The sequence below is a fragment of the Lycium ferocissimum genome, chromosome 11 (assembly GCF_029784015.1).
Source record: "Lycium ferocissimum isolate CSIRO_LF1 chromosome 11, AGI_CSIRO_Lferr_CH_V1, whole genome shotgun sequence".
Classification (NCBI taxonomy): Eukaryota; Viridiplantae; Streptophyta; class Magnoliopsida; order Solanales; family Solanaceae; genus Lycium; species Lycium ferocissimum.
In genome coordinates this window covers 30,469,748-30,541,836 of record NC_081352.1, presented here as the reverse complement: position 1 = coordinate 30,541,836, position 72,089 = coordinate 30,469,748, and the positions used below count along the sequence as shown (strand labels likewise).

General features: G+C 35.4%; 6 protein-coding genes and 1 long non-coding RNA gene across 10 annotated transcripts in view; 4 read left to right on the top strand and 3 right to left on the bottom strand.

The window, feature by feature from the left end:
• Window positions 1–331, bottom strand: part of LOC132037974 (uncharacterized) — a 1,009-nt gene extending 678 nt beyond the window's left edge. The window contains exon 1 of the long non-coding RNA XR_009410150.1: window positions 1–331. This exon is cut by the window's left edge and continues 44 nt beyond it. This is a non-coding gene — a long non-coding RNA (uncharacterized LOC132037974).
• A 14,744-nt stretch (window positions 332–15,075) lies between these two features.
• Window positions 15,076–21,858, top strand: LOC132037541 (uncharacterized). Its single transcript, XM_059428065.1, has 7 exons — window positions 15,076–15,254; window positions 16,699–17,020; window positions 17,803–17,879; window positions 18,033–18,069; window positions 18,908–19,112; window positions 20,094–20,373; window positions 21,235–21,858. The coding sequence occupies exons 2-7, from the start codon at window positions 16,744–16,746 to the stop codon at window positions 21,421–21,423; spliced, it is 1,065 nt and encodes a 354-aa protein (XP_059284048.1). The 5' UTR covers window positions 15,076–15,254; window positions 16,699–16,743; the 3' UTR covers window positions 21,424–21,858.
• Window positions 21,859–27,729: 5,871 nt separating this feature from the next.
• LOC132036020 (uncharacterized) lies at window positions 27,730–29,163 on the top strand. Its single transcript, XM_059426242.1, has one exon. The coding sequence runs from the start codon at window positions 27,974–27,976 to the stop codon at window positions 28,526–28,528; it is 555 nt and encodes a 184-aa protein (XP_059282225.1). The 5' UTR covers window positions 27,730–27,973; the 3' UTR covers window positions 28,529–29,163.
• Window positions 29,164–39,000: 9,837 nt separating this feature from the next.
• Window positions 39,001–40,696, bottom strand: LOC132037062 (pollen allergen Sal k 5.0101-like). The gene is made up of 2 exons (XM_059427493.1): window positions 40,438–40,696; window positions 39,001–39,628 (listed from the first exon to the last, which is right to left on the bottom strand). The coding sequence occupies exons 1-2, from the start codon at window positions 40,619–40,621 to the stop codon at window positions 39,279–39,281; spliced, it is 534 nt and encodes a 177-aa protein (XP_059283476.1). The 5' UTR covers window positions 40,622–40,696; the 3' UTR covers window positions 39,001–39,278.
• Window positions 40,697–42,232: 1,536 nt separating this feature from the next.
• LOC132036597 (plant-specific TFIIB-related protein PTF2-like) lies at window positions 42,233–48,599 on the bottom strand. 4 transcript variants are annotated; one of them, XM_059426966.1, is made up of 3 exons: window positions 46,292–48,599; window positions 46,075–46,146; window positions 42,233–42,847 (listed from the first exon to the last, which is right to left on the bottom strand). In XM_059426966.1, exon 1 carries the CDS (start codon window positions 48,465–48,467, stop codon window positions 46,857–46,859), a length of 1,611 nt encoding a protein of 536 aa, XP_059282949.1. In that variant the 5' UTR covers window positions 48,468–48,599; the 3' UTR covers window positions 42,233–42,847; window positions 46,075–46,146; window positions 46,292–46,856. The 4 variants fall into 4 exon arrangements, with proteins under 4 accessions (XP_059282949.1, XP_059282947.1, XP_059282945.1 ...); XM_059426964.1 differs by having other exon boundaries at window positions 46,075–48,599; XM_059426962.1 differs by having other exon boundaries at window positions 42,233–46,212.
• On the top strand, window positions 42,374–42,781 carry LOC132038221 (uncharacterized protein At5g01610-like). The gene has a single exon (XM_059428924.1). The coding sequence runs from the start codon at window positions 42,374–42,376 to the stop codon at window positions 42,779–42,781; it is 408 nt and encodes a 135-aa protein (XP_059284907.1).
• Window positions 48,600–53,063: 4,464 nt separating the features above from the next.
• LOC132036254 (ervatamin-B-like) lies at window positions 53,064–54,827 on the top strand. The gene is made up of 2 exons (XM_059426542.1): window positions 53,064–53,573; window positions 54,095–54,827. The coding sequence occupies exons 1-2, from the start codon at window positions 53,141–53,143 to the stop codon at window positions 54,682–54,684; spliced, it is 1,023 nt and encodes a 340-aa protein (XP_059282525.1). The 5' UTR covers window positions 53,064–53,140; the 3' UTR covers window positions 54,685–54,827.
• The last annotated feature ends 17,262 nt before the right edge of the window (window positions 54,828–72,089 follow it).

Here is a 72,089-nt window from a genome sequence, read left to right as displayed (position 1 = left end):
GAAGCTTTAACCATGTTTTTTGTAAAGAAAAGCCTCTTTTTTTTCTTTTTTTTTCTTTTGTGCTTTAGAGTGCTGCTTATTGTGACAAATATATAACACCTTCTTCATTAAATACTTGCCAATTTTTTGGTAAATAGAAAACTGATAAGTTTATTTCCGATTGTGAAAATGTGAACTTTGTTTCCCATTTTGGATTTTGGTAATCTAAGAAATTATTTTGTTTATGGAAGGTTAGTAATGAAAAATGTCTAGCTAAACCTAACCTTATCTTCTTATTAATTCCCAGTAATGCAATTCACATTTTAAAATAAAGTGGGTGATACTGATAAAGTGAAGCAGGGTATTTGCTTAAATAGGATAATGTTGTATCACTTTCTAATAAGTTTTAATTCCGTTTAAATAAGTTTTGTAAAAATAGTTTGCGGATAGAAACTTGGTGACGGGAGAGAAATGAGAGAAAAAGTGAGAGAGATAAGTGAGGAAGAGCAGACTAGACTGGGAATAGGGTAAACAAAGTGTCACGACCCAATTTAACATAAGTCGTGCGGGCACTTTCCTTTCCCACCTCAGTAAGCGAACCCTCGAACCAGCGATAAATAAAGACTTGAATAATTAAATCAAGCAAGCGGAAAGAATAAATACGTAAGTCTCACAATAATGTATATGGTAGAAAAAGTGCGGAATAATAATAATACCCCTAGGGTCTAGTCTAAGTTATACAAGAGCATCTAAAAGGAATAAATACAAGTGTAGAATAATAATACATAAAACTGTCTATGTCTCTGAGTAGGAATAGGACATAAATAATAGAGAAGTCTTCAAGGCAGCGAACACTCGTGCTCACCCTGGAAACTCGGCACTAATGCTGAAGCGACTATCAACCACGTGAGACGGAAGCAGACCCAACCTGATACTCTGCATTCATAAAGGAATGCAACAAGTGCAGGTCAGTACAAAACAACAGTACTGGTAGGCATCATCGGCCGACTAAGCATAGCTAACATAATTCAGATAATAAGGCAAGATAGGCAGATAAACCAACAAGTATAAATCAAACATAATCGAAGCCAAGTATTCGTCATCGTCTAAATCGAACATCTAATCCCAAATGTGCCAAGTCTCAATATATCAAATCCGAGTCCAATATCACAAGTACAACAAAAAAGCACCTCAAAGTAACCCATGAATGCAGTGCAATGCAATAAGGGAAAAGACATAAATTGACCCTTAAACTATACCCCAAATATCGATATCACACTTAAACTTTACTAGTGACCTATTACACACCTAATATATGAAAAAAGTGATATTATTTACCCCCTGAGAGCTGAAAACCAGTCACATGGTGGGAGGTGTTACACACTCTCTCGCCACATCAGCGCCATGTCAACACCACATCAAAAATCTTTCAATTTTTAATATTTTAATACTGAAATGAAAAATTATAATTAAAAAAAAAAGATTTTAATAAAAACTCTTTTTTATCACTCCTCCTTCTCCATTTCACCCCCCAAACCTTTCTTCTTCATTAGCACAGCCCCCGTAAAACCCCCCTTCTTCCTCTAATTTTTCTTTATTCATTTAATTTGCTTTAGTTAATTATATTTATACTAATTAATTCCTAATTAAATGTTTAAAAATCCTCCAATAATTATATTTCTTCATCAATAAACCACCCCATCTCACTGGAAATAGGTGAGATCTGGACGGAAGCGCGATAGTTCGCCGGAGCAAAATAACAAAATATCCAAGGATTGTCTTCCCCTTTTTCATCTTCACGTGGAAAAGAAAAGATGCTTATGGTGGACTTTGTAGGCAACAAAAAAAAAGCCCTTAATTGTCTTTAGCTCGTTGACTTTCATCTTCTCCTTATGTGGATATTAGGAAGAAAGAGAATCGGGCAGTGAATGAGGAGGAGGAGGAGAAGAAAAGCGAGCATGCCCTTTTAACGGCTGATTAATGATTCATTCGCGGGAGCTCGGAGCTCCGACAGTGAACAGGTGGGGTGCGGGGGAGGGTGGTGGTGGTGGTGCTGGTGGTGAAATGAAGAAGAAGGGTTTGAGAGTGGGGTAAGGTGGCGTGAAGGTGGAGGAGAAGGGAGGATAGGGTGGCAGTGGCATGAAGCTAGAGGAGAAGGGGGTGGGGTGGGGGTGGCAGTCGTGCTGGTGGAGGAAGTGAAGAAGAAAATGAGGTGGAAGTGAAGAAGAAAATGAGGGGTGGGGTGGGGGTTACAAAAAATTAAATTTTACAATTAAAAAAAAAAGAAGGAAAAATAAATAATATATAACCAAAACGCACCTCCTTTTTTATTATTTTTATATATTGTGCCACATTAGCTCTTAGGGGGGTAAATAATATGACTTTTTCATATATTAGATGTGTAATAGATCACTAGTAAAGTTTAAGTGGGATATAGACATTTGGGGTATAGTTTAAGGGTCAATTTATGTCCTTTACCAATGCAATAATGTATGAATGCAATGCCATGCAAATGTTGTGTACACATGTACTCCGGTCGGAAATATCGACATCTCGGTAGCACAACCCAAGGTGACTCGCGAAATCTAAGTGCCACCCGTCTCGGATCTTTGCCCAACAGATAGACGAGACCCCGAATCTTTGCCCACGGGGGTTCTCACCGGCACCACCCTTGGGGACCCGCGGAGTCCATGCACTCACTCAATCCACGATTTCGGAATGAACATCGGATATCGGACTCTCACGTCACTCAAGTAAAAAGAGTTTTCATCAAGTATCAATTCACTCAATCCACGATTCCGGGATGAACATCGGATATCGGACTCTCACGTCACTTAAGTAAAAATTGAGCTCAACTCATCACAGTGTTTCATCACGTATCATCAAGGTATCAACAGTGTATCATGAATGGATGAGAATGCGTGCAATGCATGTGTCAACATCAATAATCTGATCAATATCACAAGTACCAACAGGGGTACGCCAACAATATAAGCAATGCCATAAGTACCAACATGGGTACGCCAATAATACATGTGTCACAAGTACCAACATGGGTACGCCAACAATATCAGTGAAGACTACACAAGTCATATAGAACTCTATCCTCGTATCGACATCAAGCCGTAAGATACTACAATATCACAATCAAAATGGTCAACAGATTCCAATATCTACTAACAACACATGGCATCAGGCCAACACAATGGAACAATCAAGTCACAACATAACGGGGTAGCTAGCCCCAATCACGCAACAGGGCCCAACCTAAGGCAATGTTCAACCCAATTTCATACCCGAAGGTTCACATGTTGTCTCCGACAATATCATCTAAATATATGTTTCGCTACACGAAGTCTCACTAAGGGTAAGCCATAACCAACCTGGATGGCCGAACAACAAACACCAACAATCACTCCTTCGCTTTCCCCTTCCGCTGAGCCTCGAGATCAAAGAAATTTAGGCATATTCGAAATCTAGATTAGAAATCATGAAGAATGATACTAATATTGCGATCATTCAATTTAGGTCAAATCCCACTCTAGAATTTGGGGAAACGGGGCCCACAAGGTCAAAATGGAAAATTCGGGAGTAAAATATTAGATTAAGCAATAGGTGATCATAAACCAACAACTAATTGCTAATTTAACTCATGGATTCCCCTAATTCCGAAATTGAAGCAAAACCCCCACTTTCGGGTGTAAACCCTAACTCTTTGATTCAAGAATTCAACTCTAATAATGGAAGATATATGATTAACAACCTTAGATACATCAAAATCTAGCATAAACCCCATCAATTTCACCATTAATAAGCCTGGATAGAATATTCATCAAAACCCACTTTTAATTTTCCATAACTAAGGAATTGATAAGTGAAGAGGAATTCTAAGATGATTAGGATTAAATGAAATTGCAAAAGGATTAGGGAAACTTACCGCCAAGAATCTTTACTAAAAATCTCCAAGAACAGATCCCAAGAGTTCTATTTTCGAAATGGTATTAAATAAGGGACTAAAGGCTTTTAACACATCATTAACTACACTCACTGCCCGTCACCGACTTTGGCGATGCTGGGACGGCCCCAGCGGTCCCTTGACCGCTTCAGCGATCAAGCCCAATTGGCTTGGACCGCTCCAGTGGCAGGGTGCCGCCAAAGCGGGCACCAGACACCAGAAAATCCACCCAAATTCACAATTCAATCCGATTTTCCGACTAATTCTCGAGGCCATCTGCTCACATACCACACACATAGACACACATAAAAACACTCTACGAACGCGCTCGTGGCCTTGAAATTCCCAACGGAGGTCTCGTTGACTGAGTCAACCCCCAATACCTTAATTCCAATTTCCCAACCCAAGTCCCAAAATGCATCCGAGTGCATTGGGAACCAAACTAGATATACACACAAGTTCTAAACGACCGTCCGGACCTCTCGGAATCGATGAATTTTCGAAAAAGGTTCGTTTATCCAAAAGCCAACTTTGGGTCAACTCTTTTTCGCTTAAAGCTCATATTTCACAAAAAGTCGCCTGAATCAAGTCTAGACACCTCGGGAAGCATGTCAACGGGTCCCATCGGGTCAAAAGTGAGCTAACCAAGCTCGGAAAAAGATCAAAAGTGTCGAAAATGCAATAACGACCAAACGGATCGTTACACAAAGTGGCACACGTGTTTGCTAATAAAAGTAACAGGGACCAAATGTGACTTGCATGTGCTAGCATTGGACCAAAGGTAGAATTACAGAAACATCCTTCTACGTCCATTAGACCAACACACTTATTATAAAATTAAATAAATAAATAAATTAAATTATCGTAAGTATCAAAGAAATGAAAAATACATTATAAAAAAAAAAGTAGCACTATCTGGATCCATAATTAGTTTCCTCCTTTTTTAATTATTCAACAAACTACGGCGAAGAAAATATTTTTTAAAAAAAGTGGAAGACAAAAATGGATAAAATTAGTTCACATTGGGGAAAACAAAGGCAACAATAATGCTCCAAGTCCAAACAAATAGGAAGTTGCTATGTGGAGGTCCCAATAACCAATTATTGGATGAGCAGAGATTACTATGCAGTGTTATATGTTGTTTTATTATTATAAGTAAGTATATAATATTAGGGAAAAGCGTCAAATATACCCTCTACTTTCTTTTATTAGCTAACTTTGTCCTCCGTTAGCAATTGTGTTCAAATATACCTGCCGTCCAATAAGTGTACACTTGTGCTTTTAATTGGATAGAAAACCCCAATTCCCTTCAATTACCCAATTTCATTTAAATTATCCATCCCCAAAATATAACCCGCCCCGACCCATCACCAAATAAAATAAGGTCATTCAAAAAGTATTTACATGTAAGCTTTTTGGAAAATGTGAGATTTTAACTTTAAAAATAAAATAAATTACTTGCTATAGCATGTAGTGACTTGATAGTGCAAAAAAATTTCTTGTACTAGCGAAATATATAATTAAAATCGTTGTAACTAGTACTCAACTTGTGCACCTGTTCCAATTGACACCACTACTCCATTCATTAATGTTAACATCTACTATCTATTAATGCCTAGTCCCAATTACATTTAATGCTACCACTTCTGTGTCTAAATATTCTCTTTTTTCATCTTACAATTAATGTGAATTTCCAAGTTAGATGGCAAGGAACAATAACAACATTTTCAATGTAATCTCATAAGTGGGGTCTGAAGAGGGTAAGGTGTATGCTGACCTTATTTCTACCTCATAGAGATAGAAATATTATTTTCGAAAGACCCTCGACTCGAGTAAATATGAAATGGAAAGCAATACATAGCATTCAACGAAGGAAATAGTAACAAACAGCGAAATAGTGCGATATACAAACTACAAGAAACACAAGTGGCTAGATGGTAAGAACTAAAGGAGAGGACAATTAAAATTCCATGCGAGGTGGCAACACACATAAAAAACATCTACCAAAAGGACAGAAAGGAGACCAAGAAATAAAGCAAAAATATCATTGATTCATGAAAGAGACAATGATTAAAAAAAAAACTCAACTATCTGGCGTTTGTGTTTCCTACCTAAACTATCCTCAACTATTTATCAAACACACCTCTAATAATATCTGATAGTGCGTGGTCTATATTCTTTTTTTGTGTTTAAAAATGGTGCAAAATGGCACTCCACGCAAATAATTAAAGGAATTAATTAAAAAAAATAAAAAAAAGAGATAATGGTCAAAAACACATATGAAGTATCATTTTTTTGTGAGTTTCCAAAGACCATCAAATAATAGTCGAGATGCGTTTTGATAAATAGCTGGTGATAGTTTAGGTAAAAAACGCGACCATCCCATAGTTCAGGTATGAAACTCACCAAAAAGTTATACTTCAGATGTGTTTTTTTTTTTTTACCATTATCTCCTCAAGAAAAGAAATAGTAATATCTTCAGATCAAGTATTAGAGATTATTTAATCCAGCTTACCTATATTTATTAGTTGATTTCGGGGCATGCTTAGTTATAAAGTAATTTCTTCTTGATAAATATTTAAACCTTAATCTTTTATTGTTGCACCTAAAAAGAGGAGCATATCAAGAACTGATTGGGATAGCCGTGAGACTTTCTACCATCATTTTAGGTACTTTGTTCATAGATTCTTGCATGGAAATTGATTGTAGACTTTTCTATTTCTTGCCTTCATCACTTTCTAATTTGGTGGAACTATCTATTATGATTGATATTTTGTCTAAGTTTGGTTATGTTAATAGTGTTACTATTTATCCTGTTACGTTCTAGTTCACCATCTTCATTTGTATATTGAATTATGACATTATGTTATTGACCCTCCAAATTAGGCACTGAGAAAAAGGATCACATGTTGTACCGACTAGTTGATATATATTAATTTTGTCTTCTTAAAGTAAAAAAAAAAAAAAAAAAAAACCATCTATTCTGTTAATCTGGTGCTCTAAACGTTGGTTTTCTTTTCCCCTTCATTTGGGATGGTCTTTAATTTTTGTCCTTCGCCTAATACCCCCGGGATTAAGGGTTCGAACTCCGTTTCGATTAAAAAAAAAAAAAAAAAAAAAAAAAAGGAATTTTCGCAATGCAGAATTTTGTGTACAAAATTAAATAATGACATTAAATCAAGGGCATGAAATAGAGAAGCAATATGCATGTGTGTACCTGGAAGACAAACCAAAAGTTTCCTGCAAACTATGCCTTATCAGGTAGAGTTTGCTAAGGCATAGTTTGCCTGCAAAACTCTACCCCGAGCATAGTTTGCAGGTAAATTATGCCCGATGGGGCAGAGTTTGTAGGCAACCTCTGCCTAGCAAATTTTTTTTTTTTTTAATTTTCGCCTGAGCAGGGGTTCGAACCCGAAACCCTGAGGTTTTAGGCAAAAGGCAAAAGTTAAATACTTTCATTTTGATGGGCAAAAATTAAAGACCACCCCAAAATAAGGGCATTACTGCTATGGGCTGCAACTATTATGTCTATCAGTAGGCGTGTTCACGAAAAATCAAATCAAACCGAAGAAAAAAAATCGACACTTTTTGGTTTGATTTGATTTTGGTTTTTAATTTTATAAACCGACAAAATTTGATTTGATTTTGATTTTAAGCAAAAAAAGAACCGAAATAACCGAACCGACAATTTAAATATCTATTTCTCTCTCTCTTGTCGGTTTACTTTTTCATGTATGTATGTATACTTTTATAGAAAAAGTTTGATATTTACAATATTAATCTTTTGCACTCTTGATTCATAATCTATGTTTCTGCCTTTATAGTAATCCAATTTTTGTATTTACTTTCTAGTTGATTTGTTACTTTTATTTTGATAATTCTAAGAATCTATTTCTTGTTCAAAGAGTCCTTTAATTATTCATCAAGATATCTTGGTATATCACAACTAGATCTTTAATTTATTGCACAAAAACAAATTCATGGTAAGAACTTTTTTTAAATGTTCCGTGAAAATGGCTAAATTCTTAAATGATAAATTCTTAAATGATGCATACAAATTTTTGGAGAAAGTACATATATAACTTGATTAGGTTTATATTTCTTTCTTTTCTCAAATAGGAGTACTTGATTTGGTAGTTTTATGCTAGAAAATAGTCAATCTAATATGTGCTTGGACGTATATTGTCATATATTTAAATAAAAACCGATAAAACCGAAAAACCCGACAAAATCGAAAATAACCGAAGCAATGAAAAACCGACTTAATTGATTTGATTTGATTCTAACATTTGAAAAATCGACTAAGTTGATTTGGTCATATTTTAGAGGATAACAGACTCAAACCGAACCATGAACACCCCAATTTATCAGCTTATATTGACTTGGTATGAAGTAATTGCATGGTTTGTCCTTTGAATGGATTGGTGTTTAATTGTTCCCCTTCAAATGGGCTGGTTTTAACTTTTACCCTTTAAAATCGAACTTATGCCTATAAGAGCATAAGTTCTTTAAGAATGCTGCCATAACTTGTGGATATTATGATGCGTCACTTACGGCGTTATAGGTATAAGTTCGATTTTGAATGACAAAATTAAAGACCAGCACAAAATAGGAAGAAAAGTGCAAATGACCCATTTGGTATGCCAGAAATCTCTTTTTGAACAATTCAGAAGCCCAATGTCACATGGTATGAATATTAAAGGCCCAATAAGGCCCACAAATCGAATAGCAAAATCAGAATATAGTACCGAAAGAAACGAGAAAAATTGAACTGAACTGAACCAAAACAATCGATTCTATAATTCGGTTTGGATTCAGATTACATTTTTTAAATTCGAAAATCATTATATAAATTCTGATAAGTCTCAAATCTGATGCAATCCGAATGATGAGCAGGCCTAACTAACATGAAAAATGCAAAAAAAATGCAAAAAAAAAAGCAAAAAAAAAAAAAATGCATTACGAAATTTTCTTCAGTGTGACCCTGAAAATCATTTCAAAGTGTCAAATTGCTTCTCATTTAACTATCTTTCATTAATTTCATTGTGCTAGGATTCATAAGTGTTACTAAATTTTTTTTATGTATACAATCAAATACTCCCTCCAGATAAAAAAGAGTGTTCACTTAGTCATTGACACACCCCTTAAAAAAAATACTAACTCCTAGAATTAAATAGGTGATTTGACTAAACAACCCCTAATTAAATAAGTATTGAAATTTGGTTACATAACACTTAATAAAGACAAATATGAAAAAATAAGGTTAATTCTTTTTGAACCAGAGGGAGTATTATAGAAGAATAACAAAGATTACAACATTGTTCTGATTTACGAGGCGTAGGGGTCTGGTTTGCTTCTATTTTGCAGTGAATGAACTTTAATTTGTTTTAATTGTGAATTTAATAAGCTATTATTGGTTAGCCTAGAAACTAAAGTGTCAGGGAAATTGAATTATGCTATTTAAGTATCTTTAACTAACATTTATGCCATTCACATGTCTTTTTTCCGCTATTGTGTTTTATACTGGAACTCAGTCCAGAGGTGGATGCCGAGTATCAGTATTCATCTAAAAAAAATCATAACTATTATAGATAAAACTAAAATTAAAACATCCATCTTAATTCCACCCGAAAAGTAAAAATTTACAATTTCTGTTTTGTTTTTACAATTTCTTTCAATTTCCATCAAGATGTATGGTGGGACTGAGACGGATAAGATCTCTCCAATTTTAACTACAAGACCAAACACTACTAAAAGGACATGAAATTCTGACGAAATCTATCTGATATTGGCTAGTTGGAAATGTTTCCGACGGACGTTTCGTACGAAATTCCATATTTTAATTTGAGTAGCATTCCGAAATTCCTTAAATGTACCCTACTTTGCACAAATTTCAACTTATCAGGTAAATATGTTTCGAATACCAGATAATTATAAGAAACACTTTCAATCTATTTTCTTAATAATTGAAAGTTGTGCGTGGGTAAGGGAGTAAATTTTACCAAATACATGCATAGATACAAATTTTACCAAATACATGCATAGATACACACCACCTAATGGAACTATTACTATTAAGATAGTTGTCATTTGCTTTGACTCCAGCTAAATTTATCATTTTTATCACCTACTATAGTACTAGATAGGTAGGTATATGTTGATATGACTAAAAGTGTATTAGAGTATTATTTTCGTCCAAATGATGGGAAATTGGGAGGGCCACACCATTTAGAAAGAAGAAAAAGGAGTGTTTTTCTCACTCTTAAGTTTGCATTCGATAGGCCTTTACATTAGGTAAGTACATTTATACACATGATTTTCTTTCGACAAGAAGATAATTTTACACCAAGAAGTAAAAGGAAAAAAGAAACTATTTCGTACTATCAATTCAAAACTAAGTTACTCTGGTAAAAGAAAGGATTGCTATACTAATTCAGTATACCCTAAAGACACTCTTGACACAATATTAACGATTTCACAAAAATGAAATTTCAGCAGATTATCATTTTCTGATCTCATTTTTCACGCACATATTTCCTTCTTAAAACTAAAGGATAGAGCAATTATTCATCTTATTTCTTTTGCACTTTTGATGCTTAATATCAAAGAATCCTTCTTGCTCTGAATAATTTGTGATTTAGATATGTTTCAGGCGGATAAGAGGGATCAACGCAGATTAAGAATTGATTTCACTATAGTCATGACTATTCGTAGCTTAACCTATCTACCTATATATTGCCCGGGGGTCAATAGGTAGATTGCAATCCTTATTGAGTCTAGAAGGGATGTGTAATAGCTGGTCGGAGAATCGGGCATCCACAACTCTTGGATTCGATCGATGGGAACATGAGTAGGTAAGTTATATCGATCAAGTAAAAAGAAAGGAAATTTAGTTGATAGAGACATGGGATAAGGAGGAAACACTATTTCTAAATAAGTTTACATTTATATATAAACAAGAAAATTAAAAGAAAATTTACAGCAACCTTAGAGTTGAAGATTAAATGAAAAAAACAGAACAGAGAAGAAAAGGAAGCCGAACTAGAAATAAAAGAAATGTGGGTTATGAATAAGTAGAATTATAGTATTAGTCACATAGTAATTATTACTAACAATATGACGACTAACAATTTTAAAATACATTTAATGTGTATTTAATTGACCACTATATTCTAGGTCATATGTCTTCGTCAGTCATCATGCATGATTTGTTCTTTAGAAAAAATAATAATAATAAATGATTAAAAAGATCCTTTATGGCTTGAAAATAATAGAATGTCAACTCTTCATGCATACGTGAAGACAAGATCAATCAAAATTTTGACCTAGTAGAATATCCTTTAAATTTTTTATTCTTGAACACAATTCCTGTCAAACTCAAAAATTAAAATAACCCTAATGTTTATTATTTTCATAGTAATTTCTCATTAATTTTTTATCCATGTTATTTATTGAGCTAGATTCCTTGTTATCTATAAGAAGGAAAAGAAAAGAAAAATAAGAAAAAATAAAAGAGTAGGGTAAACTTTGTATATCAAATTGACATTTAAAATTCAAAAGATTAGTACTCTCTTCGTCACAAAAACAAGGATGGATTTCGCATTATAAGAATCGTCTCATGTAACTTTTAAACTTAACGGAGTAATGAGAAAGAAGATTTAATAAGAATTTAAATTATAAGGTGTAATTTTTGCATTTTTCCGTTCTATTTCGAAAGTTTGGTGTAATTTTTTCAGATGCAGTTTGCTATTTTTGAAAATCTATTTCTAGTGTTTGACATAATATTAGTGTTGCAGTTTTTGAGATTTGACGGGACTTTTCTGATTAAATCTTTTTTCCCCCCACAGTTATCTTTAATTGTAATAGCCAGAACTTATTAAACATGTGACAGAGATTAAAATTGCTAACTTTAGACAAATTTATCAAAGGATCAAAATTGCTCAATAATATATTTAAGGAACCAATTTGGACTAACCTCAAACATAATGGACCATTTACTTCATCTTATGTCGTAATTATAACTTGTTTTATTGCAACAGTCTCGCAAAAATTCACCAATTGTTAGACCCTCACTACTTTGCATTCCCAAGCAATTCTTAAATGGTTCCTTAATTATGTGCAACAAACTAATTTAAAATGCAAGAGTAGCTAGGACATAGAGGTTCTGTAGTTTTAGAAATGTAGCTTAGTCCAAGTTTTGGTTAGAGATTAAATGTTCAAGATAAGTATTCAAAGATTTCTACCTTCCATGATTACTAATTGTACAACATATGTGCTCTCTAGTACGCATTATTTGATTTCATGATGAATCGGTATGATTTAATGATAAATCGGTATGATTTCATGACAAGCCAGTATGACTTCGTGCTATGTTCAATCTGATTGTTCCGTTGGATTACTCACAAACCATATCCGATCATCATGATTTCAGATTAAGTGATATATGGTAGGACATCATCCTATATTCATCATATATTTGCCACATATATTAAGTTACTCATATAAATCATACTGGATTGTCATGATTTCCCTATTGAATCGTATTGTAGCTTGTTCTGAAGCTTAAATATGAAGACTTCTATTACAAGGGCTTATATGTCTTTTGTCTTTCCCCTAAACCTAAATATGCCTATTTTTGCAATATATGCAAATACTGGCTCGGGACAAAAAAATTACCAGTCCTACATAGACCCCGAGCGATTTCTTTTGTCACATTTTGGTGGCAATGAGATTTGAACCCATAACCTTTTATCTGTCCTAATACATATTGAATAATGTGACCATCTTATCAAAAAATGTAAAAGGAATGCAGTTTTAGTTAGTTACTTGTATTACTCTATATTTGTCAACACCGGTCTTAACCCCTAAAGTTGTGGTGATCATGTTCTCCAAGTGGATGGATCTCACGATTGCTATCATCAAGCCAATCACTTCTAAAAAGATAGAAATCAGAGACAGATAAATTTTATAGCTAAAAAGTAAAATTTATCGCTAGTGCTATATTAAGCGATAAATTATTTAAAAAATAAGAACCCGAACCTCGCGCATAGTGAAAGCATAGTGCATCAAACTACCTTTTTTATGTTTATTTTTTTAGTTTTATAATGAATGCACACGAAGCCTGTACAATGGATGGTCAAGGATGAGCAATTGTACCACCCATGGGTACACAAATTCAACTTTCATATAAAAATCCTATTGGAGTAGACACTAGGGTCAACTTTTTGGTGTTCGTAAGAAGTCTTGACTCTTTTGGAATATAGCCGACCTACCTTAGAGAATTTGGAAGCTATCAAATATGTTAAAAAATAAAAATAGATTTGGAGTTGTTAAGTCAAGTAAATAAGAGAAAACTCAACGATGCGGTGGGATGAACGTAATCCTTCTATTTTTATAAGAGATTTGAGTTCGAGTATTAAAAATAAAGAAATTTTTAGTAGAGAGTGTTTTCCCTTTTACGAGTCATCTATATGCGACCCAAATCGGGTAAATTCACATTAAATACCACTTTTCAATTCTTGTAACTGAAAAATAGCCATCGTCGACATGGAGTTTTACGTGTAGAATTTGAAATCCATGACAATGATTATTTTCTAAAAACAGGGTAAAAAAGTGGTCAGTGAGCACTATTACACCTGAATCTTGACCAGTTAGGACAATGAATTCCGAATACTCGATGATTACACAAAAGGGAAGAGGTAATATTTAATTATGATGAGAAAACGTTTGAGTTACAGTATATAGCAACTACGTACTTACCCTATCAATTTAACTTTCAAAAAAAAATTAATCTCGACTCAGAATACTTTAAACTATTGGTTTTATAAAGTATGGAACTCCTAAGACTGACACTACAAGAAAAAGTGAAATCGTTTATGAAAAAAAAAGCCTTAAGAAAAGCAGTGAAAATCTTAAATTTCGACAACTATTTAATAGTAATATAATAACACAATCATGAGTACTTCTATTATAACTTCTGCACAAACATTCTGCCAATTAAAATACAACGAAACAATTTCACTCTCAAATTGAATTTTTGTTAGTGGAACAATTAAGAATTTGTTTAATTAACTTTCAACCGAAGGTATTTCACAATTTGCATCCATTAATTGGCTATTTGTTTTAGACTTAAGCCACATGACTTGCAATTTATGGTCAAACAATTAAGATAATCACATGCAAATGGAAACGGAGAATTATAGGGGACAGCTGTCAAAGAAGAGATGTACTATATTAGAAGAGTTAAAAAGGATTAAATATTTTTTTGGGAAATCACATTATTGATTTCAACCAACAGTTTGACCAGTATCATCTGTACGATCCATAAAGAAAGAATTATTGCATTATAATGAGCTACCAATGTTTTTGTTCTATATAGGCGGCACTTTTAATTTTTAGTTAAAAAGATTATTTTTAAATAGCAAAACGTGTTAAATCCCCTTCCCCCACACCCAAACCACCGTTATATGCTATCGGTGAGTTTTACCATGTGATAGCAAGTTAGTTACCATCAGATTTTTAATTAAAGTTTCTCTAAAGAATATCTACAATTACTTAATAAATAACTTGATTGTGTAAGAAGTATCTTAAATCATCAATACATAAAACTTAAAACTTATAGCATAAATTTTTAAACCTCTTTTGATGTGTGGAATTTTAATCTTGAAAATAAGATAGATTATTACCTACAACGTACAACAGATAAAAATGATGATGACGTAAAAAATTGATCGCGTCACAAGACATGAACGAGGTACTAACAAGAAGGGAAACTTACGTAAATATACCCTTCGGCCAACTAGTTTATCAAATGTTGCCAAAGTATACACGACCTACACACATCGGTAGTATATGTTGTATATAGGTATGTATATTACATATATACGAATGTATATTATATGTATAGGTATGTCTAGTAACAACAACAACATACCCAGTATAATCTTACTAGGTGGGGTATGTGAAGGATATAGTGTACACAGACCGTATCCCTACCTTGGGAGTAAGTATGTATAGTATATATAAATTTAGTATAAATTATACACTGTGTACATATATTATAACTATATAATTGAATGGTATTTGACTGTATTTTCCTAACAAGAATATATATGAATGTTGTGGATGACTATTGGCATTAAATATTAATTTCATGGTTGACGATTGAAACAAAAACCTCCCAACTCCCTTAGAAAAAAGTGACACCAAATTAAGCTTCTCCCGACCCCCACAAGAGAAAAGACTTCTATTTCTGTCTTAGTTTTCTGTAGCAGCTGATCATCCATAGAAGATCTTGAAAGCAGAAGCAGATTTCTTTATGGTTTGTATTTATAGAAATAAATTTCAAACTACTACTACTAGTACTACTACAGTATTATTTCTTCTTCTTCTTCACTAAAGTTACAATACTAAGTATGCGTTTGACCATAGAAATCAAAACCTTTTTCACTTTTTTTGGAATTTTAGAGTTGGAGTTGGAGTTAGAGTTGTGTTTGGCTATAGTTCTTGCAAATAATATTTTGTTGTTGAAATGTACTTTTTCAACAAGGTTTTGGTTTAAAAAGTGAAAAACCAGGTTTTGGTTGTTTTTCAAATTCCAAATACAACTTCAAGTTGTATTTGAAATTTTCATGACCAAACACTAATTTTTGGAAAAAGTGAAAAAAAATTCTGGAAAAAAGTGACTAATTCTTATGGCCAATGGGGTCCTAAAAAAACAAATTTCCAAGGGAAATTTCCGATGAAATCTATCGGAATTTGTGTTTTTAATAGTGTTATAAATCTAGCTACTCATAAAATTCTGGTCCTTTTTTCTCAATGATCGATCCACAGGATTTAAAGTTCTGGTCCTTCTCTTATTGATTGATCGATATGACTTATAATCCGTCTTCTTGGATCCTTTATATACTTAGTTATTAATCATTTCTACTTAATAAGGAATTAGCTGTGAAGTTGGTCCCTAATATATTGCTGAATATCTCATAGGCAATAAGACTTTTTGACAATCCGTTATCAAATAGGATAAGCAATGGGTTCTTTTTTTTGCTATTTAGTGACAGAAGTTGTTTGTTGCTAATATTTATTTTTGTGATTAGGAACATAGGGTTAATTACTTGCTTCTTCTTTCCTCCCCATCTTCACTTCTGATTTCTCTTCTTTGTTATGTTGTACCGATCAAATTGGTTTAAAAAAATCAGTTGCTATTATTATTGGATGAATCAAGGTTTCTCCTTTAATTTTTCCAATAAGACAAGACATCATCCACCATCTACATATTGCTTGCATAAGAAGTTAGGGTTAATAAGGATTAGGCAATACTCCGACATTTTTCTTCTCACTTGAATATGTTGATACTGTTTACTATTTTTTTTTTTTAAAATTATCATTTACCTAAATTCATCAGGCATAGTGTATCACATAAATCGGGAAGTAAGAATAACTTAGCCAGAGATGAATTTAAATGGAGTAATAACATGATTAGTGAGAGTACATATAGTCGATCCCTGCTAGCTATAGCTTGTTTGGGAGTAAGGTATTGTAGTAGCAGTAGTAGTGGTAGCAGTATTTTCTTATGAGTTTAAGTGATATGTTTTTTACACCATGTCACATTTATATATTATACGAATTCCACATTTTAAAAAGACTTACATGCAAATATAATTTTATTTATTAACGGTGTATGTAACTTAACTTATTTTGAATTGTCGGTTTCTATCAACATATTAATTCATATATATTTTTTTATATATAAATACACAATCCAGGGCTATTCTTGCATCAAGAAGCTCTTTAGCTAAAGGATAGACAATATGGATGAAGAACCAATGGAACATCACGAAGAAACAATAATCATGACAAGTGATGAGTCCATTGATCTGAATGAAGAAGTTGCTGATGAAGCCATTGAGGTTATGAGTGTGGAAAGTGAGAAAATAGCACAAGGAAATAATAGTCGCTGTGGAAATGAAATTAATAACAAGAGCAGAGTGAGACAATATGTAAGATCAAAAATGGCAAGGCTTCGATGGACTCCTGATCTTCATCTCTCTTTTGTTCGTGCCATTGAAAGACTTGGTGGTCAAGAAAGTAAGTCCACCTACTTCTTTACAATGTAGTTATTCTGCATTTAATTTTTTTTTATTTTTTTTATTTTTTAGGTTATATGCACTGATCGTGTAAATTTAAAGATCATTTTACACTATCGGTGAATGTTATAAAGGCGAATCCAGAATTTCAAGAGGATGGGTCCACCATTAGCTACGGGATTTTTTGATTTCTTTTGCTTTTGGTTCGTTGCAGCTTAGCGCCTATGGGGTTTTTTTTATTTCTTTTGCCTTTTGAAACTTGGGTAATTAGAAATAAAGGGGAAAAAAAGTTATTAGATGTAATATAAAAAAGAAACACGTTTTGTACTGTTGGGTAATTAGAATTATTGAAGAAAAAGGATTTAGAATAATATAAAAAGGAAAGTTAAAAGGCTGCTTTAGAAGAAAAAAAAAAAGCATAAAACATGCTGGAGCTCGGGTTCGATCCCAGGACCTTCAGGAAATAAAAACAACCCCTAACCAGTGCTCCTCTTGGCCTAATTTGACCATGTGTTCCTCTAGTTAATATTAGATATATTTTTAGAATTATACACATAATATATCGAATTTAGTCGAGTGACCATGTGTTGACGTGATCCAAAATTTGTACCTAAATTCGCCTCTGGATGGCAGGTTAGTTAGTTATCATTTTTATCAGGATGCTGATTAATTCATGTCAAGTTACTTGATAGTATAAATGTCTTTTACATTATCAGTATATAGGACTTAAACTCGATAACTACATATAACATGACCATGGTAAGTGTGATTACTACTTTGCAGGAGCTACTCCAAAATTGGTTCTTCAGATGATGAATGTGAGAGGACTCAGCATTGCCCATGTAAAAAGTCACCTCCAGGTTTGGATATAATTTGTGACAACAATCTATAATTTATTAATTTCTTTTGCTGCAGTATATATCTTTAATTAAGGTTGTTTTTAAAAGTTTTTTCTATAAAGAAAGTTATTGTTCAAGTTCTTTTTCTTTTCACTAACCTACTACTTGATCTAGATGTATCGAAGCAAGAAACTTGGAGAATTTGGACAAGGTAAAATCTTCAAAGAATTGCAAGTTTTTCCTTCTTTTGGGCTACTTATATATATGCAAGTATTTTGTAAGGTACGCAATATTGATACTTCTATTAACTTAGGTTATTCCCTAAGTTAGCATTATTCAATTCCTAAGATAGGAAATAAACTCATCACTACACACATTTGTCATATAACATTAACCGTGATTAAGTTATATGAGTTTTCATTTCAAGTTTTAGTTGTTGAGATTAAATTGCTTGGTTTAATGTACTTACCGTTAACATCATTCAATTCTTAACATAGGAAGTGGACTCAATGATGGAGTCACAAACTAATACAAAAAAGTTCAAAAAGTTAGTAGAATGTCATAATTGGTATTTAAACCTTAATACAACTTTTAAACCGCCTTCAACCTTTACCAGTAAACTAGAATATTCCCTTATAGCTTGTCCAATACCACTAGTATCAGAAATGCATCTCCTTTGCCTGCTCGAGAGATTTCTATGCCAATCGAGAATAATGGCTCTGTTAAGGTGGTGCGATTTAGTCCCATGAGCTTATGCATATACCTGATTTCCCTTGAAATATACATAGTAAACCACTTTAAAGTTTAAACTGGCAGTTAGTGTCAACCCAACATTTAACAATTTGTATGTGCTCCTTCCGAAAAAAAAAAAATTGTGTTTGTGTACTCATATAATTTCTATAGGCCCTTTTTCTCTTTTGCAATGATATATATATATATATATATATATATATATATATATATATATATATATATATATATATATATATATATATCTATATATACACACACTAGCTATTGCTCAATCTTGTTGTTCTTCATTTTTACAGTACTAGGCCATGGTCATAGAGCAATGCAAGGAAGAAGTTATCTCTATGGAAATTTAAGCCAAAGATTATTTAACCCTCTTCATGACTTCAAAATGAAGAATGGTGCAATTGTGTTGGCAAGGAATTTTAACGACGATGACAACGTTAACAATCATTTCCAAAATTCATTTGCTAGTCGACATGACACAAAGGAAATATTCTCCAGGTGATTAAGAATTTTCTTTCTATTTTATATGACACTATTCTTTTTTCTTTTCCAAGAGAATCACACTTTTTTATATTTGGAAATAATTTGGCTTTTAAATTATTAATTTACCTTAATAACATTATTTTATAGCCACTCAAATGTCATGACATGTTTATGACTATGGGTGTCAAATGGAGTAATTGGCTAAATTCACTACTAGAAAAAAAGGTTTTTCCCACCGACATTCAGTGAGAAATTTATACTATAAAAAATGATTTTCCCACCTAATTCCACCGAACCAGCTCACTGGGAAAACACATGGTGGGAAACAGGTTCCCATTGAAACGCTGAGAAACTTCCTGATTTTCCAGTGTGAAACACTACCTTTTATTTTTTTCCCATCGAGTCAGTGTGAAATAGCCACTGAATATTTTTCGATAAGAAAATAGCGATTTTTTAGTAGTGATTTGAGTGGTCAAAATGAGTTGAGTTAATAAATGGACAGATCATTAATTAATCCGTCCAAAGGTTATTTAGGTTGAGATATGCTAGTTTAAGATGGGTTAAACAATCTGTTAAGCCCAACCTGCCCAACTCTATGAGTTTCTTTGTCTGTTTTCCTATAATTTGTATATTTATCTAATAGTAAATGTTTTTCCTTATTATGACTATATATAACATAACAAACAAAAAACGAATTATGAAATATTTTGATAAGATTTACTCATGGGTCAATTTGGACTATATATTTAGCTCAAATTAGCCCAATTACTTTTATATGGACTATAAATGAAAGGATCAAAATGGGATGAGTCATGAGTTAATAAACAAGCTGGTCATTAACTTGCACAAACTTACTTAGTCATATTTTCATTAGTTAATTTTGCCACCCCTAGACTATGACCACATATTTTTAAAAAAAAATCATATTTCCCCTTAAATTTCGTGTGCTCATGTTCACATAAATGTGCTTCTTATATTCAATGTGCTCATATATAGATACTTGGGATGGTCTTTCAATCAAGGAACCAATTTGTACAGAAAGAAAATCTTGGAAAACCATGAAATTGGTCCTGTTAGGCAAAGACATTTTCTTGAAGAAAAGAGGTGGCCTCCATGTGAATTCAATCAAAATAAGTTGAATTCTCAATCTTTATTTCATCAAACTCAGCATACAGGACCAACATCATTTGGGGCAAGCAATTTTGTACAAGTGCCAAAATGGAGTTGCAGATATAAGAGCCTTGAGCCAAGATTTAAGACTCCTCTTAGATTTGAGGTAAACTTTTTCAATATTTTGTACTAATTTTGATTTAATGCTATGTTATCTAGCTTAGTCATTTAAATTCGGTTGGTTTTTGTGAGAGATGTGAGCATTCAACCCAAAAGCTTAAAACATGTGTAGTCATGATTCATCACAAATTTTTAAACTTATTTGAAAACTTTTATACGACGGATGAGGGATTATATTCTCTAGACTCTCTCACACGTGTAACTCGGTTATTTGAATTTACATGTGACTCTATGTTTTGACTAAGTTGAAAAATGATTGTGGAAATGGATTTACCAATTAAAGTTTGGCTTGGATACGATGTGAAAGAACCTAAGCATCCAATTTGAGAACTTTTGCCAATGACCAATGGGTGAAGTACCCAAAGATGTTATAAACCCGTGGAAATAATTATAAAATCAACGATTACACTCTATACTTATCTTATTTAGAAAAAAAAAATATTTACAAATATCGAGCAGATATGTACGTTGTATACCTTCGGGGTATATAATTTACATTTGTATACCTAATGGTAATATAACAATAAAACTTGGATCACATTGTATTCCGTAAGGTATACAAAATATGAATTGTATATCTTGAAGGTATTCAATGTATATAATTGCTGTAATGTAAAGGGGTGAATTCGTAAATAGGTATAAACGAGTAAATATTTTATTCTGCCTGGTTAATCATGAAAAAAACCCTTTTATTTTTGTATTAACTCGGAGATTAACATCCTAAGTCAGTATTAACGATAGGTCTTGATATGGACTAAAATCCAAAATTAAGCAACAATTCTTTTACCAAATTGGCAATTCTGCACTTCTATCATTGCTTTACTTGTGTATTAATTTTGATGTGCAGATGAAACAAGACGAGATGTTCATTAGAGAAAAAAATTGGTTCCCTGATTTGCAATTGGGATTGACCAGAAGTGAAGACAATAATATTAAGGAGCAAATTATGCACCATAATGACAAGAAGATGGAGTACTCAGATATAAACACAATGCTCTCTCTTTCTTTGCCTTCTTATTCATCAAGTGCAACCTAAGAGATGACCCCATGCAGTGATAGCAAATAGGCATGTCAGATCGGATATGAGCGGGTTGAAAACGACTTTGACGAAAATGGACAAAATATTCGACCCGCCCATATTAATATGGACTTAAAATGAGTTGAGTGACGGATAATAGAAAGTTGATTAGCTTGATATATACTTTGTTGATACATAGATAAAGAACAGCCTAGGTAGGAGGCTAGTACTTGAGATCTGACCATGTATGCATATTCTAATCAAAAGGGTCCAATTGCATAAGAGTGAGATCTCCTAAGTGCTTGCCTTATAGGCCGTTAGGGTTTATGTTGTTTTGGATTTTTCAGAAGCATTATCGGTTGTGTGTCAGATCCTCCAAAAGTTATGTCCTTTTTGAAAATTCGACGCGTACGAGTGCATCAATTTTTTTGAAAAGTTCGAGCAACATAGGTTGTCAATTCTTTCTCGGGTTGGCACGTAGGTGCATGGAACTTATAGGTAATGACAAGTTGATTAATTTTTCTGGAGATTAAAGTATATTTAAGATAAGTCATCGTAAATTTGAGATTAATTTGGCTGAAGATTGAGCCTCCATTGCACTTTTCTATATGTAATTAGTCCTTGTAAGGGTGGAGGTTCTAGAATTAAGACATAGTAGTTTGTTTCATGTTCTAAGCAACCAACGGTATTTGTCATATTTTGAACTCCAAGATCTTGATTTAACTAAATGAAATCTTGTATAACTAGGAGTTTCTCCATATCTGAGACTCGAGCCCGAGATCTATAATCAAAGGTGAAGAGATCTCATACATGATACATTCCACATATGTACTTAAGGAGTGTTAGCCGACATCCCTTCATTGGAAATTACACTGTGTCGTAGGTAAAAATATTTTTTTTTATGTATGGATATTACATATTGATACCATTGGCTTCTTTATGTTTTGAAACCACCCCCACCTTCCATTTTGTAAAATTCTGATTGCGCCACATTCCTGGGAGGTAAATATTTCCTGAATTTCACTCGGAAATAATATGACCAATAAGGTTTGCCTTTTTTTAGTGCATTTTCATTTCTACATGATATATGTAGTTGTGAACAACCTTATGCAACTCTCTCTTACTTCCAAATATTTTTCTGCAAACCAACTTTAATCGATAATTGAAAGGACGTATAAATATATAAAACCTCAAGTCAAATTATTTAAAAGAAACCAGCTGTGAATATTAAGATATTTTATTTCCTAAGGGAAAACATGAAGTTCTTTTCTGGTATTATTAAGCTATTCATTGCCTCAATATGATAACCACATGGATGTGCATTTGGTTGTGTTTGTTACTTTTTATTTTTTTAATCGTAGAAATGTACATACATACTTTAGTTTGATATCCTATGGATTTCATAAGCACGAGGAAGATATAGCAAATATTTAGCCCTTTCTCCAATTACAGGTCTACACAATTAATCAAAACTATTTTTTGTACACAAATCATAGACAGCATTGCCTCGTGTTGTACCATTTGCTAGATTAGCTGTACCTTCTTATCAAACTTTTTGGCAAATTTTCACACTATTAAGGTACATGCTCTTGTAAGATACAGAAATCTTGAATTAATTCACCTATTGGCAATTGATGTAGGCCCTTAGAGATAATGAAAGGTTCAAAAGTTTTCAATAATAAGGCCATTGAGAACTTGTCAATCATTAAAAACTTGAAGGGGTCATAGTGATTTTAGGAAAAGTAAGCAGCTAATCTAGTTATTATTTCTAACATGTTGTGGCTTGTTGGATCTAATCGTTACATTTCCCTATTAATGATTTTAAACATTGTTTGATAAGAAAAGAATAATTTTTCGTTAGAGTCAATAGTCTACAGGTCCTTTCACGTGGGATAAATGTGTGTAAATTATGACGGACACAAGTCATCGATTAGGATGCTGATTGACAACCGTCTAGTCAGTCAGTCTTGCACTCTTTGATAGACATCTTTGATGCTCTCTACTCTTTTCTTTTATTTTTTTCACACCTCTAAATATCTAGTATACTAAATGTAGTAACAAATCAACTCCAAGGGAGGAGGATAGTCTAAAAGTTGTCTTCTTCTAGAGTGGGATAAGTAATTAGTTATGTCCATTATAATAGTTAGTGTACTTTAAAGAAGAGGAGAAAGTAGTATACTTGGAAGAAACAAAGGGTATTTTCTGTGAAAATATGTAAGAAACTAAGCAGAAGTACTATGTAAAGTGAAATTGATAAACATGTCAGTAATGTAGTAAAAATTCCCCTTTTATGCAAGGTGATGATTGGCCAAAAAATATGTCACACAGGACAGTCCTATTCACCAGTGTCCAATTATTGAAAAGATATTAGACAGCCCATGATTCATCTCCAAATTCACATTATACTTTTTTGTAGAACTGAACTAAATAACCATCTATCCAATCAGTTAAATTTAAAATAGTTGACGAATACATAATACATCTATATATATATATATATATATCAGTGTATAATTAATGTCTAATCTATATATATGGGTTCGGAAAGCTAAATATTGAATCCGGTTGATTATTTGTGTAAAGATTTTGTACCTTTTATTACTCCATCTCAATTAATTATGTGGTCGTATTTGAGTGGACACATAAGAAAAAATTGATAACCTTAAAATTAAATATGACATACTTTTTGGTATAGACTAAAGAGAAAAATATAACCAAATTTTATAATTGACTTCTACTAGTATCCTAATTAGTCACTTAAATCAACCACAAATCTAATTAATCAATCCTGGATTTTATCATGATATTTCAATTTCATATCTTCACTAGACTTGGACCCTCTACACCCACCCCCATACCCCCTCTACAATGGACCCTTCTCTCCATATCTGTCACATGTTTCCCACTAACATCCCTATCTGAACAATTTAATGAATGGGCCACAACTTGTATATGGGGACAAATTAAAGCCAGATTAACAAAGCAAACACAATGGATTGGTACAATTCTAATGCACATCAAATGGATCTTTTAATTAATTTCTTTTTTCATTGGATATATAGATCATAATGAACCATTTTCTTTTGTTTCATTATGTTGAATTTGAGTATATTATGGAGCCATTTGGACAAAAGATTTCCCCTATTTTATTCAAAACATTGTTAGTTTTGGGGGTAAATATCTCAAAAGGTCATTAAACTTTGAGAAATTATGTAGTAAAATCATTAAACTTTGCTACATATTAATAAAATCACTCAACTTTGACCTATTATCTTATAAAATCACTCAACTACATATGTCATTAAAAAAATCTGACATGAAAATATTAATTAGTTATTTTATGCCATGTAAATGTGAGCCCCACAATAAAATAAAATAAATCCATATCTTTATTAGAGGGTCATGGTAGATGAATTGGTCAAAACATACATAAATATTCATTGAATCCTTTTTGCATTACGTTAGAAGTTTTCTTTGTGTTAATGAAATTCAACAATCGATAAATATACATAACAAAATAATTCACTATAATTTCTTAGAAAAAGAAATTCAATTGATCACCCTTAGGACTTGCGGTCCAGTGTGGCTTTGCCATTGTGCGCTGAATTAAAGCTATTGTATTATAGTCTCTCCATTTTGATTTATGTGGCATTACTTTTTTTTTAAAAAAAAAAAAATTGTTCTAAAGTTGTACTTTGGATGAGGGTCAATCCGTATGCAAAGATATGGATTTATTTTATTTTATCATAGAAATTCCACGCCTACATGTACATAAATTAATTAATTAATATTGACGCCATGTCGATTTTTTTGATGACATACGTAATGATTTTATGATTTTATGAGATAATGCGCCAAAGTTAAGTGATGTTATTAATACGTAGCAAAGTTCAATGACTTTACTACATAATTTCTCAAAGTTCAATGACCTTTTGAGATATTTACCCTTAGTTTTGGTTAGTTTCTAAGATAAGTTGGTTTTGACCAGTTTCTCGACTTTCAAATATCATTTTTCAATTTTTAAAAACTCATTTTTGTAAAGCTTTTAACCAAATCTATGTCCAAATGCTTAGTATATACTATATACTGTTGGATAACTTAGATCTGAAAAATCTTCTAATTCAAAGGGCAAATCTTGAATATCCAAGTGTTGAGATATGGTATATAGTGGAGCATATTTTTTTTTCTCTTGAATATTGGAACTTTTTGGTAAATGATAGGAAAGAACCACATGGTTTTGTTGCTAGACATTTTAGTTATAATATATATATTTGGGAAATAGGACAAGCAAATATTTCACATTACTCCATGAACTATAATCTATTATACTTGACGCTTCAGATAAGTAAAAGGGCCCATCTAACACCTCACTTTCCCGTGAAAACTACATCCCACCTGACTTTGCTTGGAGATATTGACAGATAAAAACTAGTCTCAAAAGAAGATCTCTCTATGTACTATTGCATTTCCACAAATAATAATAATAATAATAATAATAATAATAATAATAATAATAAACCAACAAATAAAGAGAAAAATGAATATTTTTCTTGAAAAAGATGGTCCAATTTCTCTTTCTTTCTCTTTAATTTCATTTTGATGAAAATATCAAAATTTTCGATGAACATTTCCGTCCTGAGATTTATGGTGGAAAGACTATCGAAAGTAGTTGCGACGAATACAATTTCAACAGGTTTATGATGGGAAGTCCGTAAGAAATTCTGATTTTTCGATTAGTCTCCTATTGGCATGGACATGATAATTCTTGATGCAAGATCGTAGAATAAAAAACTTATTATCTCGTCTGTTTAAATTAGTAAGTGGAAGAAAGTGGCTACTAAAAGAAGACGTGACTCCTTTTGTTCTAATTTATGTGATAAAGTTTGAATATATTTTAAATTTAACAAAGAAATGAATTTTTAAAAATTTGCGGTCATAAGCATGTCGCAACAATTGTGTCGGTTATAAATTTCTTAAAACTTATAATCTTAAACATTTCATAATATTGATGTGACTATAAAAAATTCTCACTAATAATAATAATATGAGAAAACTAATTAACTTATTTCCAAATTACTGTTATTTCCTTTTTAACTAACTAAAAAGAAAATAATGCTATAATTGAGCTAATGAACTTATAGGCTTTAACCAAAACCTTTTCCCATTCATCGCCCTTTCTCTTTGGCTATTTCCAAAACAAGGACCATAGTGGCCTACTGTGTAGTTAGCCTGTTCACCTACTCCAACCAGGAGAATTCAACCATCCAGCTATTGACAAGTGTCAAGTGTTGGTAGAGACACCTGTCCTTTCAGCAACTGTGGGCCCCACTTTGAGCTGACTTGGCAATTCAATCATGGATAAACTTGTGTCACCAGTAAGGCATATGCCCCCTGGGTCCCAAATTTTGCATACTTAACCAGCCAACTCACATTATTGAACTCAATGGAGGGCTATGGGAAAGGTGTTCATGGAAAAAGAATCTTGATTTATGGATCCAAAGGGGAAGTACATCATGAGGTGAGATTAGTATATTACTAATGGCATATATTTCACCACTCAGCAAGTAATTTCAGTTTTGCCTTTAAGTTCACACATAAATAAAGTCAGAAATATTTACACAATCAGATCACTTAAAAAATATTTATACATAAATTTCTTTAATAAGCATATACTTGATAACTTGATAAAGATATACTCCGTTTATTCCAAAGATATTTGGTAAAGCTTGACTCGACATAAAGTTTAAGAAAGAAATGAAGACTTAAGCTTATGGTCTTAAGCATGATATGATGATATTTGTATGGATATAGACTTTTGAAATTGGTGGTCTTAAACTTTTCATAACACTTCTTTAGCTATAACACAATCAGGTCACTTATAAATTACTTATACGTAAGTTTCTATAATAAGCATATACTTAGTAACTTCGTAAAGTTATACTCCGTTTCTTCCAGTATGTTTGGTAAAGCTTGACTCGACATAAAGTTTAAGAAAGAAATAAAAACCTTTAAACTTGTGGTCTTAAGCATGATATAACGATATTTGTACAGTTATAGACTTTTGAAATTAGTGGTCTTAAACTTTTCATTACAGTTCCTTAGCTATAAAAAGCTTCTCAATAAGAGTAAAATTAATTATTTTTAAGTATTGAAACATATATAGCATTCTTTTTGAAAGGGACTAATAAAAAAATAGTGTCAAACAAACTGGAATATATGCAGCTAATCTACTTCAATAAATAAAACTACACTTATAAGTAAAACTTTTCGTGCACTATCAATAAAAATACTAACTCAAATCCTAAAAGGAATGGAAAGAGAAGAGGCATCCACCAAAAGAGAAGGAAAAAGGTAAAACCCAAAAGCACATAATAAAATCACAGCTTTTATCCAAAAGAGACTTCTTTTCCCTTCTCTATATTTTTTCTTTCCCCACTCCTCCCCCTTCTCCTTCTTCTTTCTCTTTCTCAAAAAATTCTCAATAAAAAGAGAGGGGGAAAAAAAAAAAAAAAAAAAAAAAGAGAGAGAGAGAGAGTTAGAGAAACAAGAAATTAAATTAAAATCCATCATGAGAAATGCAATTAGATGTTGCATAGCTTGTATTCTTCCATGTGGTGCACTTGATGTAATTAGAATAGTTCATTCTAATGGTAAAGTTGAAGAAATAAGTGGAAAACATGTTAAGGCCTCAGAAATCATGAAACTTCATCCAAAACACATCTTAAAAAAACCAACATCTTCATATTCTTCTTGCTCATCAAATGAAGAAATTTGTCCCAAAATTGTTATAGTCCCTCCTGATGCTGAGCTCCAACGTGGCAAGATTTATTTCCTCATGCCAATGCCTTCGTCTTCTTCTTCTACTTCTTCTTCTTCTGCTCCTCGTGAAAAATCGAAGACTCGTCCTCGATCATCCACGAGGAACAAGAAAAAGACTAGACAAGTTTCATCAGAAGGACGTGAAAATGAGGGCAGTGCTAACTTACTAATGTCTGATGATCAGTACTTGAGTGAGATTTTGTCGGAGAAGGTGTCAACACAAAGAGATAGAAGAAGAGGAAGAGTTGGAGTATGGAGACCTCATCTAGAAAGTATCTCTGAGATTGTCAGTGAATCATGTTGAATGTGGTTTTCTTTTTATTTTCGAGAAAAAAAAAAAGGTTCAAATTTATCTTTCTACGTACTAACGAAATATTTCAATTTTATGTTTCTTTATACTTTAGGATTATTTATACCTTAGCCGTTAGCAGATGAATTTGTATTTGCTCTTGATTTTAACAGAGCTTCAACATGGAGCAGGTCGATTTTAGTGTCAAATACTTTGGAGAAAAATAATTGAACTTACCGTTCTACTTTTGACTATGGGTCAAAATTACTTTCCTGTTATACTTCATGTTGGAGCTATGTTAGGACTAAGGACAGATACAGAAAATTCTGGTAACTGCAATGCTATGAATGCTTCAAAAAGTGTATTAGAGAATAAAATTAAAATATTTCGTATAGTTAAAGGGACAGTTTTTTTTATCTTTTATATGTCTTTAATATTCATTTCAAGAACATTTATCCTCCATTAGGGTTCTAAAAGGAAGTTATTAGCTCTATGTTGAACCCTGTGCTTTTTATATTTCTTTTTCGTTCTTTTTATTTCATGTATATATGCATAGAAAGAAAAATAATAATATGCTATAAAGTTGTGTAATCGTTTTGAATTTTGTACTATATGGTTATTTATGTATTGGAAAAATGTTACAGTGATCACTGCTATTTCTTCTTTTAATTTTTATTTTCCTGGACTTTTTTGGTCATTGTTTTATTAAAATATAATATTTCATTTGGTCTGAATTAAATGAGATTGAAATGATGGTGGTGTGATCAAAGTACAATAAAATAATAAATAAATTACAATATCTTAGAAATGATTTTGTTTGGGAATTTTTTTATTAAATTTTTTAAAAAAAAGCAGCTATCAATTTGCTTGTTTCCGGGCTTAGTTCCCCTCTTCTGTCGGCATGATGTTGAAATCCAATTTCCTTTCGAGAATAAACATAGCTTCATTATCTTTTTCCTTCTTTCCATATTTTATTTAAACTTATATGGAATACATCTTTTTTTTTATATAAAAAAAATTACATGAGGGAAAGAGAAGGAGAAGAGCGAAAAATCAATTCACTACAGAAAAACAAAAACTAGCTACAGATTGATCACAAAAAAATCGTAGCTAATATATTTTTAATAATCCGTCACTAAATTGAGTTAACGAATGATTTTTATTGTTTCGCGACGAAGTTTATCTGCCGTTGATTTCTATATTTTGTAATGTGTATAATTGGCACATATTGTGTGGAAGCCTCTCACTAGTATCCCTAGAATATTAAACTTTCTGATAATTTGGAATAGATTAAATGCACTTTTTCTTAATTAAATTATTCATCATGTGCTAAAGCGTATTCGGATGGTTATAAGTATGATAACTCATTAAAATACATTAGAAAAATGCCATTAGCATATTTGAGGCCAAGCTAATGATGGAATACAATTAAAAAAAGAAAAAAGAAGAAGATCATGACCTATATGTGGTATTAAATATATAGATTAAGCTAGCTATAAAAAAATCCATGATACTTAGACATTGTTATGATTATATTAGTAGGAAAGCCTATATTCACAAGTAGATTATAGTTTAGATTACCGTGAACTTTTTCATCAAAATATATATCCTCTCTCACTACTAGAAATCTATGGATTTCCTGTCGATGTTTTCGTTTGAAAACTGTTGATAATCTAGGACAAAAATCTATCAAAATAGATTCTGACGAGCACATTTTTGTGAATTTCATCGGAAACACTATTAAAAAGTCGCTAATTTTCAACGGAATCTGTTGAAATTTGGTTCACTGATAACGTTAAGATGATTTTTTCGTCAGAAAAATCCGTCAAATTTCGCCGACGCAAGTTTCTAATAGTGACTCCTCTCTCTCTCTCTCTTTTTTTTTTTTGGGTGATACATATTAAGATGATAGAAAGACTACTTTGGCCAAGGTTGATGGAATAATTGTCCCCACAAATATGCGTCTTTTTCCAAAGCATAGAATATAATTGCATTTCCAGCTTGCACTAACTAAGCAAGATAGTTATCTCTCAAAGGCATTTCTTTTTGTACTGTAAATTGATGAGACCATATAAAATAATTAATTTTTTTTATGCTAAGAGAATCCCAGAACGCTTCATTAAATCACCATTTTGAGACCTTTCAATTATTTTGCAGGGTCAACTGTGGCTATAATTTTGGGCATAATAGCACTTTTCGTCCTTAAGTTGTTAGTAAAATTTTACTTTTAGTCCATGCGATATATGCTTAACATATTTAACCTTCAATTAATTAAAATATTTTTTTTAGTCCTTCATGTATAAAATATGGTATATTTGACTATTCATAGAACTATATTACTGTCTAATATATGTGAACTAGCAGTACAAATTTAATACAACACATGAGTTGTATTAATCAACAAGGGTCATCTCGGTGCACAAATCATCCCGCGTCACGTAAGGTCCAGGAAAGGGCCGCACTCCAAGGGATGTGATATAAGCAATCTATCCTGATATAAACATCAATGACTGATCATTCCACGACTCGAACATGTGTCTTATGGCTATAGGTTACACGGAAACAGCTTTGCCTAGGGTAAATTGGTGAATATTCACTAATAAAGCGATCAATAGTGCTCGATTCAATTGATTGAAGGTTAAATATACTTAATGAGATATTATGGGAATTATAATCAGAATCTATTAATAACTGAAGAACTAAAAGTACTATTATCTTTTTTTAAAATCAGAATCTATCAATAACTGAGGGATCAAAAGTACTATTATCCTTTTTTCCTTTTCTTTTAGCTATTTTTGGGTGGCTAGGGGTGGGAGAGATGATTGATGATACCATATATTCTGATTCATTTCAGTTTCTAAAACCTTCTCCACTAAATAGGGGACCAGTAAAAAGGGACATATATAATTAATCATTTGGGATATAAAATTATATATTAGATTATTTGCATGGATTGGTTAATTCAGAGATGGGATAGAATAACAGAATACTGAACTTTTTCTAGTTCCCATCCATTTTTCAGATCTTCTAATTGAAGTAAGAAAACATAGTTTCCAATTTTTTTCCAAGAATCTTATACTAATGATTAAGGAAATATATCCACATCTCCTACTTAATTTTCTTGGATCTGAAATTAACTGATCAAATTAATTTATATTTCGCTGAATAGGCTTATTAAGAGAAATAAAGCGCTCCCTGCCTAAAAGTTCTCCATTCTCAAAGTTCAACATGAGATCTATGGTTGGGGGAGGAGGGATCACAATTATCCATCCTCCACAGCGAGTAATTTGCTCGGACTTAGAGTTCAAGAAAGATTTTCTTAAAAAAATTAATTTGTGGCCTTAATTAAACATGTCATGTGATTCCTGTGACCAGTGGCTAAGCCACATAATGTCACGACCCAACTCGTGGGTCGTGCGGGCACCTATCTTTTTCTCACCTAGTAGGCGGACCCGTCTCTTAAAGATTCATTCAACAACATAAATAAATAATAAAAACAATAGAAGTCTAAAATCATAAATAGATAGTAATGCGGAATACAATAACTACCCAAGGAATCTGGTCTGAATAGTACAAGAGCTACTAATACAAGTCTGAAATATACAAGTCTATCTCAAGATATGAAATAAAGATATTAGGATAGAAGAGTCTCCGGGCAACGGATCGGAACATGGCTCACCCTGGAAACTCCAACTGACTGCCTCGGGAACTCACCCACGAAGTCCTGAAGTGGAATCTGTAGCAAACTCTGCACTCAAAAAAGAATGCAACAAGGTAGCATCAGTACAAACAACACGTATTGGTAGGCATCATAAGCCGACAACAATTAGCTACATATATAAAATAAAGAAACTGAAAGATAGGCATACAAGCAGTCAAATATGCAATCACTAAGCACTTCCACGTCAGTCACTAAGTACATCCACGTAAGACTAGCAGTAATATGGACCACACTAGATCTCAGTAGTCTACAGTCATAGTCTAGGCAAAAACCTCTAGTCCTTGAATCCATCAAGTGTCTAGGTAAATGATTAACCAATACGCAGCATCTCAAATGAATCAACAACCAAAGAATCAAGGCTGAAACGCACCAGGCAATACAATAAATACAACAATCAGAATTAGAGATATGAATGCATGTGCTATGCAATGCAATGCACCGGCCAACTGTCTCATAGCGTACACACATACTACGGACAGAAACCTCCACGTCTTGATAGTCATGACCCATGGGGGACCCGCGAAGTCCATGTACCACTCTTACGATCCCGACAAAGACCTCGAGCATAGGACACTCTCATTACCTCGGCTAGGGGTGTACATGGACCGGGATGGTTTGGAGTTTTCAAATACCAAACCAAACCAATAAAATTCGGATTTTTCAACTTCGGGATTTCTCAGTTTATTTGGGTTTTTTTCCGAAAAAGTATTCATACAAAACATCTGACTTTTACTTCAAAGATTTCTTTAGTCCTAGTAAGAAACAACTATATAACTAAGGTGTTTCTTAAGAAAATAACACAACTATATAACTAAGGTGTCTCTTAAGAAAATAGTCCTAGTGTTAGAATTGAATTTCTTTTGTTAGCACTAGTATTGAGTTAGTTTTGATTTGGACTTTATTTGAGTTACTAACATCCATGGGATATAAAGCCTATTGGCATTCAAAATTCTAAGTTCCAGCTTAAAATAATATGATAAAAGACAAAAAAACTATGAAAAAATTTAAGAAATATTTACAAATTACATTACAAGTAATATTTTTATGTATAAAATATTTAAAAATCGAATACACGTAATGTCGGGTCGATTTAGTTCGGTTTGACCTTTTTTAGCTAAAACCAAACCAAACCAATTATGTTCGGATTTTTTTTTTTCAACTCCAAACCAAGTCAAACCAAATCAATAGTCGGGTTTTTTTCTCGGTTTGACTCGGTGTATCGATTTGGTGCAGTTTGTCAGTTTGCTTTGTACACCCCTAATCTCGGCAAAGACCTCGGGCATCGGACACTCATCTCTCTTTTACGCTCTCCGGCAAAGACCTCGGAGGCTACACTCTCTCACTTATCATTATTTCCAATCACAGTTCATAACAAATCATCATATGAAATAACAGTGTATGTCATGCATGATATCAACATCGATAGTAAGTCATATCAAGGATCCCGTACTTAACTGTCATAAAGTACACTTCACAATTTCAGGCCATTTTTATTATCCTTCCATTTCCAATGATAATTGAGATATCAAGAAATGGAAATACAAGTCACAAATATAACAAATATAGCAACAAGCCCACATAACACGTTATGGAACCAACCTAATTGGATTTCACCTCCACAACACTAGCCATTCCGCACACAACCCAGAGATGGCTACTCTATCAAGTATGTCCAAGAATCATGGATGTTTCATTCTCACTTATCATCATCAGCACCAATCACAAATAATATCAATGTTCATGGGAATAAGGATGAATGCAATGCAAATTACAATATCAAGTGAGTCATATCAATCCCAATCGTGTCACACATGGATACATATCACAATATCAATATCAAGTCAAGTCCTTTTCTCTATCCATGATAATGTCAAGATAAGTGAGAGACAACCATCTCATAATCACAATATGACAACTAAGTACAAGTCCAATATCACACATATGACATCAAGCCAATAAACTACAAGAGGCAACAAGCCCACATATCAGTCAACAATACCAATCCTAAGAATATCCATCCCAATTTCATACCCGAAGGCTTAACATGCTTTCTCCGACAATAACTAACTTCTACATATGCTTAGCTAACTGAAGTCTAACCGAAAGGTAAGCCGTAAGCTACCTCGCTGCCGAGCTGGATCCACGAATAATTAAATCTAAGCCTTGCCCTTTCGAAGAGCCTCCAAGTACTCAAAGTCTAGCCATTATTGAATTCTAAGTTACAAATGAGAAACAACGATACCCATATTGCTAAGCATTCGTTCGAATCAAAATCAATTAAGTAAAAGAGGGAAAACGGGCCCGCAAGGGTAAAATGGGTATTTCAAAGATGGAATAGGTAACTCAACGTTCTAGAAGTTCAATTCTACTCTCCAATTGCTAAATTAGCTCAAGAATTGGTCAATTTCATCATTCAAGTCAAAACTCCCAATTTAGGTATAAACCCAACTTTCAATCTTTCAACTATAATGGAATATTCAAGCCTCTTGGTCTCTAATTCATCAAATTCCATGCTTAGATTAGTCAAATCCATCAATTAATCTCATATTGGAAGACTAAATATCAAAGGATAAAGTAAACATCAAATCCCATCTTCTTCCTTAAGTTTTATAGATTTTTAAGTTCTATAGATTTTCTACCATGGATTCATGCTTAAGAAAGGTGAATAAAGGAAATCAAGGTTAAAGAACTTACCCCCAAGAAGGATCTGCTTAGAACCCCTTCAATTCGCCTTAAAGACACTTAAGAGTAATAAATGTAGGAATAGGAAACAAAGGGTTTTACTTAGCATTAAATAGGATTCTGATATGCGTTTTCCGCCGCAGCGATAGTGGAACCGCTACAGCGGGACAGCTCCCGCGACTCCCCAATAGCTACAAAGATGTCCGCTGGAGCGAATTCACACGAATCCCCTCAACTCGCGCTAGTGAACCAGGCCTCGCCGAGGCGGGTCCGCTGCACAGCGCAAGGTCTTGCCCCGGCGAGATATCTGACACCAGCAGAATGCTGTTTTTTCACTAACTCATTCCCAAACCCGACAATCACCCGGGACCTCCCAGATGCAAGCCAGATATACAAACATACATAAAAACACGCTACGGACTCACTCGTGGTTTCGGAATTCCCAACGGAGGTCTATTTGACCGGGTCAACACCCCATGGCCAAAGATCAACTTTCCAACCAATAACCCAAAGTGCTCCTGAGTGCCTTGGGAAGCGAACTAACATCCCACCAAGTCATAATCCACTATCTGGACCTCTCGAAATCGACGGATTTCCGAAAAAAGGTCTGTTTACAAAAAAGTCAACTATCGGTCAAACGTTTTTCACTTTAAGACTCTAATTCTCATGGAACCGTGCCACCCATCCTCGCGGTCAAAATCATATTAACAGGGGATCAACGGGGGTAAATGGGGCAAAAGCACTATAACGACCAAACGGATCGTTACACATAGACTGAAGGACAATCAATCGAGCATCCTCTTTTGGAAAATTATATTGCATATCAAAAACTCATACATATGTATTAAATTATGAATGCTCTTAATAAAATTGTTCAAAAACTCATAATATTTGCCATGACTGCGAATAAAATTAGAAAGCATGTCATTAAGAGCTAAATAGAAAATTTAAATAGGAGGAGCATTAGAAGCTTCCAATAGCTTGTGTGGTCGGACTTTTTATTTATGGAATATGGTGAAACTTTTATTTGTATTAATGTTCTGTCTATAAATTGGGAGGAAATTTCCATAAATTAAGGAAAAGGAGAAGTGTTTCGACAAGGTACATTTGGTAGCTAATATTTCAAATTGAGATTGAACTAGAATTAAAATAAAGACAATATTAATGATCCTCTCCTGGTTCTATTCTCCAACTTCCCTTTTATTTATATCAAAAAGAAAAACTCAACCAAATAATTTGATATTAATTAAAATTTATTATTTTCTCCTTTGAGAATATCCTGCTATTCTATTACATGCATCTGGACACCTCTTTTTCCTTTTTGTTGTATTTTAGCTTACTTTTTACAAAACAACAAGATCAAAATGCATAAATTGACTTGCTTTTCGTAGATAAAGCTTTACTCTTAAAAATTTTCTAAAGCGAATACGAATAAATTAGTCTCCATAATGATACCAAGTACGGTGGATGAAAAGCTTAAAAATGTATTCATATAGAAAAAGAGAAAAACAAAACGAACTAATTAAATCAACTAATAAAAGAAATTAAAAAATATAGTCAATTAAGCGAGTAATGAATTTGGTGCCACCAAAATTTATAGCCCGGTGATACAGTTATATCTCTTTCACACAATAAGTGTAAATTCAATTCTCACGCCAATGTCGACATTCATAATCTAGTGATACAAATAAGAATTCCCTACATAACAGTGTAAATTCAATTTTTAAAATACCATTAAAACTTATAATTTAGTGATACTGATATGTAAGAGTTTCCACATAAATAAATGTGGATTAACAAATGTACTAAAATAATTCTAAGGAAAAATAAATGGGCGCCTTCCTCTACAATTATTCTATTGTTTCTTTATTCTTGTCTTCTTACAAGTTACATCCATGCGGCCTTTTCTGTTTCCTTCAAAGTATAACATATTAACATGTATATATACTAATAATAAAGAGAAAACTTCTATCAATTTACTTTAAATTTAAATTTAAATTTAAAAAAGAAAAAAAAAAAGAGAAGCCAACTTGGACAAAATAATTTCTCTATGTTGTGATCACGCCTTACTAGACGTGGCAACTAATAAGTGGGGTCATTAAAATATTCAACTTTATTCTTCCTTTTCATTTTTTAATACATAAATTTATTAAAGAAGACTCTTCCCACAAATTCCTTTTTTAAATCTCCTTTAATCTTCCCCCTTTCCCCTCAATTTTAGGAGTTCTTTCATATGTCCATCACTCCAACTAATTAATGGAATGCATAGATGCAGTCTATGGAGAACATATATATAATAACAGAAAATATGTATCAAACAGTAAATGCAGTCAATGGAGAACATATATATAATAGCAGAAAACATGTATCAAACAGTAAAATGCAGTCAATGAAGAACATATATATAATAACAGAAAATATGTATCAAACAGTAAAATAAATAAGTACTAATAGATATGGTATAAGTACCACTAGAATCTAGATGCATACATTAGTGATGCAAATTCTTTTTATCCCCACACCCCCCAAAACCACTTTAATTTGACACAAATGACAGGAGGTGAGTCCACGAGGGCGAATCAAGGAGAAGTACTGAAAAACTCCTGGGCTATAGACTTTTCAAGAAGGGATGCACATGAAATCGTAGGCAAATTTCACACATCAGAATGAGAGAGAAAAATGAATGATTCTATAAAATATAACATAAGTTCACATCACACTCTTCTGAACTCGATGATGGCGTAGTCCGAGGGACAAACCAATTAAAGCTGTTGGGCCAAATTAGACGACAATGGGTCATTTGTACTTCCCTATTTTATGTTAGTCTTTAATTTTTGCCCTTCAAGTGGGCTTTATTTTAATTTTTGACAAAATCAAACTTATGCGCCAGAAAAAGTGTAATACACATCATAATAATCACAAGTTATGCCCACGCTCTTAAAGAACTTATGTTCCACTAAGCGTAAATTCAATTTTGAAGGAAAAAATTAAAAACCAATCCATTTGAAGGGAAAACCGTGCAATATTTCGACGAGAATACTTGTTTTTACCAATTTCATTGATCATTAGGCCCTGTCCACGGACCAAAGCACTTTTAACTAGTTATATAGAGATTAGACAATGTATGTTGTGATGAAATAATTATAACGGTTTAGTTACTATACAAATGGTTTAATTTTTTATTTTTTTTAAAGTGATTTAATTTCATAAATGAGTTCTCAATTTGTTTACCTACTCCATCACGAGCAAATTAACTTTGGAGTAATGGGGAACATAGAACTTGAAATATTCCTTGTAAAAAGACAAATATATTGAGTTAGTTCCAGTTAGCTCCAACCACAAAGCCAAGGGCAAAGAACTTGCAACAAGAAACAAAAATAGTAGTAATAACAATAATTGACTTTTGTTAACGATCGTGATGGAAAAGAAAAGCATTAGCTACCACTATATATAAGTTATTTTTAATGTTGACTCGTATACCAATCTTTTTCCCTTTGCACACATTATCCCACTAACTGAAAGAGACTACCTTTTTTTTTTTCTCAAGATAAAACAAAGATTACTTTTTCATTTCTTATGTTTTTTTTTTTTTTTTTTTTTTTTTTTAATTTTTTTGTGCAAAGGTGATACATACATATATCGGGCTTAGTATCATTTAAATTAAGATGTAGAATAAAATCCGGTAAAATTATATTCCATATAATGTATTTCGTGTGAAATTCTAATTAATATTACAGTATTTAAGAAGGAAGTTAACAAACAAAACATTTTATTATTATTGCATTTGGGTTTATATTATATAAATTGAGGCCTTTCAACACAAAATCCGGCTACAAATTAAAGCTCTCAATATACCATGCTTACTAATATCTTCTTTTAGGACGTGCGGGTTCAAGTCCTAGGAGAAATACTTACTAGTAACAATTACATAATTAATAACATGATGAACTTGTTAATTATGAGGTTAACTAATATCCACCTGTAGGCGGTAGTACTATAAAGAATTTTTATACTATCAGTACAAGTTTAATTTTCAATGCATTGACAGTGTTAAAAGAAGATTTTAGTTTATACAATCAGATAATTTAAGATGTAATTATAGGTAACTTTATTCAATATGTATTCATTTGGTAACTTACAACAAATTGTAAGTAACCTGCTATAAGAGGTTAAATTACATTAGAAGTATCAAAATTCATTGCACTGTTGTGCGCATGACTTAAATCCTACTTGTAAATATCTTATGGTTGACCTGCTGATAGTGTAAATATTTCTTTACACTATCAATGTATATAAGTAAAATTCGGTTCAGATAGCTGGAGTTGAGATCCAGCTTGTTTCTTGAACTACAAGTAAAATTAATTAAGATTTATTAATTTCTTCAGGCAATAATTCGAGTTCCTTAAAGACTTCATCACATTCTGGGGAAGCTTCTTTCTTCAAGAAGAATAAAGGGTTTGCATGGCGAGTAGTCTCAGACATGCCATTATTGTTAGTGATAGTAATTCTTGCTGATTCTTTTGCATGACCTTCATTTGGAATTTCAGTACAATCATCCATGCTACTCTTCATGAGTATCATCTCGCAGATCTCATCCTCGTGGTCGCGTTCCACGAGGAGGCTGTAGACCCCACGCTCGTCGGTCTGGCCCTCGACCGTCAGGGTGACGGTGTCGTCCGTTTGGTTCCTGCACTGCAATCGCACCTCGGCATCTGCATGCATGGATGCACGTAAATACAACGTGGAATTAAGTTTTTGAATGAAAGTACTATCTATAACAATTTAAGCTTTTAAGCAAGGCGGTTACATAATTCAAATTGTAGCATAGCAGGCAGAGGTTTTGTTGGAGGCAGATTCAGGGTTTGAATATTATAAGTTCGATTTCAGGCTGCTACAATGGCCATTTGATTGATCAAGTTCGAAATCAATTATTTTTAAATATACACAAGGTCGGAGCCATAGTTATTATGATTGTATGAATCTGTAACTTATATGCACTACATTTGCTCCGAACTGCGCTTCTGTGTTCAAATATCACCACCACTTATTATCAAACAGAAAATTCCACATGTTTGGCCAAGAATAAAAAAGTCAGGCTTGTACATGATGAGGGGTGTGTGTAGCATAACTAAAATAAATAATAAATGTAGGCTAACATCTTTAATCTTTAGAAAATATATGAAATCTACTATGGAATTATATTTTGGGAGAAGGCATGGTTTCCACCCTGAACTTGTCCCGAAAAGTCGAATTCACACTTCAACTAATGGGGCGACCTATGGCTCTATATGTACCTAAAGCCTATGTAATTCTGATTTTTCAAGAATATCACCATATTTGTGTCAGATCCTCTAAAACTAATTTTTTTTAAGGATACGACACAAATACCGTGACATTTTTAAAGAATTCGAATAACATAGACTAAAGCAGATATACTCATTGAATTGTGGTATACATACATCTCATCTCATCATTTCAAAGCATATACATAACGTATATAACTTAAACTCATAATATATACCTGGCATGGGCTTGCTAAGCCTGTTTTCGAATAAAGCACGGCAAAAATCACAATATACTTTTCCTTCCACATGGAACTGAGTTTGAGTCTGAGTCGGAGCTTCTGCCTCAGCCTGAATTACCCCAAAGAGGGAAAACAAACAAACTGCACTGACAATTAGAATAATTTCACCGGATTTTGTCATTTTTTATTTTCTTGTTTTATTATTTCTTTTTGTATGTAGCAATTTTTTTAAGAGGAAAGTGAAGAACTCTGTAATTGAGGGGATGGTTTATATTTTGCATGTCAGTTATTGTTGTGAGGTTATCATGTTCTTTTGGTCTTTCTGTGGTTACAAGTCATTTTATTTTACTTAATTGAATAATCCTTTAATTTTTTTTTCTTTTTGTATAACGTAAAACTAGTAGAATTTCCTCCTATTTTCACTCATCTAGTGTCTCTTTTCTCCCTTTTCTCTGGGGAACGAGTGGCCTTGTTATAGTTTAGCTTAGACACTCAAGTTCAATTTCTTTTCCAATTAAAATCAACAAGAAATTAAAAAGATTCCTTGATTAAAACAATAGTGTAATTAAAGGTCACTATTCACTAATAAATGTTTTCCCCATAAGTAATATAAGTTGTTTGTAAGATTGAAAGTAGCATGCCAAATGGATCGATTTGGTCAAGATTGAACGGATCTTGATCAAATGTTTTTCAGGATGTGACTGCATATTACATATGTATAATAATACGCTGCAGGTATATTTGGTCATATTGCCATTACAAACGGTAAAATTGTATGTGTATGATTTATAGGTCAAGGAATATTCAAGCAGCAGAATCAATCATTGATGCTTGTGTCAGGATAGATTGTCTATATTGCACCCCCTCAGGATGCGGTTTTTCCCAAACCTTGGGCGAACGCAAGATGCTTTGTGCATTGAACTACCCCTTTTTTGCCATCACAAACTTGAATTGTATCGCATTTTTAAAATTTCCCCCTCAAACTAAACTTAATTAGCATATCCACGTCAATCTCAAGAAGTGTCAGATATTGTGTTTTAGTAGGAGATAATTTGGTGTCCTGAAAGAGTAAAAAACAGAGTGTGGCCACTCGATCTAGTGCAGAAGCAAAATATTGAGCAACAGTTGTAGCAACTTGTGAGCTAGTTTGGATTAAAGAGCTGCTCAAAGAACTAAAATTTGGAGAAATCAGCCAGATGGAAACTCATATTTGATAACTAAGCAACTCCTCATATCGCATCAAATTTGGCATTTCATGAGAGAACTAAACACATTGAGATTGACTCTAACTTTGTGAGAGAAAAGCTACATCCCGAAGATATTGTTACGAAATTTGTGAAGTTAAATTATCAACTTGCAGATATTACCAAGTTCCTCATTGATCCTTGTATTAGTTACATCTATAACAAGTTCGGTACTTTTAGCTTGTATGCATCAACTTGAGGAGTGTTAGAATAGGAATAGGATTTTTACATAGCATCCTACGTATGGAAAAAATTATAATGTAGTGTCTATAAATAGAGCTCAGTCTAATAATGTATTTACACAATTGAAAACTGAATGCTGCAGCTCAGTGGAGAAGGATGTTCATTTTAAATAAAAATATACACAATTGAATAATATTTATTTTCCTTTATTTCTCATCGAACCCATGGACAAAACCTATATAAATTGAAATGGAATTGGCATCTAATTCTTGGAACAATGTAACATGTATCAAGAAAAAAAAACTAGCGATGAAGAGACACTGACAAAAAATGAAGAGCAAAGTAAAATCAGTAGCTTTGGGGACTAATACAATGCTCACTTTGTTTTCTCCATCAAGTTTTGTCTCTTTACATGCAAATACCACACTATAAATTCAGTTCCCCTAAGCAAACCACACTATAAATTCAGTTCCCCTAAGCAAGATAAGCAAACAACAATAACAAACATGGCAGAAAAGGAAGGAGCAATTGTCAAGAAGGGTCATGAAGAAGGGCTAAAAATGGCACTTTCCCTTCTTGAAGAATATGAACTCCCAGCAGGGCTTCTCCCTCTAGCTGAAGTAATCGAAGTCGGGTTCGTAAAAACCACCGGGTACATGTGGATCCTGCAAACTAAAAAAGTCGAACATAACTTTAAAATGATCAGTAAGCTGGTGAGTTATGGTACTGAAATAACTGGATACGTCGAGAAGAAGAGGATCAAGAAGCTTAAAGGAGTGAAGGCCAAGGAGCTGATGCTATGGCCTCCGGTCGGTGATATCACAGTGGACCCCGCTACGGGAAAGATTCACTTCAAGAGTCTAGCTGGCATCACGAAAACTTTCCCCGTTGAGGCTTTTGCTGCTGGACAGTAAAAGGAGAAAACATATCTTCAGATTTATATGTTTTCTGTACTGTTTGCTTTTTTCATACACTTGAACCTGTTTGATGGTCGATCAACGACACGTTAAGACAAATAAGAATTTGTTGTGAGATGCTTTTTCATGAATGAAATGATGAAATATACATTTTGTGTCACTAAGTACAGTCAAGCCTCTCTATAACAACATAGTATGCCCCGATATCTTTTGGCTGCAATAGAGAAATGTTGTTACTTTGAAAATATATAATATAACAAAGCATGAAAGATCGGATGTTATAGAGGATGGCTGTTATCGAGAGGTATGATTGTACTTGTGTTTACAATCCACAAGCAACATCTCATTTCTGCCCAGTATGGGAGCCGGAAAATCACATAAAGTTACACATAGTTAGAGAAGAATATTAGATAAACGGAAAATAATTAAGTGTTTCAGCATAAGGTAAACACACACTACAAGGAGGAAATGATATTGTTATCGTCCGTTCCGTCATGCATCCTGCTGTTCATAAACAATTTGTCAAATTGAAGTTGTGCTATGGAATAATACCGGCAACAACAACACACCCAGTGCTACGGAATCACTAAAGTAAAATTTATAGCAACCTGGACATGAACCTTACCTCATCTCAGTTAACCTTGATAAAAAAGAACATGATAACACTAAAAAAATTAATTAATATTCATCACCGTCGTAGATGCTTCAAACATCGTGATAACAGAAGTAATCATACTACAGCAAAGAATTAAACCATGAAAGCTAATTATATTTACTCATGTACAAAAATGAGGAATACAGAAAAGACAACAGAAAATTGCAAAAGTGATACTAATATGAAGTTCAATAACACAACAGCTACAGAGCTTTAATGGTCCATATCTTGCGTAACTTTGATTTTATCCCCTACTAGGTTATAGCAACTAGCAAGTACTTAGGGTTTGGGAAAGTGAATGAGTAAATAACTATAAGTACCTCAATTCCTTTGAAGATATAAAGAGATTTCTCATCCAAATCTTTTCAAATAAGAATAAAACACGTATTTTACCATCCTTTCTTCAAAGATTCAGCTACAGAAAAATGGCTTGTTATTGATACAGGCTTCTCTAGCTGCATCAGTTATCTTGAACAAGGGCATTGACGTCTGAGAGACATGAGCAGTGATGGCTTATTATAGGTGTGCCAACAAATGATGACGCAGAAAGCACAAAACAAAACAAAGCAAAGGAGAATGTAAAATCTGTTTTCTCATTCAGCAGCGATGCCACTCAGCGTCACAAACTTGGCATCAATACTTCTGCTGATCAAATGAATGAGTATTGAGCTAGTCCGGCTGGATATAGAGCCCACCTTGTTAAAATTCACAAACATCAACATCATTCAAGTACAGAAATGTGACTGTAGTTCTGTCTACAGTGGTTGGAGGAGAAACGCAACTGTTAGTGCAGCTAAGAACAACTATGGTGTATAACCAAGAAAAACGTATCTCATTTACTTAGCTACCTTTACCTTCTTCAAATCTAAATAAATGAACGTATTCACCAACTCCATAACTATTTTTTCCAAAACCACAGGATGTTGCTGGGGATTTTCAGCTGTGGGACTAGGGAAGGAATTAACCAAATAATAATTGGCAAGCTTAGCTCATTCTCTTTAATAGCCGTGGTGTCCGGGCCAGCTTGCGCTCACCTCGACTAATTCCACGGGATACCTGCCAGCACCCACAACAACAGGTACCGGGTAACTCTGTCCACCAAAGCTAGGACAGATGGAAAGAAATCACTTACTCCCTCTGTCCCAATTTATGTGATACACTTTCCCTTTTGGTCTACCCAAAAAAAAATGATACATTTCTATATGTAGAAATAATTTAACTTAAAACTTCCCGTTTCACCCTTAATGAAATGATTTAGAGTCACACAAATATCTATAGCTTATTTTAGACCACAAGTTTTAAAAGTCTTCCTTCCAGTCTTAAGCTCTGTGCCTAGTCAAACTATATAACATAAATTGGGACGGAGGGAGTATATTTTTGTCTCGGATTTGAACCTGACACCTCATGGTTCTCAACCTACTCATTGACCACTAGGCCACACCCTTGGGTGCAAGCTAAGCTCATTAACACAGCAAAGACTTGCGGGTTGCACCACAACTGATGAAGATATAGGCTCTGGAAGAGATCTTATTGTTGATGCATTTACATTCACATTTAGTAGAAGGGACTGATACTGCACCAGGAAGAAGAAAACAAATCATACTACTAAAGCTATATGGTATGAACTATGAAGATATTATGTCCCAGCATATATCAAGTCAGGTCTGCTAAATTCTGTCTCTAAACAACCAGTATACAGAAATTCATGTGAGTGGAATCACATTTCAATTCTACTTGGGTGGTATTTTCAGCGAAGAACTTGGAACTGCGTTCAATCACGGTGTTACATAAGTTTGGTACAGAACAAGTGATGTTGGTCCAAATGCTGGCGTATGTGTAGATGGATCTATCAGAAAGCAATAAGGTGTTAGTGCTAGAGAAGCACTTAGTGGAAATTGTTATGAAAGCTTTTAAACCAAATCCATGATGTAATTGTAGTTTCATCATCATTTATAACTGTGCACATCAGCTGTGTGTATATATCAGCATTCAGGAAAGTAATACGAAATTTTGATAGACCATGGAGAATTTAATAAGGATCACCTTAAATCAGCGCAAGAGTTACTGACATATAACATCTTCTGAGGTTGAGAGAATACATAGCAAGGCTTTGATATAACATACATTCATTTCCAACATACATGCCAATTTTTTTCTGTGCACATTTATAACTGTGCACATCAGCTGTGTGTATATATCGGCATTCAGGAAAGTAATACGAAATTTTGATAGACCATGGAGAACTTAATAAGGATCACCTTAAGTCAGTGCAAGAGTACCTGACATATAACATCTTCTGAGGTTGAGGGAATACATAGCAAGGCTTTGATATAACATACATTCATTTCCAACATACATGCCAATTTTTTTCTTTTCACATTTTTAATTGAATATTAGAAAGCGAGCTTATCCAAGGGAAGAGAATGTATTGAGATTGTTTAAGAATATATGCATGTCAAGCTTTTAACACGAGAAACCAAAAAAAAAAAACAGGAAAAGGAATATAAACTTGATAACAAAATTCTAAACTATAAGCCTTTACTTCATTTTGTTAATCAAACATACTCGTCTCAGATCTTACTCTTATAGAAGCAAAACAAGCAAGATATTTCTTTAATAAATGTCCAATAGTTACCTAAAGATTGCGTCAAATTATCAGAAGAGGTGCTGCCCAACAGAGTGTTTGATTTCCTGAAATTATAATTCCCTGGAATATTGAAACTCTGAGTTGACTTGAGTATAGTTCCCCTTTGGTAGCAGAAAAGCAATGATCCTAATCGGCGGAAGATGGAAAAATTATTGTTCTACAAATAAGCCCTTTCAACTTGACACAAAAAAATGACATCATTTACCATCTATGGCCCCTTGAATCATCACATTATCCAGCATGCGAAATAACTGCCTATCAAAGAGAAATTAGAATAACCAAAAGCCAATAAGGAAACCATAATGAACTGGGTCAAAGACAAGGAGCCCTCATTCATTCTACAAATATAATTTCTCTGTTCCACAATTCTGAGTCCTAAGATCAACATAGATTGGAAGAGTGAAAATCTTGCAAGTCAGAAAAAAAAAAAAAATTCCTGTATGAATCAAAATGAAAATGTACTGGGAGAAACGGAACATCTCATCCCATAAAAGAAATAAAAGCCAAGGTTATTGAAGGCAAAACATATACAGAGAATACAAATACGATATATATAAAAAACAAAGCATGTTTTTGTATATTCCACCAGTATATTTCTCACTCATTTTACCAAAAATATGTAACTCTTGCAAAGCTACAGAATGAAAACATTAACAAAAATAGCTCCTATTCTCTCGAAGAATCAGTTAAAGAAAAGTAAAAAAAATTCTTTGTCACATCTTTGTTTTTACATAAATTGGCATAATGGTTGGTGCTGACAGGTTAGATCTTCAATAGTTGAAAACATGCAAGTCCAACAAGGCTTTATAATACCCCTTCTCTATCTCCTCTTCTTTCACTTGATGAAGGAGAAGTGTTTCAATAATGACATCTTCCCAATCAACATCAACTTTCGTTTTCCTTCTCCTTTTCTTTCCAGCATTTACATGTTCAACGGGGCCTACATCAACCTTATCCATCGATCCAGCATCTGAAGGATACATTGTCTTATGGATTCGAAATTTCGCAGCCTTTATCTTCTCTTTTCTCCTTTCATATGTCAAACAACCTCTATCAAAAGACGGAGGCATGGCACTCAATCCCACATCTTTCTCCACTAATTCCTTCATTAAAAGCATTTTGCTCATTTCCGATTCGCCCTTCCACCAATCAGTGACCGAAATTATGCCATATCTTCTCTTCCTTCTCGGAATGCTATTATCTCTGCTAATTGTCGACTCGTTTACATACATATCATTCTTAATCTTCGAATAAACCATCGCCAAACACTCTAGAGATATCTGGAATCTATTCGGACTTTCACTACTCAAATTTGACGCACGCTCCGTCCGAAAATACCGCGAGTCGTTTTCCTCGTCATTAAAATCGATAGCGTAATCGTTTTCGTTGCTCAAACAATCATCGATCAAATAATCCAAATCAAATCCAACATCCTCGAAACTCTTCCTTTTACCATCACCTCTATTCTTCAACTTCGACATCGATTTCAACTCCATGTATTGAATTACAAACGTCGCGTGCTTCATAATATTCTTAACCGTAACGTCCTCACCCCAAGGCAAACCTCTCGCAACCTTCACTAACCTCTCCAACAACTCCTTATACCTCAACTTACACGTAACAACCGCGACCCCCAACTCATTCGCAACATCCTCAATCCTCACATCCACCCCATTCAACTCCGCGACGAAAACCAAAACCGACCCCACGACCGGCAACGGTTTCCTCCCCGTCGTAACATACCACTTAACCAAACAATTCACTAAAAAAACCCCTTGTTTCAACATCCTCGTAATAACATCCTTGTCGACCTCACTAAAACACGCGACACCCTTAACATAATTCTTAACATAATTCTCGAACGAACCAACGACATCAATCTGAGGCAACTGCAATTCTAAAAATTCAACTACCCGATAAACCATTCGACCTAACTCATAAATATCACAACCAACCAAACTAGCAACCTTAACAATACTCAAAGGCTTATTATCTTGTCTAAAAACAACATAACAACAAGCACCAACAAATATTTCAAACCATTTACCTTTACCATATTCACCAACAGTAATTTTCTCAACCATAACTTCAACTTCACTACATTTCAAAGAAGAAAATTGTAATTGAAATGTTATATCATTAATTATTCTTTTTGCTTCATATATTTTTGTTTCTTTATAATTATATTTATTTCCAATACCTGATGTACCTGTATGTACATAAGTACCTGTAGGACCAGTTAAACCACCAATTTGTGGATCATAATTATCGAAAGTTTGGATAATTCCACATGATCTACAAACAGGGTTACCTGTATGATCATCTGCAACTATTGTCCTTTTGTTGCAATTTTCGCAGGGACGAGAATTGGGATTATCCATTGTTTTGGGGGTTGAATTGAGAGATCTACTGAAGATTTAGGGTTTTGATGGATAAGAAATTGAAAATTAGGGGAAACCTGAATGGGTATTATACAGAACGGCGTCGTCTGATTCTTGGGTTTTATCTTTTTGTTTTTTCGGCAAAGGGTCATATATGTTCTGCTGTAATATCCCGAAATAGTTGTGCGGATTCCCCGTTTATTTTTTTCGATGATATATACCTCGCTGTTAGTGTTTTGGTCATATATACCCCTGCATCTAACGGCCCATTTAATGGGAACACGTGGCACGATCTCAACTGCAAAGGCCATTTTCTTTTTTATTTAATCTAATTTATCATTAAAAAATTGTTTTAAACCAGAAAGGGGTTATTCCTTAAAAATGTGGCTATTTCTGAAATTCAAAATGTGTATTTCTTCTTCTCCTCCAACTAATTTGCAGCAGAAATTCACCCAAAAACCCATCGAATTCTTCACTAAATTATTCCAAATTTCAGATATCAACACTTCAAGATTTAACCAATCTTTTGCAATAACATTCGCTCGAAACAAAGCTCGTTTAAAGAAACAAAAAACTTGAACTTGAAGCTTCAAGGTTCATTAATGGTTGTCCATGAAGTTTCTGTTTTTTCTTCACGTTTCAGCTACCCAATACAAGCTTTAATCACAATTTTTAGATTTAATTATCAGTACACAATTGATTCCAACAAATTTTTCACCATTTTGATTTTTTTTTTTCAGCCACCATTTTGTTGACTATGTTGGGAATGGACTGAACCTTGTAGGGTTGATGAGATGGGGCGGATTTCAAAGTGGGTTTAATTTTGGATCCATGAATATACCGTTGCCGTTGTCGGATGTTGGTGGTGGAGCTTCGCCAGAGATTAGACTTTCTAATTTTTTTTTTTTTTGGTTTTATTTTGTGTTTGGTAAATTAGATTAAATAAAAAAAAATGGTTGGACATTTAAGATGAGGCCACGTGTCCGGGGGAACAGAGCCGTTTAAACGAAGGGGTATATATGACCAAAACGCTAACGGCGTAGGTATATATCATCGAAAAAGCAAACGGGGATATGCACAACTATTTCGGGATAGTACAGGGTATACATGACCCTTTGCCCTTTTTTTTTTTTTTTTTTTTTGGTGGTGGTGCCTTATCTTTTGCTTCTCTGAGAAACATTTTCCACAAATTTTTTTGAAAACATTTTCTAGATTAATAAAAACACATCAACGTATTCTCCAACCCACCCCATACACCCCACCACCACCCCAACTCCTCCCCCCATGCCCACAAACCCGCTCCATCCTCCCCCACCACCCAACCCCTCCCCCACCACTCTCAGTCCATGTTAGAAAAATTGGTAAACATAACCAAAGAAGATAATGATTTTGAGGCATGAAAAATTGACTTTTCTTAAACAGATATTGCCCATATACAGATTAGGGAAAATATAAGCAATTCCCTTCAGGATACAACAAAGCCCGTATTATACCTGCAGATTTTTTTATATGCTACTTTTGGAGTGTCCTTATATTTATAGATTTGAGAAATGACTTTTCAGAATAGTCATGTCTTTTCATGAATAGATGTGTCTGTTCAATTTAAGACCTCCAAATATTACAAAATATCTAATTAACACTCCACCCATCCTACCTCACCTCACCCCACCCCCTCCCCTCCAATTATTTTTTCCATATATTTTATTTTACTTTTATAAAATTTTATAAACAATGGAATTTTTTTTTACCCCCACTATCACCACCCAACCCATGCCCCACCCCTCGTCCCGCGACCCCTGCCACCCTCCAAAAAATTTATTTATTTTTTAAAAATGTCTTTAAAATTTATTATCTTTTGGGTTTTTTACACCCCCACCCCCACAATTTTCTATTATATATATTTTTTATTTTTATAAAAATGATATTTTTTCTTACTCCAACAAAATTGATTCTAACAAAATTTTCACCATTTTGATTTTTTTATTTTCGGCCATCATTTTGTTGACTATGCTGAGAATGGACTGAACCTTATAGGGTTGATGAGATGGGGCAGATTTCAAAGTGGGTTTAATTTGGATCCATGGATATACCGTTACAGGCGTCGGATGCCGATGGTGGAGCTTTGCTGGAGATTAGACTTTCTAATTTTCATTTTTTGTTTTGTTTTGTTTTGTTTTGTTTTGTTTTGTTTTGTTTTGTTTTGTGTTTGGTAAATCAGATTAAATAAAAAAAAATATGGTTAGGCATTTAAGATGGGGTCACGTGTCCGGGGGAACGGAGCCATTTAAATGGAGGGATATATATGATCAAAACGCTAACGGCGGGGGTATATATCATTGAAAAAGCAAACGGGGAATATGCACAATTATTTCGGGATAGTACAGGGGTATATATGACCCTTTGCCTTTTTATTTTTTATTTTTTATGGTCCCCTATCTTTTGCTTCTCCGGAAAACGTTTTCCACAAATTTTTTGAGACATTTTCCAGATTAATAAAAACACATTAACGCATTCTCCAACCCACCCCCATACGCCCCACTACCACCCACAACTCCTCCCCCCACACCCACAAACCCAACCTACCCTCCCCCACCACCCAACGTCTCCCACCACCACTCCCAGTCCATGTTAGGAAATAGGTAAATATAACCAAAGAAGATAATGGCTTTGAGACGTGAAAAATCGACCTTTCTTAAACGTATATTGTCCATATATATATATATATATATGTATGTATGTATATATACAAACAATTTCCTTCAGGATACAACAAAGCCCGTATTATACCTGCAGATTTTTCTATACGCTACTTTTGCAGTGTCGTTATATTTATAGATTTGAGAAATGACTTTTCAGAATAGTCATGCCTTTTCATGAACAGATGTGTATGTTCAATTTAAGACCTCCAAATATTGTAAAATATCTAAAACTCCACCCACCACCCCAAACCACCCATCCTACCTTACCCCACCCCCTTCCCTCCAATTATTTTTTCCATATATTTTATTTTACTTTTATAAAATTTTATAAACAATGGAAAAAATTCTTACCCCCACTACCACCACCCAACCCACGGCCCACCCCCGTCCCGCGACCCCCTCCACCCTCCAAAACGTTCATTTATTTTTTTAAAAAAAGTCTTTAAAATTTATTATCTTTTGGGTTTTTTACACCCCCACCCCCATGAATTTTCTATTTTATATATTTTTTTATTTTTATAAAAATGAAATTTTTTCTTACTCCAACACCCCCCCCCCCCCCCCCCAACAAACCTGGCAGCATACCCCACTTCCCAACCCGTACACCCTGCCACCAAAAGTTGTACTCTGAATTCGAAAACTTCACAGTGGTTTGGCTTTGAATATATGCAAATGCTTTTAAAATGACATTTTCCAACTTGCGTACCAAACACAAGAAAACATTTTCCGTTATATCAAACACACCTTAAATGTTGTCCTTTTTCTTTGGGCATAAGTTTAAAACATTCCCTTAAATATAATTCTAAGCAATTTTAGTTATCTAAGTTTGTCGAAATGAACACTTTTGGTCTTTTCAAATACTTAACAATCTATGATGGTTAGACTTAAGAAAAGGGGTAGAAATCCATGAATGCTCTATCATTTTGAAAAGTCAAATATTTTCAATAAACTATTTATAAACAAAGCATTTACTATGGTTTTCATGTTCTCCTAAAATATGTCTAACAATGAGATGTTTCTCGTCTTTTACTAACTTTGTTGTATACACACACACACATTTGAAGTTGGATAAAGAAATGTGTAATTTTTATTATCTTGGTTGATATTTCGGGGTCTAAAATTCAATTGACAATCGCCTTTTGAATAAGCACGTTAAGTCATTTATATCTCATAATGCATATCGACGCATTGTTGTCAAGATAAGATGGTTAGACAATGTGATGAGCGTATTTGTCCCCATGAGTTTATGGTATTTAATGATTTAATTGTATATCTTCGTGGTACGGTGCTAGTGCCTTTTACATTTATTTTGGATGGTTATTGCACTAATTTGTGTTTTGTATTAATTTTACGTATTATCACGGATATTTATGTATAATGGCTAGACGGCCTAATGAATCAAATTTGGGTGGAAAAGGCCGATATCAATACGATGTGCCCTTAGCTAGCACCCACCTCGTTTGAAAAAAGTGCAAATAAACTAAAATTTCTAGTGCCAGCTTACACGCACAACACACGTGTCGAGTAACTGTAATGTGGAGAATCATTTTTCTACATAGAAAATGATCTTCTACGTAGCTTTAGGGCAAACTATATTCAGCTTTTGTTACATTAAATAAGTTGTGTGGTCACCATTTATCCTTTGTTTTGATTTCCAGTTTGTAGTGCGTTCATTTCGGTTTGAAGAAATATTCGCATCTATATACTTGATTTGTTTGTGTTGTAATGTGTGGATATGATTTAAAACACAAAATAATACTAAAATTAAAAGATTCAATAGTCCAGTTTGACAGCTCTTTCTAAAGCCAATTATGTGTATTTACATGAATTTAATTAGTCTTTGCAAACGCAATTTTAGGCGGAGATGCATGTGAAAGACCCCTTCCAGGAACCATATAAATACCTAGGAAATATAATAGCTTATTCATTCCAAAACTAAAGTACTTCACAAATATTAGAATATTAAGTGCTAAAATGGTGGCTTTTATGTTCAATTGGAAGCTCACTTTTGCAACTCTACTAGTGTTAGGAGTATGGATTACTCGAGCCACATCTCGTACTTTGTACGAAGCATCAATTACTGAGAAACACGAGCGATGGATGGCGATATATGGACGTGTATACAAAGATGATATAGAGAAAGCAGAAAGGCGTGAGAAATTCAGACAAAATCTTGAGTATATTGAATCAATTAACAGGAATGGAACACGGAGTTATAGATTGGGCATCAATGGATTTGCTGATCTTACGAAGGAGGAATTCAAGGCCATTCGTAATGGATACAAAATATCATCTCAGCAACGGATAAAACCTACATGTTTTCGTTATGAAAATGTGTCAGTTCCATATACCATGGATTGGAGGAGAAAAGGCGCGGTTACTATGATTAAAGACCAAGGGCAATGTGGTGAGTCAAACAGTTTAATTTCAAATCTTTTAGCGTTTTACTTTCTATTTTTTTTTTTTTTTTTTGGTAATGAGTCGATAATATTATATTGATACTAGTTAAAGTCATTACAAAATTCATAGGAGTATCCTCTAGGATACTTGTATTATCAAGTCTAACCAAATTATCACACATACTAGCCGATTTTTTTATAGCAAAAGTAGTTCTTACTTTATCTGTTTTTAGCAAATTTTTTGTGTTATACACGACTCCCTCTGTTCACTTTTACTTATTCAGTATTCCAAAAATAGATTTTCACGTTTACTTGTCACTTTTAGCATATCAAGATAACACAATTTATTTTTTTCTATTTTACCCATAGTATTAATTACTCACTTCAAATCATTTTGAAATCCAATAAGAATATGCACCAATTAATATGGGTACATTGGTAAATTATGCACTTCGTTCAAAGTGGACCAGTAAAAGTGAACAACGGGAGTATTTTATTGACATTTATTTAAGTAATTTTAAAAATGCAGGATCTTGCTGGGCATTTTCTACTGTGGCTGCTATAGAAGGAATTAACAAGATCAAAACTGGTAGATTAATTTCATTATCCGAGCAAGAACTCGTTGATTGCGACAAAGGTTCAAATGAAGGTTGTGAAGGAGGCTTCATGGATTACGCTTTTAAGTTCATTATAAAAAATCATGGAATTACTTCAGAATATAATTATCCTTACAAGGGAATCGATAGCACTTGCCAAAGAAACAAAATTTTCAACCATGTTGCCATGATTTCTGGCTATGAAGACGTTCCAGCTAATAGCGAATCAGCTTTGCTTAAAGCCGTTGCTAGCCAACCTGTATCTGTTGCCATTGATGCTAGTGGATCGGATTTTCAATTTTATTCTAGTGGCGTGTTCACAGGACATTGTGGAACTAAATTGGATCATGGTGTTACAGCGGTTGGTTATGGACAAACTCTAGGTGGTATGAAATATTGGATAGTGAAGAATTCGTGGGGAACTAGTTGGGGAGAAAGAGGGTACATTAGAATGCAAAGAGATGTTAATGCTAAAGGAGGACTTTGTGGAATTGCCATGAAAGCTTCTTACCCAATAGCTTAAATTATTTTACAAGTATGACGGGGCTACAATGTCTGAGCTAGGAGAACATTGTTTCATCCTTAATTAATCGATGATGTATGTGGTTTGATTCTGACTATTGTTATCATTTATATGCAATATGATGCGGTCTTGTTCAATCTAAAGAGGAGTCAATACTGAGAAATGAAATGCATTTTTTTGGCGAAATGAATAGGTAGCTCCTAAAAAAATAAAAAATAAAAATATAAGTACCGCGCACTGTTCTCGCTAATATCACCAATAAACGCTTTAACTATGTCAGTGAGATTGAAATTTATGAAATAAATTACTTGACGATTAAGATTAATTAATGATACAAGGGATAACAATCAACACAGCACAGTGGGGAATACAGGGGAATTCACATATAAAAGAGGGAAGCTAGTAGTTCTATTGACAAATTCAGCTATAATTACAGTGCGGCTCCTATATAGAAACTCAGATGACAAGTAGACAAAGAGTCCTCACTAGAGTTAACAACGTATCTGACTAACAACATAGGAAGAATAACTACTTGAATTTCTACTACTCCCTGTGTTTCAATTTATGTGATATACTTCTTTTAGTCTGTCCCAAAAGAAGATATATTTTTATATTTAGAAATAAATTAACTTAAAACTTATCCTTTTACCTTTAATGAAATGATTTTATAACTACACAAATATGTATGACTTGTTATAGACCACAATTTTCAAAAGTCTTTTTTTCTTTCTTAAACTCGTGTTTCAAACTATATATATATATATATATATATATATATATATATATATTACATAAATTGGGGCGGAGGGAGTAGATTATTTTCTTACTAATGAAGATATGGAAGAGTCCTAACCATTGCTGATATTTCCGGATTCATCTGAGCTCAATACTTTTGATACAGACCATAAATTTATGTGTAAAAATCACTAAAATTATACTCCCTCGATCCCTATTTACGAGGCACCATTTCATATGTCAAATTTCTTTGCCTTATCTCGTCAAATTTGAAGATGTTGCATATCAAGAACGAAGCTGCTGATGATTTATTTGTTCCAATTTGTTTGAGCGCTATTTTTTAATCAAGGGAAAAAGGTCAACAGTACCCCTCTACATTGGGAAAAGGGCTAAAAATATCTCCCGTTACAAATTTGGGTAAAAAATATCCCTCCCGTCATTAAAGTTTTCAAATATACCCATGTCTTAACGGAAATCCCCAAAATAATCCAATTTCATTTTTAAATTTTTTTACCCATTAAAAAATAACCCAATCCAACTAAATAAAAATAATATGGATAATTTTTTCCATAATAATTTCAAGCAATAATTTCGTATCTAGTGGGTAAAAAATTATTTGTGGTAAAATAATAGATGTAGGACTGCCACGTGAACAAGTTAGGGATAATCTGTTAAAAGATAATGGTATATTTTAATGATGACAAGGGTGTTTTTTTTCATCCAAATTTTGACCCTTTTCCGTAAAAATATCCCTCCCGGATATTTTCAAATATACCTTTTTTTCTCAAAATAATCCAATTTCATTTTTAAATGCCTTTTCCCTTAAAAAACCCATAGTTAATCCGTTCCAACTTGTTTGAGCCATCAAAAAAGAAGCTTATTTCTAATCAGAATCGAATTCATATCATATCTTCAATAATTCTATAATGATAGTTGTGTATCTTTTTTAGTCACCTCAAAAGGTTGACAAAAAAGGGAGTTATAATATAAGAATGAAATTTTCTACACAATTTCCAAAACACGTCCCTTCAGCTTTTAGAAATTGGATCATCTTTTTTACTCTTTTCACATTTGCCGCTACTTGCTCAATGAAAGCATCCACTAAATTGGCATATAGTTTCTTCTAAGCAACATTTTAAGTTCTATTGGTTGTGTATAAACTTTTTTTACACTATCATGTTAAGTTGATTATAACATCATATAACTTTTTCTAGCTTTATTGTTCGGTATGCCTATAGATATTCTTTGAATGATCTGATAGTGTAAAAATTATTTGCACTAATGATATATAAAACTCAAACTCTTAGAATAATGGAGTAACTTGATATATACAACCTGCAATGCCTTAAAGCTGTATATCCCTCCGACCAAATTTATGTGACACTCTTTTCTCTTTAGTCAGTCTGAAAAGAATAACACCTTTCAGTATTTAGTAACAATTTAACTTTAAACTTTTCATTTTACCCTTAATGAGATGATTTATAGCCACACAAATATCTATGTTTCTTTTACACAAGTTTCAAAAGTCGTTTTTTCATTTTTACACTCTATGCGCAGTCAAGCACCTTCACATAAATTAGGACGAACAGAATATTTTGTAGTTATAGCTAATAAAATGAACTTTTGTATAATTTACTAAAGGAAAAAAAAAAAAAGAGGAGAAATAAAGGTCTCTAGACTTGACCAAGAGTAAGTTTTTTCACATTCATGTTGATTAGATCAACACAAAGACACTGACTTGTTTACACTTCTTTGTGGACTTTGGACCAATAGAATCACCAATTTACACGCAAAAAGGAAAAATAGATTGACGTACGGCAATCCCAGGAAATTGTATAGACGAATAAAGGGCCAAAATGGCTCGTGTATTTTACGTTGATGTTTTTTTTTTTTTTTTTTTTTGGGATGAAAAAAGTTACTGTATAAATAAAGATTTGGTTTCTTAATAATTCAACAACATTATAAGTATTATTGTTTATCCTAAAAATGGATAACAATTAAATTTGTTCGCGATGCTAAGGATATGCGGCTTGATTTAACATGATTGAGTATTATGTGATAAACAATAAAGTAAATACAAATGTAAAAGATCTGACCACAGTGGATAATGATCGGCGTCGGATCCTGAAACCGAGATCGAGCCACGATGGCTGGGTAATAAATAATGAACAGTGGTGAAACACTTAGAAAGGTGAATGAACACTTTGCTAACAATTGTATTGCTTATGGACTTGTGCGTATATTAAAAAAAACTGCCAAAACTAAAGGGGGCCTCCTCTTTATATAGTAGAGGAGTCCTAATCCTAGTACAAGTCTAAATAAGGAACACAATCTTCTGTTATCTGATAGGCGAGATCGGTGCTGGAATATCGAGCTGGTAGCGGATATTTCAGTCTTCCCATTATGGTGATCAACTGCTCTCTCATCGTACCTCGGTGTCTGACCCTAACCGAACTCAACAACCCGGAGCCAACCAAACCGAACTCAACTCCCATGTCAGGAAACCGAGGGTATCTTTGTCCTCAGTTTTACCCGTATATAGATAGTCCCCCCATTTTTCGAGGAGAAGTATTAACTGCCGGAAATGGATCCAGATAGAACCGAGTAGGCCATGCTTATCTGCCCAGGGGAAGTCGTTCCCATCAAATCCTTGCATTTTGCCTGATATCAGCTTTATCATTATTTCAGCCGCTTAATCTTTCTTGGGAATCCATTCCATCATTATTTCAGCTGCCTAATCATTCTTGGGAATCCGCCCATTGTCAGAATCCTTGAATCCCTAAAAAACTTTTGCATCCTCCTCTTATATAAAGCCTATAAATCTCCTTCTTGCCATGCACTTTGACTCTAAACCCTAAACCTTATTTTCTCTTGAAAATCTTTTGTTTGCTTCTGCCAAATTTCGTATCTTTTTAGTTCTGAATCCTTTTCCTTGAAACATTATCTTCCTCCGCTCGACATCACACGTTAATCTTATCCATGGCTTCTCTACGACTGTTAACTCAAGGCGAGGATCATTCTGTGTCTCCACCACATTCATGCCCCTCATCCGCGACGGGGGACACTGGTTTTGTAAAGGAACTAGAATTCCTTGCTGTGGATATCCTTCCAGCCGACTTTAGATACGAGAATGATTGCAAAGTATCTTTCCACCTTGACCCTGTGGACAAATTCGAATCCTTTACGACGAGACTACCATCCCCGTGATTAGGAAGGATTGCAACCTTGGTACGGATGTCGATGTCCGCCCTGTTCAAAGAGGGATGAGGATCAATCATCACGTGGTCGGCTATTCAATGATCTATACCTATCCTTTCACTGTCAGGTTTTTCTCTTCTCTTTCCTCAAGTGATCGAGGATTTTTGTCGCCGATATCGTGTTTGTATTTGCCAAATTGCCCCACAAATTTGGAGGCTTGTGTACTACTTCGAAATATTGGCTAACCTAGCCGGGGTTCCTTTCACCCTTAATTATTTGTTACACATATACATACCCCGAGTAATCCGGGGGGGATAATTCATCGACTTTCTCGAGGAACTCGAGGCCTCATAGACCCGGAAGATGATTATGATCGGGGGATGGCTACATCGGTTCGTGATGATACGCACGACCCAACTTTACCGCCCTTTATCTGCAGATTTCTTCGAGATGTGGAACCCTACGCCGAATCCGATCGAACTTGAGCTTGTCATCACTATCTTTGAATGGATAGTCGCACTTTTAGGAGCTTCTCGTAACTCGTAACCATTCTTGGGGGAGAATGGCACCCGAATGATGGAAGGGCAAAAACCACGATAATTTTTAGTCTGTTTTGTGGGACTTTATATCTTTTCGTATCGTACTCTAACCCCGATTCTCCAATTTTCAGGACTCCGGACAAAAAGATCTTCAAAAGCAAAAACCATTGTCGAATAGGGCATCGACGATGCCGTTCAGGGAAGAAAGACATCGTCTGCTTCTATGAGGACGCCCAGTCGACGAGTCACTACAAACATGTCGACCATTCCTTTAGGGATTGATTCTCGGGTAAGAACGGGCCATATCATGGAGACTCGGCGGGAGATACCTTGTGGTGGACCACTCTCGACGGTAGTTCTTGATGGGGATGACCTGCCAGACCCAAATATCCCCGGTTTGGATATTCCCGAGGATAGTCCCGAGATCATTTAGTCGATATTTCCTACTGTTTTAGCGCCCTAAGGTATAGGCCAAAGTTTTCAACCTTTAGCCCACTATACTGGCTTGGGATTCCCTTTTGTTCTTAGTTTAGGGCCGTAGGTTAGGACATTTTTCTTTTGTTGGATTGATGTATTTGAGGAAATCGAGAACTCGTTATATGAAGCAAATTAATAGAACTCTGTTGACCGGTCTTGTACTGGGCTTTATTGAATGCATACGACTTCTATCTTCCGTTTGAAATTTTACCTTCGTTTATGCTTTTGCAATGTTAGAACCATGGTTATTTTGACTTGTAAGTTTTGAATTAACGCTGGAAAAATCAAAACGTCTCATTAACGACCCCCATGTTCAGCTACTTCTCGTTCCTTCTTGGTGTTTCTAGTTCGTTCATGCCATAACTGGCTATGATCGATTCTTGATCACCTTCGGTCATGGTTGAATCAAAGATCGTCGTGGCTAGATAGCACGAGGCGATGAGAAGCGGAGGCATGTCTGGTTCTTTCTCGTGTAAGTTTTATATAAACGAATAAGATCAGAATCCCATCCGTCACGTCGCTTTGACACCAACCATGCGTCACGACCCGGTTAGGTGAGAAATCAGTTACGGAATGTCAACTGTCTCGGCCTCTCTCTATAAAAGCCAAACTTTTCCTTTGACTTTTTACTTTTAGAAATTTCACTCCTAAAATTTTACCACCGTGCCTTTGCATACGCCTGCCTTCATACGTTCATAAATTCATCTTCCCAATTTCATATCTTCAACAGATCTTCCCATACCTTCAAACCTTCATACCAACTCAAGTCCGTAACTGTGAGAATTCTTGCCCTCAAAACCGGAACCGTTGTCGCATTTATCCCATCTGACTACGCAATGACCAGGAATTTTAAGGTCAAGAGGCCTTCTCAGTAAGAGGATCGAGGTGCTGACATATCAGACTATATGTGCACAATTCCCCCAAATACACTAGAGTAGGTCAAGAAGGACTGCGGTTAGGAAGGCAAGGAGGTCGTTATCCCCGACCACACCAAAGCCATAACGACCCATGCGGAGAGCTACCTGAGTGTCTATACATACCCCTTTCACATTTGGTCCATTCGACCCAAAGGGTTATGGATATTTGCAAGAGGTACGAGATATGCTTCGGTCAGATCCACCCCTCATTTTGGAGGATTGTGTACTCTTCTGTTATTTTATAAATAATGTGAACGAGCCCTTCGCGATCTACCACCTCCTCCGGTTGTATAGTCCCTGAGTTTTTTGGGGGGAAAGGGAGGGGGGAGGATATGATCAAGCTCACGAAACGAGCAAGAAAAGCACCCTTTTTTAGCCTTGATGAGGATAGGGACAGAGGCTGGCAGGGAAGATTTGTCCGGGTCAGGACCGGGGATCTGATCCCTGCCGATAAGATGCCGTTCACCGAGAAGTGAAACCCGACTCGTAAGCTGCTTATATTTTCAGACAGCCTAGTGGTATTGCCTACGTTTTATTTGCGAATTTTTAACTTTATTCATGTGTTTGTAGTAATTACCCAAACCCTCAATGTAGTTGCCAACTTGGAGGGGTGGATCAGGAAAATCTGTTCTCGACTCACCTACGCTGGGCGCAATTGGCGTTCGTTATCCAAGGGTTGATAGGAGGTCGAGAATCATGGTGAGTTTCTGACCGGGGTTCCTACCTTTTCTCTTGCACTAGAGCATACTTTATTCATATATTTTGTTCTTCCTTCTTTGCAGGCCTTTCAAAGGCCACCAAGATCCAGGGGCAGGATAAAGAAAGGGCCTCAGATGATGAAGCCGACACTGAGGGCCCTTCTAAGCCCCCCACCTATCTGCGAACCGGGGTCGAGGCCACCAAGGAAGATAAGAGCGAGAAGAGGAAAAGGCAACCCTCCAAATCTTCTGGTGTTCCTTCCGAGGGCAGAAAGAGATCGAGGTCTACTGACAAAGAGGCCTCTAAGGAAGATGCCTAGGCCCGTGTTCTGGGTTTCTAGGCCATTAACCTGCTCAAGAACCACTCCAATGATGCACACCGTTAGTCAGGAATCGGCCTTCTAAGAAAAACACCAACCATAGCTGAGAAGCTCGACAGACACAATTCCTCTATTGGTGAAAAGTATAAATCAAGAGCTAACCGGCTTGAATGATAATGCCTCGAGACCAGCGGGTTTAAAAATTGTCAGGTCAAGAGCCGGGGTGCTTAGAGATACTGTCATCGAGCCTTCACCCACTCAAGGTTCGGAGAGAGATACAGCCGCAGCAGCCAGATCGAGGGCGGCACCTACTTTCTCAAGCTCGAAGGTACCTTACATTCCACCCTTATATGGTATAGGTTCCGTCCTTCCAATACAAGCTGTGGCTTTGGCTGAGATCATTATTTGCATTCAGGACTCGCCACCTCGAGTGATGGCTGTTCCTTCCGAAAGCTCTAGGGCCAAAGGCGAAATGGCCGAGGGATCTGTAGCGCTAGAGGAGGCAGCTGGTCATCTGCCCGAGAAAGACGATGCCCTGGTCGTGGGCTATTAAGGTTTTGAACATCTATCCATCTCTGTAGCCAATCATTTCGGGGTTAATTCCGGCCCCCGATCGGAGAAAACTTTTTCGGCCCCATGCGTAGACTTGAATCGAAAAAGGTTGGTCTCGTTTATGGTGCCGGTAGATACGAACATGTTATCTGGGCCGGTCGGGATGGCTAGTTATCTGTACCCTCTTGTGACAGAAGAGGATCGGAAGAAAATCAAAGAGGTCAGTGAATCCTGCCTTTTCGACGAGGCTCAACAGGCCTTGAACCGGGTATGTTTTCTTCCTTTTGTTTCCACACTTAATCTTATTTTCTTGTCTCATTCTAACAATCGCTCCTTCTTTGTACTAGGCCTCCGTGCTTCATCACAAAAGCTTCCACCGATTTAGGTTGAAAAGACCGTCTCAAGGAGCAGCTCAAGAAGAAATTCAAAAGATAGAAACACTGTTCGGGAGCTCTACGAGCAGAACTTGGAGTATATCTCGAGCTTTCTCGACCCCTCCACTCTTCAATTGGATCTGGCGAAGGCTTGAAATAAGGCCATTGAGGCCAAACGGGAGCATGACCGGTTAGCAGAGAAGGTAAAGGCTTCCGAAGTTCAAAATAAGCCGTTAATAGCTGATGCTGACGCTACTCTTTCCCAGGCCCGGGATGTGACCCAGATTGACCAACTTATGTCAGAGCTTGATGAGACCAAACCCGCGTTGAGGTCTTTAAGGAAGAAATGATTGGTGTTGTTGCTGAACGGAATGTTCTCAAGGATCAGCTTCATGTAATGGCAGAGCTGACTGACGAACTTTGGTCGAAACTTACTTTAGCTGAGTCGAAGCGAGACAACCTTGGTTGGGACTTTTTCGATCTGCAGGCTAAATATAATGAAGCCCTGGGCTAAATCTCGAGTTACGATGGGATGTTAGCTCAGTATAGAGCCAATGTGACCCCGGCTGAGAGGATTAGCGATACTCGGGCTGAGTATATGCGGCGTCTATCCCGAGAGGAGATCCTCGAAGAGATTCAGGCCACCGGAGTGGATTTGTCGGACCTGATTGAGGAGGCGAAGAGGTTCAAGGCAGAGGCGAAGGCCGTGTATGATCTCGAGGAGTTAGATAGCGACCTCAAGTCGGCGGAGGGTGATGTCGAGAGCTCGAGCGAAGACCAAGTTTAGGCATCTTAGATTTATTTTTGTCTTTTGAACTTAAGGCTGTTTGTCCAAGCCTTTGTAAATCCTTGAGATATATATAAGAAGATTTTTGCTCGACTTATTCACCGTTTTCCATTGCCTTGTATTTTGTGCTTAAGAATTAGAATACCCATTGGCTTGATTTAATGTGTGCCCAATATGAGTTATTGCCTTTGCATGTATCACTGTTTTAGGAAAAATAAAATTTAAAGTGGTAGTGACTCGTTCTCGAGTGTTACCGTCGCGATATCAACCATTAACAAGTTAATGAGTATGTGCAATACAAAAGGTCTAGTTTGCGAACTTAGACGTCTCCGAGTCACATAACATGATCGAGTCAACATCCAAAATGACTTCGGTCATCGTTTCGTCCATAATTAGCTAGATAAGTCGAGTTGTCATTTTTCGGGTTTTTTAGACCCTAGTCTTTAACTATTTAAATCGTAGTCTTTACGTTTACACATTTCGTATATTTGGGGGTCCTGTGAAATGCAATATTAATTCGGAGGACAATCTCAGCCAAGATGATACTTAGAGAAATTTCCTCGTTTTATTGATGGAACCAGAGATTAAATTACAATCATTGCCGTGAAAAGAATAAGCTAATCGGACACGATTCAATCGATCGTTTGGCCCTTACATAAAATCCTAATCGTTCAAACCTTGGCTTTACACGGGTATTGACTAGCCCAGGGTATGATAGTCCTCTAGTACTTGAATCCGAAGTATGAGGGCTCAGGTACTATTGACCCGATGTAGGCAGTCTCCAGTCCCCGATTCTTAACCGGTCTTTTATATTTTAGTAGCACGCTGTACGACACTGCCTCATTAAAAACCTTGCCGGAAAAACCACTTCGGGACAAAACCGATCGAAGGAAAAAAGAGTGCAGCACGTGCTTTCAATCCTAAGTCTATGACTTCTCGGCTTCCATTGTACTGCTGTCCACTTCAATGTATGCCTGCATGGTTAGACCAAAAGGAACAGAAAAATAAAAGGTTACTTGTACTGTTAATAATAGTATCGTTTTAGGTGTGTCACGTTCCAGTTGTTTAGAAGTTGTTTTCCATTTTCACTCTCGAGCTGATAGGAACCTTTTCAGTTAATGCCGGTGACTCTGTATGGCCCTTTTCAGTTTTGGCCCAATTTTCCTTCGTTGGTGTTCTTGGTGTGAAGTGTGACCTTCCTCAAGACCAAGTCCCCAATCTGAAAGTGCCTAAGGTGGCCCTTCGTTTATAATATCTTTGCATCCTTGGCTTTTGAGCTGCTAACCTGATATAGGCAGCTTCCCTCTTCTCATCCACTAGATTCAGACTAGTAGTTATTGCTTTGCGGTTCAAGTCTTCCCTAGCATGTTGAAATCTTAAACTTGGTTTTACCAACTTCAACTGGTATTAGTGCCTCGATTCTATATAACAGGGAGAACGGGGTTTCCTCGGTACTCGATCTTACCATTGTACGGTAGGCCTGTAAGACCTCGGGTAGAATCTTTTTCCATCGGTGCTTAGAGCTGGCCAACCTTTTCTTTAAGTTCTCATAGATAATCTTGTTTGTTGATTCAGCTTGGCCATTCACACTCGGGTGATACGGGGTGGACAAGATCTTTTTGATCTTGTATTCTTTGAAGAATTTGTTGACTTTGCTGCTTATGAATTGCTTTCCGTTATCACATTTCCGCGGGTATCCCGAACCGATAGATTATATGGTCATATATGAAGTCAATGACTTCCTTTTCCCTGACCTTCTCGAGTGCCTGTGCTTCAACCCATTTAGAGAAATAATCAGTCATAAGTAAAATAAAATGCGCCTTACCTGGAGCCCAGGGCACAAACCCTACTATGTCCATTCCCCATTTCAAGAATGGCCATGGGGAAAGGAGTGGATGAAGTTCCTCACCCGGTTGATATATCGATGGAGCGTGCCTTTGGTATTCATTGCATTTTTGAACAAAGGTTTTTGCATCCTTATCCATCTCATTCCAGTAATAACCGGCTCTGATGAGCTTGCGCACCAGTGAATCGGCTCCTGAGTGATTTCCAGAAGTCCCCTTGTGAATTTTTCTCATAGCATAGTCGGTTTCCCTTGGCCCTCAACATCTCGCCAAGGGTCTGTAGAACGACTTTCGGTATAACTGGCCATCGACCAAACAAAATATGGCTACTTTAGTTCGAAGGGCCCTCGATTCTTTGGCATCGGATAGTAGTTTCCTTGTTTCAAGATAATCTATGTATTTGTTTCTCCAATCCTAAGTGAGCCTGGTTAAATTTATCTCAGCGTGGCCGGTCTCGATGACCGAACTCATCAACTACACCACAGCTCCGGAATTGAACCCTTCCGATTCTACCGATGATCCCAAGTTTGCCAGGGCATCGACCTCATTATTTTGGTCCCGAGGCACGTATTCCAATGTCCATTCCTTGAATCGACGAAGGACCACCTATAGTTTTTCTAAATACTTCCGCATTCAGTCGTCCTTGACCTCGAATGTGTCGTTCACTTGATTAACACTAGGAGGGAATCGCACTTGGCCTCAATGATTTCAGCTTCCAAGCCCTTAGCTAGTTCTAAACCTGCAATCATAGCCTCATACTCGGCTGCATTGTTAGTTAAATTAGCATATTTAATAGATTGTCTTATTACGTCACCAAAGGGTGGTTTGAGAACGATCCGCAACCCGGACCCCTTCACATTGGAAGCAATGTTCGTGTATAAGGTCCAGATCCCCGACCTAGTCCCTAAGGTAAGGAGTAATTCTTTATCTACTTTTGGGATCATGGCCGGTGTGAAATCAGCCACAAAATCTGTGAGTATTTGGGATTTGATAACAGTTCGGGGTCTATATTCAATATCGTACCCACTAATATCGACAACCCATTTTGCTAACTGGCCTGAGAGTTCGAGTTTATGCATGACATTCCTTAAGGGGTATGGCGTTACGACACATATAGGATAACATTAAAAGTAAGGCTTTAATTTTCTAGATGCACTCAATAAAGCCAATGCTAGTTTTTCTAAGTGTGGGTATCGAGTTTTCGCGTCATCTAAGGTCCTGCTCACATAATAAACTGGGTATTGAGTACTTTCTTCTTCTCGAACCAGGACACCACTTACCGCTATCTTGGACACCCCCAGGTATAGAGACAACTGCTCATTTGTCTTTGGTGTGTGTAGTAAAAGTGGGCTCGATTAGTACTTCTTGAGTTCTGTTAAAGCCTTCCGACACTTGGGGGTCCAAGCGAAGTCGGTCTTTTTCTTCAACAATGAGAAAAATCGATGATTTTTGTCTTAGGATCTGGAAATGAATCGGCTCAGGGCAGCTCTCCGCCTGGTTGACCTTTGCACCCCCTTGATGTTGTTTATCACAGTGATATCTTCAATTACCTTTATCTTGTCTGGGTTGATCTCAATCCCTCGATTCGATACCATGAATCTGAGAAACTTACCCGAGCCGACACCAAAGGCACATTTTTCCGGGTTCAGCTTCATGTTGTACTTCCTTAGCATGTCGAAAGTTTCCTACAAATATTTAAATGATCCTCGGCTCGCAGGGGCTTATCAGATATGTCATCTATATAAATTTGCATTGATTTTCCTATTTGGTATTTGAACATGCGGTTGACTAGCCGCCGATAGGTGGCACAAGTATTTTTTAGGCCAAAGGGCATTACATTATAGCAATATATGTACCAAACTTGGTCACAAAAAAGGTTTTTCCTTAGTCCTCCGGGTCCATCCGTATTTGATTGTTGCCGGAGTAGGCATCGAGGAAACTCAGTGCCTCGTGGCCCGCCGTAGCGTCGATCATGTGATCGATGCTAGGCAAAGGAAATGAATCCTTCGGGCATGCCTTATTTAAATCTTTGTAGTCTATGCATATTCTAAATTTGTTTCCCTTTTTAGGTACTACTACAACATTAGCAAACCAGTCCGGGTATTTAACCTCACGAATGGATCCTATTTTAAGGGTTTAGATACCTCGTCTTTGATGAACGCATGCTTGACCTCGGGCTGCAACCTTCTCTTTTGTTTAACTGGAGAGAAACTAGGGTCCAGACTCAGCTTGTGCATTGTCACCTCTAGTGGGATACCTGTAATGTCTAAATGGGACCAGGAAAAACAATCTGTGTTATTTTGAAGAAATTTAATAAAAATTTTCCTGAGCTCGGAGATCAACCCTGTGCCCAAGTATACCTTCCTGTTGGGTAGATGAACGTACAGTATGACTTGCTCAAGTTTTCGACCATGGATTTAGTTGCATCTGAATCATCGGGTACCACGAAACACCTTGGGACTCCAAAGTCGACCTGTTCATCTGGCGTGTTCCAATCCCAGTCTTCCGAGGACACAAGGATCGGGGCTTACGATTGCTATTTGGTTTCTCCCCCTTTGTTCGACTTTCCGTCCTTCAATACTAGAGCCTTGGCCGTCACAATAGCTTCTTCGACCGCGAACATTTCCTTTGTGGCTTGTTGCTCACCATGAACGGTTTTGATCCCCTCCAGGGTCGGGAACTTTAGCGCTTGGTGCAGAGTTGAGGGCACTGCTCTCATATTGTGAATCTGTAGTCTTCCAAATAATGCATTGTATCCCATGTCTCCCTTTATCACATAAAATTTGGTCCGCTGCGTGGTCCCGGTTGTGTTGATTGACAAAGTGATCTCATCTTTCGTTGTTTCGCAGGCCATGTTGAATCCGCTGATGACGCGGACTGTTGGCATGATCTGGTTTAGTAGTCCTAGCTGTTCGATGACTCTTCAGATGATGTTAGCCTAGCTACTTGAATCAATCATCACATGTTTAATTCAAAATTTATTAACAAGGATAGATATTACCAGTGCATCGTTATGAGGCTGAACAATGCCTTCTATATCCTCGTCATTGAACGAGATGGGACCGTTGGGGTCATAACTCTAAATACGCTTCTCATTTGTTATGGAAACTTTGGTATGCTTCATTACCAAAGATTGGGAATGCCGCCTTCCCCCATAATCATGTGGATCACCTGGTGAGGCTCTTCAGGTCTATCTTGCGTGTTGGCGTCCACGTTCTTGAAATGAGTTTTGGCCCGTTCACTTAGGAATTCTCGAAGATAGCCTAGATTAAACAGACGAGCTACCTCCTCTCTTAGCTGTCGACAATCTTCGGTTATGATGATCATGGGTGTGATGATACTTGCAAATTAGGATCTTATCGTTTTTTTTCGATTCGGACTGGATTGGCCTCGGATGCCTTATTTCCCTGTTGTGAATGACGATTGCAGCTATGTCACCACATCGACGCGTAAATTATACTCGGACAATCTCGGGGATTTTTTATTTCCTGTTCATCAATCCTCGATTACTCAGGCCGTGATCATTTCTCCTATCATTTTTTCTTAATTCACCGTTATGCATATTGCCCCTTCAATCTGGTGGATAAGGCTGATATCTATCGTGTGATGGTCTTGGTTCCCGATTCATCGTTCTCCTCGATCGATCGTTCACTCTGCTGGGACGCCACGACCCTGATGCAGTTCTCAAAATCTTATCATCCTCGACCCTGATCTTTGATTGGTACCTATTGTGCACGTCGGCCCAAGCGATCTGTCACGACCCAACCCCATAGGCCATGACTAGTGCCCGAGCTGGACACTTGTACACACCTGTTACTATAGTCAGTCCACAACTAGCATACTAAGAACTTATACATATACGAAGGCAAGGCTATCATAACATGCAGTATCCCAAAACATATATACATACGCAAGCCGATAAGGCTGCCGCGGCGAATGGGACCGCCCAGAACATAAATCATACGACACAGGCCGAACAAGAACTATTCACAACCCACACATATGTCTGCAGACCTCTAAGAGTGACAACAGTAACATATGACGGGACAGGGCCCCGCCGTACCCCTGGCTAAGCATATATATACAACAAAAGGGTCTATACCAAAATGTAGGCTCCGGAACAAGGGAGCACTCCAAGATAGCTAAATGGAAAGCCTAAGCTGGCGGATCACCAAAACGATTACCTGTACCTGCGAGCATGAAACGCAAGAAATTTCCCAAAGAGCGGGGTCAGACGGAATATGTATCCGAGCATGTAAAGTATGAAATACAAGAACAGATCATACTGAAATAAGGAGTATAGAAAGGTAGTACAATAACCAGAAACCACAAGGCTTGCCTTTGAAACATAAATCATGCATGTCAATATCATGTCCAATTCATTATGGAACTTAGAAACATAATTAGATAACCATCTTGTACATATGCATATACATAACGTGTCCCGGCCCTCTAGTGAGGGACTCGGTAAATAAAATCATCATATACATGTACATATAACGTGTCCCGGCCCTCTAGTGAGGCACTCGGTGAATAGAATCATCATATGCCATCCTGGCCGCCATCCCCGTATCATCATATACATATACATATAACGTGTCCCGGCCCTCTAGTGAGGGACTCGGTGAATAATGCAGTGGATTTATGCACAAATACGTGTCCTGGCCGGGGACTCAGTGAAAGAAGTAATAACAGCAAGCACGAGCAGAGTAGTGAGAAACCATATGCATATAAATCATCTTTTAAGACTCGATAGGTAAGTAAGAAATCAACGCTCGAGTATTAAAACGATAGCCAGATTAAGTTCTTTCTAAATGTCGCTAATAGCTGTATTAAGGGAAGTCTCAGGGATCCTAGACATGTATCAAACCAATCCGAGTCCGCCTATGAAAGTTACGGACATTATTCGTTATAGAACGCTTTACAAACGTATCAAAGCAATCCGAGGCCGCCTATGAAAGTTACGGACATTATTCATTATAGAATCCTTTAGGAATAGGATATCCCTATGCATCATGTACTATCCAATCATACAAAAGACTCGAGGGCAATAACTCGACCATATTAAGGAGGCTAATATCAAGAAGTGAATAAGAATCGCAAACATGCTCGGAACTTAGGAATAGAGTTACCCCAAGGCTCGTATCGTATCTCGCTTACATCTAAGACATGACAAAAGAAAGAAAGGATAGGCTTTACATACCTTGTCCGCTTCCTAAGCTAATCCAAATTTAAGTCTCGGGCTTCCCAAGATCTACAACAACGTCATTAGGTGCCAAACATTAGCTATAGGTACTCAAGAATCCAATCCCAAGCTAGCACTTTATTTACAGAAATTCGGGCAGTATTTCCTTTATAAATTCAACAAACCCCAAGAATTCAACTTGGCCAAATCATCAACAACAATACCAACAACCATATTAACAACAGTAACAATTAATTCAAAATGTATTCTAACGTTAGTAACTCTTTTCTACATAATTCGACGGCGTTTCATTTACATTCAATTCAACCACATACAATCAAGCCAACATCAATGCTTACACGTTCAAGTACTAACCCGAGATCATTCAAACAAGACTCAAGAGCACTTCAAACAATCCGCACAATATTCAAAACGGCCCAACCAACATACAACACCACCCGAAACCTCCAAAATCAATAAGAACAACAACAACACATTCCTCTCTTCCAAATTCATGAACTATACCAACAATCCACACGTTAACAACTTCATTCTCATAAATACAAGAAACTATATTAAAATCACATTAGCTTCTACAACAGCCCACAACGATTACAACTTCAACTTGAACCATTTAACCTTCATTTTCATCATAGAATCCACAACAACAATAACCAAAAATACTAAGTAAATTTAGTTCATTCCTTCTACACAAAACAGCCCATACACGGCTTAACATCAACATACATGGTTCCATGAATTTCATTCATTTCTACATACTACAACACGTTCAAACCATCCATAACACATGTAAAAGAAGATTAAACCTTACCTTTTCCACTTAACTTCTCAACTTGGCTAGGGTTGTAAATTGCAAAAATGAATGGTTTGATTGCTCCAACAACTACTCCACGTTATTAGGGACCTTCCAATTGGTTGGAATACTAGAAGAAAATTATTATTTGATCAATATTTAGGGACACCAATTTTCGGCTAGCCATGGCCGAATGGTTCTCTCCATTCTTCTCCAAGTTTCTTAAGTGTGAAAATAATGAATAAGTCTTGCTTTGTCATCCCTCATCTATATATATAAATACATAGCCCATACAAAGTGGACACATGCCCCCACTCATGGCTTAAGGCAATCAAAATTAGCCAAGCCATGGGTGGTACCCCACACCATAACACACGGCCACTTGTGGCCTTTTTCATGAAATATTTTTTTCAACTTCTAGCCACTAATTTTCCTCAATATTTCCATCCAATAAAATTTATAAGCAACTTGTGCATTAGACAAAATCGAAAAATAGCCTTGTCCTTAACTTATCGCGATTAGCTTAAAATATCCCAACGTACAAAATACGGGATATAACAGATCGCTGGGCATTCCACCATATTTTTCTTTAACTCCAGAGATGTGATTGAGCTTCTTAGGTTGAGCCCCTGGGTAAAAGCCCGAACGACCCAATCATCCATAACCGGTGGCAGATCCACACTCTCCATTTGAAACTGGGCCACAACTCACGGAGGGTTTCATCATCTCGCTGTTTTACGTTAAATAAGTTTGATTTCCTGGTTTCAACCTTGATGGTACCTACATGAGCTTTAACAAAAGCATTTGCAAGCATAGCGAACTAGTCAATTAAATGCTCGGGTAAATCGTGACACCATATCATTGCACCCTTGGACAGGGTTTCTCTGAACTTCTTAAGTAGCACTGAATCCCTCTCGTCTTTAGCAAGGTCGTTGCCTTTAATAGCATATGTGTATGTGGTCACG

Bases quoted from the DNA above. Each gene is read 5' to 3' on its own strand.
- LOC132037541 (XM_059428065.1), top strand. From the start codon at position 16,744: ATGGATGAAGAACCAATGGAACATCACGAAGAAACAATAATCATGACA. The intron at 17,021-17,802 runs GTAAGTCCACCT...ACTACTTTGCAG, and splicing joins AAGACTTGGTGGTCAAGAAA to GAGCTACTCCAAAATTGGTT. The intron at 17,880-18,032 runs GTTTGGATATAA...TACTTGATCTAG, and splicing joins ATGTAAAAAGTCACCTCCAG to ATGTATCGAAGCAAGAAACT.
- LOC132038221 (XM_059428924.1), top strand. From the start codon at position 42,374: ATGGCAGAAAAGGAAGGAGCAATTGTCAAGAAGGGTCATGAAGAAGGG.
- LOC132037062 (XM_059427493.1), bottom strand. From the start codon at position 40,621: ATGACAAAATCCGGTGAAATTATTCTAATTGTCAGTGCAGTTTGTTTG. The intron at 39,629-40,437 runs GTATATATTATG...CCATGCATGCAG, and splicing joins GCTTAGCAAGCCCATGCCAG to ATGCCGAGGTGCGATTGCAG.
- LOC132036020 (XM_059426242.1), top strand. From the start codon at position 27,974: ATGAGAAATGCAATTAGATGTTGCATAGCTTGTATTCTTCCATGTGGT.
- LOC132036597 (XM_059426964.1), bottom strand. From the start codon at position 48,467: ATGGATAATCCCAATTCTCGTCCCTGCGAAAATTGCAACAAAAGGACA.
- LOC132036254 (XM_059426542.1), top strand. From the start codon at position 53,141: ATGGTGGCTTTTATGTTCAATTGGAAGCTCACTTTTGCAACTCTACTA. The intron at 53,574-54,094 runs GTGAGTCAAACA...TTAAAAATGCAG, and splicing joins TAAAGACCAAGGGCAATGTG to GATCTTGCTGGGCATTTTCT.